This window comes from Martes martes (assembly GCF_963455335.1).
Source record: "Martes martes genome assembly, chromosome: 9".
Taxonomy (NCBI): Eukaryota; Metazoa; Chordata; class Mammalia; order Carnivora; family Mustelidae; genus Martes; species Martes martes.
Window position 1 is genome coordinate 20,248,275 of NC_137896.1, and position 70,613 is coordinate 20,318,887.

The 70,613-nt window shown below is 47.7% G+C and overlaps 3 protein-coding genes and 2 pseudogenes across 6 annotated transcripts in view; 2 read left to right on the forward strand and 3 right to left on the reverse strand.

Moving 5' to 3' along the window:
• LOC308349038 (uncharacterized protein) overlaps positions 1–1,902 on the reverse strand; it is a gene marked incomplete at its 5' end in the record, with an annotated part of 4,219 nt that extends 2,317 nt beyond the window's left edge. The window contains 2 exons of the mRNA XM_080813586.1: positions 936–1,090; positions 1,609–1,902. Coding sequence (XP_080669712.1) covers positions 936–1,090; positions 1,609–1,902 — 449 coding nt within the window. The remainder of the gene's footprint in view (positions 1–935; positions 1,091–1,608) is intronic.
• Positions 1,903–9,594: 7,692 nt separating this feature from the next.
• On the forward strand, positions 9,595–17,421 carry LOC308349687 (uncharacterized protein). Of its 2 annotated transcripts, XR_013967480.1 has the most exons (5): positions 9,599–9,746; positions 10,230–10,384; positions 11,516–11,587; positions 16,872–16,968; positions 17,081–17,421. XR_013967480.1 is itself a non-coding variant. In XM_080814484.1 (4 exons), exons 2-4 carry the CDS (start codon positions 10,263–10,265, stop codon positions 17,360–17,362), a joined length of 501 nt encoding a protein of 166 aa, XP_080670610.1. In that variant the 5' UTR covers positions 9,595–9,746; positions 10,230–10,262; the 3' UTR covers positions 17,363–17,421. The 2 variants fall into 2 exon arrangements, 1 of the variants encoding a protein (XP_080670610.1); XM_080814484.1 differs by lacking the exon at positions 11,516–11,587 and having other exon boundaries at positions 9,595–9,746.
• A 5,180-nt stretch (positions 17,422–22,601) lies between these two features.
• On the reverse strand, positions 22,602–43,445 carry LOC308349039 (lipopolysaccharide-binding protein-like; the record flags this gene model as incomplete). The annotated part of the gene is made up of 15 exons (XM_080813587.1): positions 22,602–22,634; positions 23,484–23,560; positions 24,657–24,720; positions 25,651–25,696; positions 27,267–27,334; positions 29,158–29,328; positions 29,457–29,516; positions 31,417–31,593; positions 32,312–32,403; positions 33,545–33,608; positions 36,050–36,113; positions 40,410–40,565; positions 41,108–41,236; positions 42,525–42,639; positions 43,322–43,445. The coding sequence occupies 15 exons, from the start codon at positions 43,443–43,445 to the stop codon at positions 22,602–22,604; spliced, it is 1,440 nt and encodes a 479-aa protein (XP_080669713.1).
• Positions 43,446–48,663: 5,218 nt separating this feature from the next.
• Positions 48,664–49,199, forward strand: LOC308349040 (frataxin, mitochondrial-like; annotated as a pseudogene). The gene has a single exon. The product of its transcript is annotated as a frataxin, mitochondrial-like (transcript).
• Positions 49,200–67,952: 18,753 nt separating this feature from the next.
• Positions 67,953–68,765, reverse strand: LOC308348594 (small ribosomal subunit protein eS1-like; annotated as a pseudogene). Its single transcript has one exon. The product of its transcript is annotated as a small ribosomal subunit protein eS1-like (transcript).
• Positions 68,766–70,613: the final 1,848 nt, after the last annotated feature.

Here is a 70,613-nt window from a genome sequence, read left to right on the forward strand (position 1 = left end):
TGGCTGCCCAGCAGCAACCCTGCTGGACATTGAGGAAAACTCAAGTAACATGCACAGACTGGTTCCCAACAGCACGGACAGGAAGTCAAGCCCCAACAATGACACTAATGCACCCATGACTGCCCCCGGGGCCCTGGAGGCCCAAGGTGTCTGTGGAGAAGCTGGAATGTGGGCAAACTCCCAGAAGGTGAGGATGTGCACACTCCAAATACAGGACAACCTTCCCTGAATCCTCTGCCTACACACCCATGAGCACGACATTGGCACAGGTGACAGGAGACATCTAAAAGGTGGTAGGAAAGAGGAAATGTGGGAACGCTTCAGGTTTGTACGGGAAAGGAAAGGACCCTCCAAACATGGGGAAATACTTTCAGGAAATCCCTTCCCCGCACTATCAGTGACCAGGACACAGGCAGCCCATGTTAGCAGCCTGCCATCTTCCCAGGCAGGAGAAAGCTGTGCCACCAAGCCCACCACCCCGAGCATCATCAGCCCTTCATGTTAAGATTCCATCTCCCATCATTAACGGGAAAACCAACTCCTGGGAAAAATGCCTACAGTGTTCATTCAGCCTACACATACAGCTTGAGTTCCCACTACGTGCCAAGCACCCTCGGCTCCAATACAAAGGACACACAGGAGACCTCTGTCCTCCCAGAGCTCTGGCAGTTTCCCCACTAAAAAGAAACTGAAGCTCAGGACAAGGAAGGAGCTGAGCCAAGGTTATGCGGCGGGCCACCGGCTGAACCAGGACCTGAATCCAGACCTCTCTGACCCCAAACCCACACCTACCACACCAGGCCCCCTTCTGCGCAAGCGCTTTGCAAGAAGAAAGCTCTCAGAACCTACGCTCCAGGATCACCTCCCCCCTTACCGCGCTGTGCCAGAAGGCAACCAGCCCCCTGGTCAAGGGGCTCGGGCCCAGCAGCACTTACCCAGCAGGCCTCACCCCTGCACACAGGGGCGGCCTCAGGCGCGGCGGATCAGGGTCCTGCGGGACAGAAGCGGGTGCTGCCTGCCGCACGGCCCGCAAAGCCGTCCAAGGGACAGTCTCCATCTGCTTCCCAGACAGCCACAGAGCCCGCACGGCCTGGGCACGCAAGACAACAGGGAAGGGGCTTTAGTGCCAGGCGGGGAGGGAGCAATCACACGCTGCCCCTCTGGGGCCCTGCGAGCGCCCCCAATTGAAAGCTCAGACAACAGCTCCGCCCAACCGGGATTTTCACGCTCTCCGTTAACGACACGTGATGGCAAAACGGGTTCACGCTCCTCAGGTCACTTCGGAGGCAAACGATGAGTGGTTCTGGGGGACTCAGGGTCCGGAGGTGGGTGTGTGTGAGTAAATCGCGGGGGCCCGGGCGGGATCCGAGTCCTTCCCGCGAGCGGGCTGAGGGCGGGGGATCGGACCCGGGGCCCCTTTCTCGAAGACCCGACTTCCGAGAGGTCCGCACCCGGCGGAGGGGCCGGACGCGGAGCCAGGAGCGGGGCCGGGAATCCGGGCTGACTTACGCCGGCTCTCCCCGCCCCCTCGGGCCTCAGTTTCTCCTCCTGTCTGGGAGAGTGGGATGCAGCACTGCGGCTGTGCTGCGCGGCCCCGTAGTGACTCACCCGGGGCACCGGGACTGTAGTCGACGGGGCCAGAGGGAACGACGAGAGAAGGTGCAGCTCGGTTCCGGCCGGTTCGGGACCGCTCGGGAAGGCTGCTGCAGCCACAGGAAACCTCCCCGTCAGCCCGTCGCCGGCGGAAATGCCCATGGGGCGCGGGCTGCGGCCTAGAGCGGCATCTCCCGAGCTGAACCCCCGCGCGCGGTCTCTTCGCGCCCCCTCGTGGATAGGAGGTGAAAACCTGAGTGGCCAAGTATTCAAGCATCCCTTTATCTTCCCATCACTCCATCCAACCATATATCCGGAAACTAGGGAGCACCAGCTTTCTCATCCATCCATCCACTCTCTCACCCACACACCTAACCATTCATACATCTATATGTTCATCTAGACTTCCTTCTACACCCCCAGAAAAATCTACTGAGCAGCAACTTCGTATCAGGGACAGGGCTAAGCATTGGAAATATACTGAAGACAGACAGGGTTCCTGATTTTTTGTTGTTATATTCTTGTAGGAATAATGAGCCAGCGAACGCAATAATTAAAAATCATAACTAATCAGGAAAAAACGGTTGGGTGGCTTAGTTGGTTAAACATCTGCCTTAAAAGCTCTTAAAAAAAGAGTTTAAAAAAATCATGACATGTGCTACAAAGGAAAAGGGCAGGGTGGTATAATAGTGGGGACATATTTAGCCAGGGTGGACAGCAAGGGCCTGCCTGAGGGAATAGCAGTGTTTTTCTTTCTTTCTTTCTTTCTTTCTTTCTTTCTTTTTTGTTTAAGATATTTATTTATTTTTCAGAGAGAGAGAGAGCGAGAGAGCACAAGCAGGGGGAGAGGCTGGCAGAGGGAGAAGCAGGCTCCTGAACAAGGAGCCTGAGGGGGGACTGGATCCCAGGACCTTGAGGTCACATTTAGAGCAGCTGAGGCAAACACTTTCAGGGATGAGAGAGCGGTCAGAGGAGAGTCAGAGCAGAGAGTAAGAAATTAGAGAAAAATAAAATTGAAAACTTACATAAAAGGAACACATTCCTGAAAAATATATAGCAAAATCACCTTAAGGAAAAACAGAAAACCTGAATCATCTTAGAACACTTTAAAGTATTGAGTCAGTAGTTAACAATATTTCCACAAAGAGAACATCATACCCAGCTTTTCAGCCTTATCCAGTCTCCCAGAAAGTAGAAGAAGAGGGAGTTGTTCTCAGTTCACAGAGTATCCATGATCCCCAAATTAAGCAAGGAAGGAAGGAAAGTAAGTTATAGTTCATCTCATGAATATAGATGTAAACATCTTTAAAAATATATTGGCAACTTCAGGTGGAAACAGCTGTGGCCCCAGTGCCCTTATAGGGCAGTAACCTCGCTCCTGTCTTGTGAATGTCTTTTGACCATTGATTTCAGACTTCCGGTCTCCAGAATAGTGACAGAATAAATTTCTGCCATTGTCATCCACTCAGTTTGTGGTGCTTTGTTATGGCAGTCTTAGGAAATTAATACATCAGACATACTTAAAACTTTTCTTTACCACATTCTAGCTGTATTAACAAGTGACTTCATCTTTCTGAACCTCCGTTTTTAAACTTTAAAATAGATAAAATATGCAAATTAGTGCAGCTGCTATGGAAAATAGTATAGTATAGCAATTGCTCAAAAAATTAAAAATAGTATTACCATATGATCCAGCAATTCCACTTAAGGGTATATTCTTGAAACAGTTAGAAATGTGATCTTAAAGAGATATTTGTCTACCTGTGTTCACAGCAGCACTGTTCATGATAGCCAAAGGTTGGAGTAACTCTAGTATCTAACAACAGATGAGTGGTTAAAAAAATGTGATACACACACACACACAAGCACACCAATGGAATATTATTTAGCCTTAAGAAGGGAGGAAATTCTGACATATGCCACAGCATGGAGGGACCTTGAGGACTTGCTGCTAAGTGAAATAAGCCAGACACAAAAGGACACATACTGTATGATTCCACTAATACGAGGCACCTGGAGTAGTCAAATTAAGAGACAGAAGGGAGAATGGTGGCTGTCAGGGGCTGGAGAAGCCAGGAATTGGGAATTGTTGTTTCAAGGATCCAGTTTCAGTTTTGAAAGATAAAAATTCTGGAGATTGGTTCCACAACAGTGTGAATGTACTGAATTCTACTGAGCTGAATATTCAAAAAATGGTTAAGATGATGACTTTCATGTTATGTGTATTTTACAATTAAAAAATTTAAAGGTATGTGATATAATACATTGAAACTCAGTACCATAAGTGGTTTTTTTTAGTGTTTTTTAAAAAATAGGTGTTGGGTTGTAGTAAGGCAGTTTAATAAATTTTAGTATCATTGTCATAATCATCATCACTTGATAAAAATTAATATCCATTCATAACTTTTAAAAATTCTTACAACTCTAAAAATGGAATATATAATGTAAACCATCTACCAATATTATACATAATGATGGAATCATAGAATCATTCTGCTTTCATCCTGGAAGTCTCAGAGAAATAGTCAGGGGTGGGGGCGTGGGGGAAGGGATGTCCGATGCCCTTGACCAGAAAGATCCAAGGTCTTAAGAGTGAAGAATTGATGTGGTCAGTTACCATGGCAAAAGATAATGGGGGCAAAGCCAAATATTATCCCGGAATGCCCAAGTATTCAAGCAAAAAATTTAAGCCAAGAAAGTTTAAGTAATAAGCCACATATATCTCGGTGATTTAGTTAACAAGGAAGGTACAGCATTGTTGTTCAGGGAGGCCCAAGGTAATTAGCTGCGACCATCCAGATTTAGTAGTCAAGACAGTTTTTTTTTTCAAGGATTGTCCACGATGGATAGAAGGAAAGTCCAGTGTCCCCGCTAAAACATCAGTCTTCAGTTAGGACTCTAGTTCATCATGGCCCAGCTACTTGCTAGTTTCTGGAGGGAGTGGGCCACTTCTCCTCATGCCTGTCCCCATGGCAGAGACCTGAGCCATTTATACCTTCTCTGAACCCACACTGAGTCCCTCTCCAGAACCAGTGGTCCACAGCCCAGGACAAAAATGAACCAGAAGCAAAACTATTATGAGAGAGAGTGTGAGGGTTGGAGGACCCAGCTAGGGGACCTAGGGAGAAGGAGGGACGGAGACCTAGGTGGAAGCTGACCCTGGTGGGAAGGGTCCAGTGAAGGCCCCTAGCTGTTGGAGACCCCAAAACAGGCCAAGACCCAGGCCATTGGCAGCTTAGAAAGAGTCCGTCATGCTTGAGAGGTCCTGAGAGGCTAGACTGGCCGTGGCTTCCATCAAGCCTCAGTCCCACCTTGCAGGAGCTGTAGCCTAATCCTTCCGAAAGAAGAAGTAACAGATGAGCATCAAGAAGCAGATGAGGATGATGAACAGATACAGGATGGTTTCCAGCATGGTGACCATTCTTGATGCAGGGACAGGGTCTGGAGCTCTCGCAGGCCTCAAAAGGTTGGTTCTAGACTTCCAGCTTGGACCCTGGGTACCACCTCTTTGGAACAATCTGTCCAGCAAGCCTCAGCTTCATTTCCCCAAGGGAAGGGGCTCCACACACAGGGATCTCTTAGCCACTGTGAGGTCACAAACTCCAGGATGGTGGAGTGCTGGCCTCCCAGCTATAGCCCAAATCTTTATTAATGTGACCAGTATGTTGAAAGCAGGACTCCTGGTATGTAATCATACATTTTTTTTTACCTGCCTCTTTAGACTTCCTAAATGGAAGTATCTATTCCCTATCCTTAGAAAAATATCAGGCACACCTCATAGCTTTTCTGATCATTCTTAGGTAAGTCTTTATCACTAAAATTATGAACCTGTTTCCATTTGATAATGATCAGTCTAGGATATATATGACTCGTTTTCAATAATTATAGGTAAGACTTCTCTTGCCATCTGGGGCCAAGCGTAGGATGTGCTGCTATCTGCTGAGAGGGGACAGGGCACTTCTCCCTCATCCAAATGTATTTCTTTTCACTAGGAGGACTCTGCCACTCTTACCGCCAATATCTCCAGGGTCAGAACAGAGGGAATAAAGATTAAGGTGGAGGGGAGACTTCTCTCCAGGTTGGGCATGTATTTTATGTAGGTCTTTCTCTCTTGGTCTCTATTGCAGGGGTTCTTTGGAGGACCCAAGGACCCACCCTTTGTCCTCCTAGGGTTATGAACAGGGATATGAACAAGACAGGCCTTCCTGAGGGTCCCCTAACCCCAGCAGGCACCCTCTTGGGCAGGACCTCTTGGGTAGCAGGTGGACATTCCTACTGATATTGGGGACTGGGGGAGTTCTCGGGTCCTGAGCCCTCAACCACCAGCTGGTGCCAGGTTCTTGACTTCCCCACAACAAAGAATTCAAGGACCAATCAGAGAAAAATATAGCAGAGAAGCTTTATTGCAATGCAAAAGTACACACTCAAAGAGGGGGTTGTGCAGGTGCACTTAGAGAATCTGAGTGGTGCTGGGTCAATGTGGGATTCTGATTCCTTTTTTTTAAAATTCATTTTTTAATTATTAACATATAATGTATTATTTGTTTCAGGGGTACAGGTCTGCGTTTCATTAGTCTTACACAATACACAGCGCTTACCACAACACAGACCCACCGTAGTGTCCATTACCCAGCGACCCCATCCCTCCCACCCCCCTCCACTCCAGCAACCCTCAGTTTGTTCCTGAGGTTAAGAGTCTCGTATAGTTTGTGTCCCTCTCTGGTTTCCTCTTATTTCATTTTTCCCTCTCTTCCCCTATAATCCTCCGCCTTGTTTCTCAAATTAGGATTCTGATTCTTACAGGCAGTTATAATCATAGGGTGGAATATTCATGCAGGGTTCTGAAAATAGTTCGAAGAACTCCACATATCATTACGCATGCTCTAGGCCAGTCACTATGCGCAGGCGCAGTCTGATTTTTCTCTTGCGGACTAGCGGTAGTCAAGATCTACGAGTTGGTGCCCTCTAGCGCCCCCAGCGGAAGGGTCATTCTCCCTCAGTTGCAGGCGGGCTGGGGCTTTTGCGCATGCGTCCTGCAGTTGCACAGCGTTAGGAGGTATCGCTGAGCCCTCTTATGGCCACAAGCACCCAGCTATTGAACAGGTGTGAGTTCAGTTCCTTGGTCCTAGTCAGTCTTCCTCCAGCCACTACCCAACATTTCCCTATTCTGCCTGCCTCGCTACCACAGATGCTACAGCTGCTGAAGAAAATGATGAACCATGGACTGAGGAGTGGGTCAGGTCAGGCTCCCCTGTGCTCCCTAACTCCAGGTAACATATATCAAGCTCCCACGTGTTTTTGCCAGAACCCCTGATACTCAGGTACTCCTCTTGTTCTCCCTCTTTGGGGCAGGGGGTGGGACTATTTTAAGAAATAGAATTCATAGTTCTCCCTCTTTTTAATGTCTAACTGTACTGTTCATACCCTCAACTTAAAGAAGTCAGAGTCATGAGCAGTCATTGTTCAGTTATTTCCTTCCTAAATTCTGCATCCGGTCCAACACCTTCCTTGGGAGGCAGCTGCCATTTTATCAGATGGAACCTTCACAAATTGCAGGATTGGGCCACAGCTTGCTTACCACAACAGCAATCTGTTGTTGCTCAGCAGTTCATTCCTATATCGTGGTGCCTCCTTGGTGCCTTGCTGAAATGTCCATTTTAACATCCGGTTACGCTAATGATTAATGAGCATCGGTCACACCTCTTAGATGCCTAGCCTCCTCTAGGCACTGGGGATGCACAAATAAACTGCCCTGGATTCCCTCCCTGGCATCACAGGAGCAAGGGGTGCAGGAGAATAATCTAGGATTGAATCGTGGCTCTGCCCTTTTATAATCTTCTTAGGACACCCTTGCCTTAATCTCCAGCTTGGGACAATAAGGCCTCCAGCCTGAGCCGTGCAGGAGGCCCTGCTCCTCCTAGGATGTCCCCGGCTCATGAGGTGCTGGGCGCTGTGGAAGGGACATGCTCTCAGCCTCCTGCTTGGGGCTTCTCTCCTGTGGCTTGCAAGAGCTGATCAAAGTCAGATGGCTTTAGACCTGCGCTGATGAACACAGCAGCCAGCAGCCACGGTGCCTGGAAATGTCAAATGTCAGTGTTAAACATTCGCCCGATTCTGAAGACTTTGTCAGAGAAAACAGCAAATATCTCATGAGTAATTTAAAGATATTTTAAAAATGCTCAAATGATGATATTTTGGTTATATTGGGTTAAATAAAATGTACTATTAAAATGAATTTCACCCTTTTTTGTGTCCTTTTAATATGGCTCTTAGAACATTTTATTTTTGTTCATTTATTTTTAAGGATTTTATTTATTTATTTCAGAGAGAGCGCGAGCGGGGGCAGACGGGCAGAGGGAGAAGCAAGACTCTGCTCAGCGGGGAGCCTGAAGCCAGGCGATCCCAGGACTCTGGGATCATGACTTGAGCTGAAGGCACACACTCAACCTCCTGAGCCACCCAGGCAGCCCAGAACATTTTAAATTACGTATGTGGCTACCATTATATTTCTACTGACAGCGCTGTCTCAGACTTTTCCAACACAGCACATTCTCTCAGCCTCATAAATAATCCCACAGTGTCCTTTCAGTGACAGAAGCCCTTGGCTTTCTCAGAAATACTAAAGTATAGCAACTACCATGCTTGGCCATTTGCTCTATGCTTTGCTTTTGATAGAATCATTTCATATAATTCTCGAAGCAGTGCTCTGAGGGGTAAGCCATGATTTTTTCCATTTTTCGGAAAAGGAAACCTCAAGCTGGACTGAGAATTTAGGTCATTCAGTCAAGGTCATATGGAGCATAAGAGCAAGAACAGGAGGCAGGAGAGGGCACCAGGGCCTCAAGTGTGTGCACCTGACCCCATGGCCCAATGTCCTTATAGCTATAGCATCCATGGTCCCTACCCATCACAGAGTTCCCCAATGTTCCTACAGTCTTGGAATCCCACAGCCTCCTCCCAGGTATGCAATATGGAGTGTGTTCACTGGATTTCCGCTCTGTACTGACCTAGTCTGTTCCAGGAATCGCACTGGGGGGACCCCTTCCTTGGGCACAAAGGTGGGCTGTTTATACCTGAGAATGGGGGCTGAGTTAGTGGCAGGGTTACCTTAGGTTTGAGGGACACACATGACCCAGAGTGCAAGCACTCTTAGTGCCTGGGAGGTTTGGGAACCACGAGCCCCTTCTCAGGCCTGTCTGCAGTGTCCTGTCGGGAGCACGGGGTTTCTGTCGTCTTTGCCTCTGCAAATCTGATCAATTCCCTTCTGCTTCAAGGACTCATTTTTGGGACAAAGTTGAGCAACGCCCCTGCCCATCTTTCTAGATTTATCTCCTTGTCACTCTCACGTTCCACTTTCAGGTCACTGGAACAATATTTTAACCTGGCGATGTTGAAATATATGGTCAGGGGAACCTGGGTGGTTCAATGGGTTAAAGCCTCTGCTTTCGGCTCAGGTCATGATCCCAGCTTCCTGGGATCGAGTCCCACATCGGGCTCTCTGCTCAGCGGGGAGCCTGCTTCCTCCTCTCTCTCTGCCTGCCTCTCTGCCTGCTTGTGATCTCTGTCTGTCAAATAATAAATAAATAAAATATTAAAAAAAAAGAAATATATGGTCAGAATTCATTTACTGGTTCAATTGGGCCAGTCATTAAACTAGGTACTGAGAATGCGTGGTCCATCAGGCAAAAACCCTAATGTCCAGACTACCTGAAACCAACATGAGCTCTTGCTAATCACAGCTGCTCAAGCGGAAGACTAACCATTTCTATAAGTTAATGACAAAGCAGTGGCAAAAACAGAATAAAGAGAAAAGCAAAATAAGCGACGGAATGTTATTTCCAAAATTCCGGGTGGGTCTTGGAAATGATCCAAAGCCCTACGGAGTCAGAATTTGAGCTCCGTGCCACCAGAGGGCGCGACAGGATCGCTTGCGCGGGATCCGCCCCCGAAGACGCCGCTCTAGGCCGCAGCCCGCCCTCCAGCTGCATTTCCGCCGGCGCTGGGCGGTTGAGGCGTGTCCTGCTGTGCTGCTGCCTGCCACGGAGTCCCACGCCGCCCGGGTCCACCTCCCGCAATCCCCAGACATCCGCACCTTCCTGCGCGGTCTGCTCTGTCAGCGCTGCTGTTCCGCGTCGTAGGTCGGGGCGCCCGAGGTGAGTCCACTGCGGGGATCGCTGGGCGCGTGCTCTGCGTCCCCCCGCACCTCCAGGGGAAACTGAGGCCCGAGGGGGCGGGGAGAGCTGGCGGAGTTCAGCCCGGAACCCGGATTCCGGGCCTCGCTCCTGGATCCGTGTCCGGTCCCTCCGCTGGGTGCGGTCCTCTCGGGAGGCGGGTCCTCGAGAAAGGGGCCCCGGGTCGGATCTCCAGCCCGGGCCCCCGCGATTTGCTCTCACGCACCCACCTCCGGACCCTGAGTCCCCCAGAACCACTCATCGTTTGCCTCCGAAGTGACCTGAGGAGCGTGAACCCGTTTTGCCGTCACGTGTCGTTGACGGAGAGCGTGAAAACCCCGGTTGGGCAGAGCTGTTGTCTGAGCTTTCAGTTGGGGGCGCTCGCAGGGCCCCAGAGGGGCAGCGTGTGATTGCTCCCTCCCCGCCTGGCACTAAAGCCCCTTCCCTGTTGTCTTGCGTGCCCAGGCCGTGCGGGCTCTGCGGCTGTCTGGGAAGCAGATGGAGACTGTCCCTTGGACGGCTTTGCGGGCCGTGCGGCAGGCAGCACCCGCTTCTGTCCCGCAGGACCCTGATCCGCCGCGCCTGAGGCCGCCCCTGTGTGCAGGGGTGAGGCCTACTGGGTAAGTGCTGCTGGGCCCGAGCCCCTTGACCAGGGGGCTGGTTGCCTTCCTGGCACAGCGCGGTGAGGCGGGAGGTGATCCTGGAGCGCAGGTTCTGAGAGCTTTCTTCTTGCAAAGCGCTTGCGCAGAAGGGGGTCTGGTGTGGTAGGTGTGGGTTTGGGGTCAGAGAGGTCTGGGTTCAGATGCTGGTTCAGCCGGTGGCCAGCCGCATAACCCGGGCTCAGCTCCTTCCTTGTCCTGAGCTTCAGTTTCTTTTTAGAGCTCTGGGAGGACAGAGTTGTCCTGTGTATCCTTTGTATTTGAGCCCAGGGTGCCTGGCACGTTGTAGGAACTCAAGCTGTATGTGTGGGGTGAATGAACACTGTAGGCGTTTTTGCCAGGAGTTGGTCTTCCCCTTAATGATGGGAGATGGAGTCTTTACGTGAAGGAGGGATGATGCCCAGGATCCTGAGCTTGGCAGAGCAGCTGGGGGGCTAATAGGGACTTCTCTTCCTGGCTCACCTTTTGCCTTTTCCGTACCTGCATTCGAAAGTGATCATGGTCTTTCTGTGTCCTGGTCATTGATAGTGCAGGGAGAGGAGTTGCTGAAAGCGCTTCCCCGTGTTTGGAGGGTCCCTTCCTGTCCCTTCCAAACTCTGGAGCTTTCCCACACTTCCTCCTCCTCCCCACCTTTTAGGTGCCTCTGGGCACCTGCTGTCTTATGGCGGGCTCTCTGTGCCTGGCTCAGGATGGTTTCTGTTTCTGTGAGGTTTTATAAAGGAAGCACGAGCGTGGGTCCTGCCTCAGTGCATGTCTGAGTTGGTTGTGGGAACCACCGCTGTGGTCTTCTGACTCTGGTCTCTAACTTCTGCAGCCATGTGTTGCTTTCTGCCCATGTTTGAAGGGATTACATGCTGCCTGTGTTCTGGTCACTGGTAATGCAGGCACAGAAAAAGTTGCAAGGCTTTCTTTATGTTCAGGGGTTCCAGATTAGGACAGCCCTAGGTGATGGAGCACGAGGTACATGCCGGGAGGGAGACTTTCAGTGCATTTACCTCCTAAGACCCACACTCCCTCAGTGTTTTCTTGTTTGTGAGCATAGAGGTTTTCCAGACAGGTAAAGCAGTGCCAAGTGCTTCTTGTCCCCTGCAGGAATGTCTCGTGACTGCGGTTCCAGGTATGTGAGAGGCGACCTCAGGGAGAACCTGGATCGGGAGGTCCCAGGTAAGTGGTGTCCTACCTGGTTCTCTAGAGCTCAAGTCTGTGGGCTGTGAGGCCCGAGGTGTTCAGGTGTTGAGGGGTGGGGATGAGTGCAGGGAAAGGCTGCTTCCCTGTGTTCCCAGCTGTGTCCCCTGGATCTGGTGGGCGCAGGTCTGGGCCCTCTTTTGTTCCTGAGAGCCCCTGATGAAGGCTCCCGTGACGTGGAAGGCGGCAGCATTGGGATGGTCAGAGGGCTGCATTTTAGAGGCAAACCGAGATTCCTCTTTGGTGCAGAGCTGAGCACATGTTATATGACCACTCACATTTAGTCTTCCAGAACCACGAATCCTCAGTATTTCTACATCGTCAGTCACCACTTTATCTCTTGGGTGGGCATGGTAAATTACCCGTGCAAGGGAGAGGAAGCTTCTGTGATATCAGGCTGTCAGTGTGATCATGGGCCTGTGTGCCAGGCTCCGAGTTCAGGCCAGTTCCCAGGCTGCTGCCCAGCCAAGGCTTCCCTTCTCGGCTCACTCATGCCCTTTTCTGCTCCTGCATTCAAAAGTGATCGTGGGCTGCCTGTGCCCTGGTCATTGATAGTGCAGGGAGAGGAGTTGCTGAAAGCATTTCCCCGTGTTAGAAGGGGTCATCCTGTCCCTTCCAAACTCTGGAGCTTTCATACATGTCTTTCTTCCCACTGACTTGTGTTACTTCCTCGTACCTGGCACCGTGTGGCTCACTCAATGCCCTCTTGGCCAAGAAGGTCCCTTCCTTGGGGTGTTTCTGTTCACGGGCCAGTGGTAGAGTCATGGTGGGGTCCCTCTTCTCCAAGGCCTCCCCCCAGGAAGCTTTCTTTGCCTCCTCATTGCACTTTTTTCCCCACACCCTCAGCCCCACTCCTCAGCCCTGGTCACACTGGACATTGGTGATTTGCTTGTCACATCCCCTTTGCTGTAATCTTCAGGGCAGTGGCTCTTTCTTGGTGCCTGACACATAGCACTTGAACAAAACAAGATGGAGGAGGGGTGCCTGGGTGGCTCAGTCGTTAAGCGTCTGCCTTCGGCTCAGGTCATTATCTCAGGTCCTGGGATAGAGCCCCATATCGGGCTCCCTGCTCAGTGGGAAGCCTGCTTCTCCCTCTCCCACTCCCCCTGCTTGTACTCCCCACCCCCCCACTGTCAAATAAATAAATAAATAAAATCTTAAAAACAAAACCAAAACCAAAACCACAAGACGGAGGAGACCAAAGTGCCACGTGGTGAGGCAGTGGGCTTATCCCATTGTGATGTGTCAGTGTGGAGGCAGGGCTCTTGAGCCAGCCTGCCTGGTCGAGGCTGAGGCATCCTTCTCTCCCTGGGGGTGTTCTTTCTCATCCTGGTCATCCGCTGGGCCCATGGTTCGTAGGGGGCGGTGTTCCCCAGCCCTTAGATTGAGGGAAAGGGAATGGAGTGGTGACCCAGCTGGGCAGCATGTGTCATAGTTCATATATATGGAAGCTGCCCTTACACATTAGATGGAGGACATGCCCGCCCCCCCCACCCCGTTACCCCTCCTGCTCCATGCTCGTTGCTGCCGGTCAGCGTGGTGTGTCCCCCAAACCTGGCCTCCACAACCTTTTGACATAGACTGTTGCTCCATGTGACAGGTTGTTCTCAAGCACATAGGTTAACACTGATGTTACTCCTGTCACAGGTGATCTGCAGACCCCTTTCTAGAGTAAAATTCTTGTCCCTGAGGCAGTAGCGTGTGGCCTTTCAGATACTAGTAGCAACAGGCCGTGTTTGTGAGTGCCGTGGTCTGCCGGCCACTGTGCCCGCCTGGGCCTGCTGCGAGCGCTCACACGTGCCTTGCGTCTTGCAGGGGATTCTGCGTGGGCAGAAGCTCCATGAGCGGTGCCGTCTTCCCAGTCGGGACTAGGCTGTGGGGCCCGAGGTACGGTGTCCAGATCTCTCTCTGGAAGTTTGTTTTGTGCATCTGTGAAGTCCCATTCTTGTGCCCTGGGGTTTGGGTGAGGAAGTGCGCTCGCAGTTAACGTCCTTGCTATGGGCAGTCCCTCACATGCTGAGAGAGGGTGGGCCTCAAGAAAGCTGCTCAGGGGAGGGCCTCCCCGGGGCAGCTCCCTTTCCGGTGTGCCCTGATGGAAAGCATGTAGCTTGAGGCACCGGAGATCCCTGGGCCGGCCCCTGAACCCATGTAGCTTTGTGACCTATTTCTAATCTCCACTTCCTCTGAAAAACATAGCTGGGATAGCCGTGAAGGACTTTTTCATGGTGGTGGTGTGACCACGTGATCCTGATCTTTTCTAGCCGAAAGCATTTCCTTTTCTTTTTTTTTTTTTTAAGATTTATTTATTTCAGAGAGAAGTGCGGGGAGGAGAGCAAAACTCTGCAGGCAGACTCCGCGTCGAGTGTAGAGCCTAACTCAGGGCGCGCTTCTGCCATCCATGAGGTCATGACCTGAGCTGAAACCTGAGACACTTAACCAAAAGCCACCCAGGCACACCAGCAATTCTAATTTTTATGCTGAAGTGTCTTGACTCTCTGTGGCAGGGAAGTGTTATAGGGTCTCTGCAGGGTACAACAGAAGCTGCTGGGGCTCAGCGTTGGCTGTGGCGCTCTCACTCAGGCCATTCCTCAGGCTCCTGGTACCAGCCTCCCATCCTTCCTGGCTCTCTTTGTGCCTTTTTCTGCTCCTGCATCCAAAAGTGACACAGGCTGTCTTTGCCCTGGTCATTGATAGGACAGGGAAAGGAATCACTGAAAAAAGTTCTGTGTTTGAAGGGTCCAGCCAGCCGTCCCCTTCTAAACCTTGGAGCTTTGCCACATTAGCTTTCCTTTCTTTTTCTTTCTTTCTTTCTTTTTTTTTTTTTTTAAGATTTAATTTATTTATTTGATAGAGAGATCACAATTAGGCAGAGAGGCAGGCAGAGAGGGGGCCGGGAAGCAGGCTCCCCGCTGAGCATGGAGCCTGACATAGGGCTTGATCCCAGGACCCTGAGATATGACCTGAACTGAAGGCAGAGGCTCAACCCACTGAGCCACCCTGGCGTGCCCCACATTAACTTTCTTTCTGCCATTCCCTTCAGAGCTTGGGCCTTTTCTGGCTCCCATGTGATGCGGTGACTGGGCTAGCCCCCTGATCTCTGGGGGCTCATTCTGTCTTTTCACATTTCAAATCCCTGTGTCAGAAATCAGTCTATACATTTCTATGTGGACCTCACCCTGGACTAAGTTCATAATAGTGCTTGAGGGTACACGGGAGAATCCCAAATCATGGGTTCTACTTTATGAATTTGTGGGAGTAGAAGCTAGCCCATGAGAACACAGGACAGCGTGTGAATTCATTGCTTGTGTGTGTGTTTGTCTTTGCTCCCTTACTTTCTTGAGCACAGTGGATTGCTTCTCTAGGAGCTGTCAGTGATGTCAGATAAATGGAGAAAGAGAAATACAGGTGGGGCCTGCTGTAGGGCCGTGGGGGAGTTCTCTCAGTTCTGAGTCAATAGAAGAAGTTCTCATTTGTCATGGTCTGCCAGAGCCGGGGGAGTTTTCTTGTCAGTCAGTGATGGGAGGAGAATGTGTTGACGGATAGCCCTGTCTGTAGCTTTCCTTTCACTGACTTCATCTGTGCTTTGTGGGTTCTTTTGGGAAGGGCGACCCAGGGGGTTGACTGAAGAAGAATTTCTCAGGCCTGTGGATCTTTGAAGTCTGTATTTATAGACTACAGACTTCCTAGCCTGCTTTCTGGTTCTCGCCTGGGAGGGTGGTGTTGCTGACAGGGCACTCAGTGTGGGCATCCATCCGCAGCAGGCTGACTGGCTGCCTTGCACGTGGTGCCCTGCCGATGTGTTCCAGGACCAGAGACCCGCCGCGGTGCCTTCACTTCGTAGACAGTTACAACCTGGTATCCCTGGGAGAGACAGCCTGAGGCCCCTGAGAGAGACAGCTTGGGGCCGCTGAGAGAGATAGCCTGGTGTCCCTGAGAGAGACATCCTGGGGCCCCTGAGAGAGAGAGAGACAGCCTCATGCCCGTGGGAGAGACAGCCTGGGGCCCCTGAGAGAGACAGCCTCGTGCCCCTGAGAGAGACAGACAGCCTGGGGCCCCTGAGAGATAATATAGCCTGGGGCCACTGAGAGGCATGTCCTGGCTCGCAGGTAACAAGGGCGCTGAGGTTGGAGTTGAGGTCAAGGTGTCCATCCCTTTGACCCCCACTTTTGGTTGGGGCTCCTGTCTAGGTCCTGAGATCTCTTTTCTTTACATTTGGGTCTTGTGTTGCAGATGGGAGCCTGTCGTGCCAGGTGGTTTTGTTCCCATCTCGCTCCGAGGTGGGGGTAGTGAGAATGACGTACCACCTGGTGCCCAGAAGCCAGGTTGGAGAACCCAAGAGAGTGCCCTTGGCTTTCACACCTGCTCTCCGCCCCTTTGCCTCAGGGGCTTGTCCTATCCCACAGCCTAGTTCCTGGGCCCAGGCTCCTCAGCCAGCCTGGAGGATTTAAGGGACAATGGTGACCATTCTGAAAAAAATTACCCAATGCCCCACTCCAGACCTGGTAATTCAAACCTCTGGGTGTAGAGCCCTAGGGATCGAGTTGGGGTGGGGGGGTCCTTCGTACAGTGTCCTCAAGCATTCGTGATGTCTTCTCGTTCTCCTTCAAGTGGGTCTGGCAGCGTTGACGTTTGAAGATGTTCTTCCTTTATTATCCTTTCTATTCTGGTGATAACCTAGTGTCGCGGCCGGCGCGGCAAGGGTGTCAGGGCTGAGGGGCAAGGGAATGTTAAAGAAGACGAGAGGGACACCAGGATGATTATCCACAGAATGCCACATAACGTTTATTAGTTCATTCTTTTGTAAGCTTACTTAATCACAGCAATGTGATTTGACCTTGACTACCATTTCTGGGCTGCTGAGCTTGTGTTAATAAAAGCCAGAGCGTCCTAGTTCAAGGTTGCATAGGATAAACACGGCTGTGTTACTGTAAGATAGACACAGTCGTGTTGCTGGCAATGCCAAACCGCAGACCTTGTTCCTCTGCCAATCGGGAAAAGATGCAGGCAGCCGTTTATAGACTGTGCACCTGGTGTGGTGTCCTGGCTGAAGGGGCTCTGAGAACCTTTGCTCAATCAGGTTGGTGACCTGAGAGCCTTTTGCTCGATCAGATTAACCCCTTTCAGGCACAGGGCTCACCACAAACTAGCATGGCGTGCATAAACTGGGCGCTTAGGCCTAGCTGACGGGGACCCTCTCAGTGATGTCCCTTGGGGGAAGGAGGCAACGGAGACTGAAGGCGTGTATGCTGCTTCTCCCTCGTAGGTCAGCCTTAAATCTGGAGCTGATGAAGTCCCAAGGCCATGAGTCAGGGGCCCTCGGGATGACTTGGGATCTGGGTTTGCTGGTACGTCTCTCCAAGGTGAGTTACTGCCAAGTGCTGGGGACCCACAGGCGGGGGGTAACCTGGTTTGCTTCTCTGTGGGTGGGAACTCGAAACCATTGGTCTCACTAGTTTTGTTTTTGTTTTTAAGATTCTCTTGGTGTTAGCGGACACGAGAGGAGCAGAGGAGGGCGAGGGAGACCCCGCAGGACGCATCCCCAGAGCACCTCCTCTTGCTCTCCCTCGGAGCGTCATGGATCAGCTCTGCACTCCACACAGGAGCTCAGAGGGCAGGGGCTGGGGCTGGGGTCCACATCAGTGGGCTCCGAGTCTTGACAGCAGGGCCCTGAGAAGCCATGGACAGAGAAGGCCAGCCCCCTGTCCCTCTGCTGTGCCTGGAATGACCTTAGTGACCAAGGCTTTTTCCTCTTGAATTGCAGCTGCCCATCACTTTCCTTTCTGCCACCCATTCAATAAACCTTATGGACTCATTCTTCTGCCTTTTATTTTTTTTAAGATTTTATTTATTGGACAGACAGAGATCACAAGTAGGCAGAGAGGCAGGCAGAGAGAGAGGAAGGGAAGCAGGCTCCCTGCTGAGCAGAGAGCCCGATGCGGGGCTCGATCCCAGGACCCTGAGATCATGACCTGAGCTGAAGGCAGAGGCTTTAACCCACTGAGCCACCCAGGTGCCCCTTGCTCTTCTGCCTTTTAAAGTCTGTAACAAGTTGCTTGCCCCTGAGGTTGGACGTGGAGAAGTGGATCACAGGCCAGTCTTGTTTTCATCCCCTGAGCCTCTCTTGCCATGCTCCTGGGGCTTGGCACACAGGCCACAGTCTGAGATGTTGCCTTGGGACTGGGAGGTAACCAGGTGCCGGTAGCTGGCTCAGATTCAGGCCCATGAAGGAGTGGAAGGTTTGAGGAGTGGTCAGGCCAGGGCTTGGGAAGGGGACTGGTGACAGTGGGCTGGAGTGAGGTAGGCACTGATGTCATTGAAGAAGCTGGGTTGGCCAGAGTTCTGGGGCCTGGCTCATGAGTAAATGCCTGCTTTTGTGGCCAACTGCCCTAGTTTGCCTGGGATTGAGGGGTTTCCTAGGACATTGGACTGACTTGTTAAATCTAGAAAGGTCCTGGGTAAACTGGGATGAGTCGGTCAGTTTACTTGGGGAGTAAAATACACGATGTCAGAGGTTGAGCGGACAGGTTCCGCTGTGAAGGTGAGAGGGAGAAGGGTGAACACGGAGCGGCTGCCCTTGTGGGTATCCTCGGCCGGGCTTTTGGAGATAATTGGGGTAAATCAGTAATTGCAATCATGTGAGGCTGGTCTAAGGCTGTGCATGTGTGAACTTTTTAATTCCCACGTTATAGATGGACGGGTCTCCATGAGGAAGCAGGTCCCAAAGGCCGTGATGAAAGGCTGGAGTTAATTGTCCAATTACTGCATTTGAAATCGAACTTGCCATGATGAGTTGACACCTGGGTGGGCTCCTCTGCGGGGGCAGGTGTTCTTCATGGCCAGAGTGTTCACTCTGCCAGCCAGTTCCTGATACAGGCATCCAGAAGTCGTCTTTTTTTTTTTTTTTTTTTTTTTGCCTTCCCTGTGGACTGTCTTGACTTTTTTTTTTTTTTTTGGCCACCTTTAGTCAGCCGGTTGTAGTTGAGAAGATGCCAAGGGAAGGATCTGGGTCCACTTGAGCTGTGACTGGTTGGTAATGGTTGCTGCTGTGGAGGGGCAGCAGCAGAACGTGGGCCAGTACTTAAGCATGTGTAGAGACACTTCGAGTGTCCCACCGGGCACCGGTCATGCCTGCCTCACACTGCGGCATGGGAAGCCCGAGCCATGCCAAGTCTTGAGGGCCTGAGGAAATCTGAGACGAGCATTGCCACCACCGTGACTCAGGAACAGGGCTTAACATCAGGGAGCCGTGATCGTTGTTGGGAAATGTGCAAGCTTCGTGGAAGGCCTGGTGGACCCGGGAGTGGGAGATTTCCATGGCAGAATTAAGAGCTGGGAGTATGGCGAGCTCGTCAGAGTGGAGGTTCATTCATTAAAAGGAAAAGCATTTATGAGCCAGATACCTTGCTAGAAGTAGGGGTACAATGGAAAATAGGATAATTTGTGCCCTTAAGGTATGCCTGGAAGGTCTGTAGATAACGTGTCACATGCTGACTGTGGAACATGCACTCGTGTTGGCCGCTGCTGGAGGTATTGGGGATACTGCTCCGAACAACACACATAGGAGGCCTCAGCTTATTCAGAACTACAGTCCATTACGGTAAACCAGAGATCCAGGTGACATGCCAAGCTCTTAAAATACAAGTGAATGTCAATTTTTGGTCACAGATTTCAGCTGAAAATTACCCCAGCATTGTGATAGCCATTTGGGGAAATCCTGAATGGGCTGTTAACACAGGCTCGACAAGGGAGCCCAGAGACTGGCCAAGCTTCAGAAAGGTCCCACAGGAATGAAGGTGGAGAAAGAAGATGGGTCACCCAGGGGCATTCAGGAGGACTCTTGCTGAATTGTCCCAGAAGGATTGGGGGTTGAAAGTCAGAGTCAAGGGCGCGGCAGAAGTGGTCAGGTCAGAAAAGTCATCCATCATCTTGGAAGAGGGTGGGGTTCTTCACATGGCAATGACAAGACCCCTCACAAAGCTGCCTTCTTGGTGACAGGGGAAGGATGGTGACAGACTTCTGATGGAGGAGCCAGAGGAAATGATCTTGGGCACAAAACCTTTTGCCCAAGACTGGCTTGGAAAGATAGGACTTCCTGCCTTCAGGGGACAATGCTGGCTCACTGGACAGGTAACTTAGCAGCACACAAGACTAGGCCGGACACCAGTGGGGGTCCCCAATGTTTGGGACTAGGGAATACCCCAGGACCTTTACATATCTCTGAGGGAATAAGGATATCCAGCAACAATGGGGAAAGAATTTCCTAATAGTTCAATAAATGGCACAGAGGAAATTATACTTAATTTAGCCAACATAATGAAATGAGACCTTTTTCCACCCTAGTTTTGTGGCATAAGATGCATACCTGATACTCATAGGTGGTATTGAAGGAACCAGGCTTTACATCTAGTTGCTGTCTTTGCTGTCAGTATCCCAACAACTGTTGGGGCATCTCTGTAACAGGAAGTGTTCTCCCCAATCAAGGCAGATAGCTCCCCCCTACCCCCGCCCACCCACCGAATGAAAAGCTCAGTTTTATGAATAAAGCTTTGATGATTAAAAAATCTCCAGATGTCTTTGGACTTTTTATGCTTCAGCAGTGCAAACATTGTGGTCCAGGGCTGTGCTTTCTGGAGAGCTCCCACACTGATCATAAAACTAGATTTCTGTTTCTGGCACACATTTGGCCCTCAGCAAGTTTAGCTATCTTCTACTTAGGGTACCTCTTGGGGCTAGAAAAATCCACAAGGGCTTTGCCCTTCAGATGCTTTCCAGTGGCTTTATTAGTAAGACCAGCCACTTGGGGTGAAGTTGGAACTTTCTGTCTTCCCCTGGGATGGGCTAACATGGGCTTTCACCAGAGTAGGATGTGCTGGGAGAACATCCTTTCCTTTGTGGTCCTCAACACGGCACTATTTTATCTAACGCAGGGGGCTTTTGGCCATGTTTGGATATGTTTGTGCTGGGCACCATTGTGTGGGGGGTGTGTGCTCCTATCTAGTGAGTAGAGGCCTGGGAGCTACTAAACATCCTACAATGTAAAAGGATGGCCCCTCAAAACAAAGGATGATCTGGCCTAAAATGTTCATCATGCTGAGGTTGAAAAACCTTGGTTTAAATCAAGCCATTTCTGTAGCCTGTCTCACCATCTCTGCATGTCGGCTACAGACAATGCTCTGTATTAATGTGAATGGCGCTCCCAAGAGCTATACAGTGCACGGCCTGAGTGTCCGTACATGGCAACCCTGCACACCCACAGGGGAAGATGGGCGCAGGCATGCCTCGGGGGTAAGCCTAGCACTATGCTTCCCAGAAGGAAGGAGAATGGGTGTGAGGTTGCAGGAGCAGAGTGGAGGGGTGGACAGTTTGTATAGTCACTCTCAAATAGCCAATGATTAGGGCAGCAGAGGAACTAGAATAATCTACAGGGAAATTCATATCTCTGCTAATTAACTGAACATTCCAGAATAAAATTTCATTTCCGTTCATTATCTTTCACCGTCTTGGCCGACTATCACATCTTCACTTTTAGACACCTTGGGTTTTCCTGGACAAGGTCATCAGACAATCCTGAGTCATTTCTTGGGCCTTCCAAGATAAAAACAACACCTCTGTGATCTCATCATAGGTATGATTTTGTTTGATGGTGCAAGACAGATTTTTTTTGAAAATTTGAAAATCTGTCATTGTACTCGTAGTATATGTAGGAGTATATAGTGAGGAGGGGAGATGGTGATGACAGCTCTAGCTTATTGATCTGGTGCATTACGGGCCAAGAATCGTCCTGAGCACTTTGCACGTGATTTATTTCAGTCTCTCATCTTCCCCATATCATGACGTTAAATGACACATACAACTAAGTTGTTCGACATGTTTAAGGTTGAGCAGGGGGCTTCAGGTGGCATGGTCATTGGCCACTGCTCCTGCTGTTTTAAAACAGCGTTCTGGGGGTTCAGAGAGATTTTGTAAATTGCTGAGAGCCGAGGAGGGGGAGCCATGATTTGAAAGCAAGCCAGCCTTGGCTCCAGCCTGTGCTCTTGTGACCAGTAGGATATGTTAGCACATCTCCTGATTGAAACCCAGCCTTGTATTCATGGTATAAATCCTGTCTGTTGGGTGGTGGATTGTTCTTTTAGACCACAGGTGGGCACACCGTGGCCCGCCGCTCAGATCTGGCCTGTTGCCTTTTTTGTAAATACAGTTTTATTGGAACATAGCTAGGCCCACTTGCTTGCTGTCTGGCTGGCTGTTCTCTGCTACAGTGGTCATGATGAGTAGTCGCGACAGAGACTAGATGTGTGGTCAAAGCTTAAAAGGTTTGCTCTCTGGCCCTTCATAGAAAAAGTCTTCCAACCCCTGTTTTTGGCTATAAGCTTGGCAAAGACAGAAACCGTGTGTTTTCCTCTCTTGGACCCCCCTCCTCCCGCAGCACCAAGCCCAGACACAGAAGTCAGTTCAGGACACTCATTAGCAAATTGAAATCAAGGTTTGTTGAGTAAATGTAGAGCTCATACAGTGGCTGGGTAGTCTCTGCTCCCATCCCAATAAATATTATACACCAAGGAAGTGGCTACCCAAGGCTTTAAGCCCACATTGTCTCACTTCTGCTCCTGTAACCACAGCATCAAAGGACATGTACAACAACACATACAACTAACGTTTAATGCTGAGCAGGGTGCTTTGAGCTTTGTGGTGACTGGACACTGCTCACTGAAGTTTTTTCTAGCGGCTGCCCAGAGTAGGGCTAAGGACAGCTGTAAAGGGGACAAGAAGAGGCACAGGGAGGAGGAGGAGAAAGTTGGGGGACATGTCCTACGGTCAGGTGTGTCCCAGGTGTCCCAGGCTCCCCAGTGACGAGTGTCCATTTGGAGGAGGCCCTCATGGGGAGTAGAGGCAGAGAGGCCACAGCCTCCGGACCCCCACAGGGGCAGGGCTAAGCCCTGCTGTGGTTCCGTCCACTCCTCCAGCCACGGCTGCTCCTTCCTCAGTGCTCAGCCTAATCAAGGTTGGCCCCCAAGAGCAAGAAGTTCTGGAGAGAAGGCAAAAAGGACAGACAAAAAGCTCATTTTCTGCGAGCTAGAGGTTAGGAGCTTCCTGAAAGAGAACCCTTCAGAGGGAGAGGCAAGTTCTCACTTGACCCGAAAACCAGATCAGGGCAAAAACCAGGCCTTTTGGCCTGGGAGGCCTTTAGAAAACACTGTCCCTCTTAGCTGTCTGACCCCGGGAATTTATCTGCATTTCCCAGTATCGTGATTTCTGGAAGGCACACGTGAATGTCACTGTCCTCCAAAAACTTTTTTCTCCCAGGAGAACAATGCACGTCTGGGTGCTGCCTGAATTCACTCCCCGCACATAATTAGTTTAAGAGGATGTGGTTCAGGATTACGTGAGAACAAACTGAACAGTGAAGACGTTGGTACCTCTGGAGTTACAGAGTGAACTGTCATTGTCCCTGTCCCTGATGTGTTTCTTGCCCTAAAAGTCCTGGTTGATTTTGCTCCAAGATCATCCCTGGCTGCCGCGGCCTAGGGGGAAGGCTGGCCGGTGGCCCCGTGGAGACTCTCATTAACCCCAAAGTGGAGCATCTAATCCGACCCCTTCCTGCCATATGTGGCTAATGGGCCCTGCCCGTTGCTGATGTTCAGTTGACACGTTGGGACTGAATTACAGGAAACTGAGCTCATGTGGAAGTCAGGATTCCGCACAATCAATGCTTGCCCTCTGTACTCCAGAATTCGAAACAAAAATATGTTTTCCTATGAACACTAGGTCCAGGATGTGAGTAGGAGTCAAGGGCTCCTCCTAATTCTACCAGCCCCACAGGGGCCCTCCCAGGAGGTCTTAGAGCTCCCCCACCCGGACCCCACATCTCACTGACCTCGTGGACTTGGAGCTCCAAACTGTTGAGGTGGGTGTCCCTCGGCAGAGGGAGAGGGAAGCCCTTCTCAAGCTTTGCTGAAAGATAAAGAGCAGAGAGACACGGGCTGGATGAGGAAGACTGGGGAGGCATGGGCACACACGGCATTTGCCACTGGCCAGGGAGAGGGTGGGCTCCTTCAAAATGTGGTCGGCTACTGGATTCAGGGCTGGTTTTCTGTTGGTGGGGGGGCATGGAGATGTGAATGCCTGGTAAATGCAGCTTCTTCAGGAGGGGACAGATGTGGACAGCCTTTCCCAGCAAATGGGGCCTGGGATGGAGCATGCCATGCTTCTGCCCAGGGACTCATCCTTGAGGACCAGCGTCTCCTCCCCTTTCTCTTTTCCAGGACAGCTGCCCTGCCCTTCTCTCATGGTGGTAAAAGGCAGATGGTGAGGTTGGGCAGAGAGGGTCCTGGTGTGGGAGGAGGCCGGCTGGGTTCTCAGGCAGCCACTGTGCCAAGCCCTATTTCCATCAAGCTCACCTGGCCAGTCAGTGATCTAACCAAAACCCAGGGGTGCTAACTCTAGGTGCAGCTTAGAATGCCCCTCCTCCCTTGGCCTAACTCCCTGTGCTTTGGGACTCAACTTGACCCTTGCCTCCTGGAAGTCACATTTGGTGCCCCTCCCAGCTAGCTCCCGCAGCCCCCTGTGCTTCCGGTCACAGCATTTATTGCACTGGTTGTCAGTGCCTGTTACATGTCTCCCTTCCTAACAGAGTGTAAGCTCCATGAGGGCAGGCTCATGGATAGCCAGGATCCCAGCCAGCATAGAAGAGGGGCTCAGCTTGTTGAATGACTGACTGTGAATCCTACAGAAAGGGTAGCATTTAACATTTGCACGGGGCGGTCAGTAGCAGCTGTTCTTTTTTTTTTTTTTTTAAGATTTTATTTTGTTTATTTGAGACATACACACACACACACATATATACACACACACACACAGCGCGCATGCGCATTTGAACGGGGGGGGGGGCAAAGGGAGAGGGAGAGAAAGAATCCCAAGCAGACTTGCGCTAAGTGCTCAGTGTGGGTCTTCATCCCAGGAGCCCGAGACCATGACCTGAGCCGAAACCAAGAGTCAGACACTGAACCTATGGAGCCACCCAGGCGCCCCAGGAGCAGTTTATTCTTACCGTTGAGAGAGGGGTACATGGTGTGGAGCGCGTAGTAATTGAGGATGGCTTCCATCAGCTCCACCTGGAGTTGGGGGCGTGCAGAGCAAAGAGGGGAGCAAACAAGACATGAATGAGAACAGGAGTCCGAGGGAAGAACGTCTCACTGGCCCCCAGCCTCCAGAAACACCGACATGCCATCCCACTTACAGAACAGGTTGACTGCAACTGTCACACTACAGAGAGCTCCTTATTCATTATCTCCTCAACTCCGATCTCTGGACTTAATTCCCAATCGGTTCGTACCAGCTCATTTTATGGCAAAACCTGACCCGAAGCACCGTGGGGATATTTAGTGTTTCTTTATTCCCCTTTGTGTGGATATTTTAAAATTCTGTTGCTGAAGCATTAATGCGTCTGATTACAGAGTGCCGTCCCAGATCCCGCTGGAAGAGTTCCATCACCTATGGTGCCTCCTCCAAATTACCTCTCATAAAATCTCAATTCTGAAGCTCACCAGCCCTGTGAGCTTTGGGTAAGGCACTGTGCTCCCATGCCACTATTATTACAATAGTGAGCACATACTGAGAGCTTACTACGTGTGAAGAGTTTTGCCAAAGTGTCTTCCTAAACCCATAGCCCCGTTTCATGTTATAGTTCCCATTTGACGTGGTTGAAGTGGCTATTGTGTATTCCCATTTTATAGTCAAGGAAACTGAGGCTCAGAAAGGTTAAGCTATTTTCCCAAGGTCACACAGTAACAAGTGGCACGGCTGGTGTAAGAGCCCAGCTCTATCTTCCTTCAGAGCTTGTGCTCTTCATGTCCATGTCCTGTCTCCCTGTTAGCCCTCAGGCAGTGCCCTTCTTAGATGATTAACTTTCAGACATGGTGTCCAGTTCCTGTAAGACTGCAGCGCCGTCTTCTCGAGGGAGGGGGCCTTGGCACTTCTCCTGGAACCCCCTAAAGCCCCCCTTGAAGAAGATACCCAAGAGGTGCTAGGAGAAAACCACTCACGTTGATGAAACGGACATTGGAATGTTTCAGTTCCAATTTCAGCTTACTGCAAGGAGAAAGAGAAGCACGGGTCACCCTGAGCCGTGGCTGCTACTTCCTCGCAGTTCCCCTAGTGGGGAGTGCAGTGCTTATGGGCAGGGCCATTTCTAGGGGCCAATAGCCAGCCCAAGGGTTCTCCTCCAAGGTGGTGCCTGTGCATTTAAGGCTTTCAGCATGCACAGTGATTTAAGAACAGGTGACGTGGTTGCAAATTATAGTTGCTGAGCATCTTCAATACCTTAAATACATTAGGATGCTATAAATAATAACTGGAAAAAATGGGACGCAAATAGGAGGGGTCTGTACTTCCAATGATGTACAAGCGTATAAAAAAAAGACTGGGAGGAAACATGAAACTATCAGTAGTGACAGTCTCTATGTGGCAGTGTTATGGGGGATTTTTAAAAAAATGCTTTTGCAGTTTCCATGCCAGGAGCATGCATTATTTGCATAATGTGGGAATAGACAGTAACAATGGGAGGGAGAGGCACCTGGGTGATGCTGGCAAACAGCAGAGGAAAGGACGGCAGAGCGACTCAGGGATCCTCTGGTGTTATCACTATAGAAGAAAAACCCCAATTCCCTCCACTGATTTTGGCTGCTGGCCCGGCTCCCTTGTTCAAGGATTCTAACTGCCCTGGACCCATCTTTTGCTTTCTGCTCTTGGGGCAGAGTAGTTTTGCTAAATTCCTTGATAAAACCCCTGTGTGAGGTCCTTCTACTTTGCTGTCTCTCCATAGTCCAAGGCCCTGGGCTGTCCTCTTGGATGCTGCAGACCCCCCAGGCCGGGCTGAGGCATAAACTCAAAATCTGGGACCTCCAAAAACGCCCACATGCTCACCATTAGCTTCTTTTTTAAAGACCTCTTAAGGAGAAGTTCTTACTGATGGAGTCAGTGCACTCTCTCAGCCAACAGGTATCTAACCCCGAGGCCAGGAATTAGTTCCTCTGATGCGCCCACTGGACCTGCTCCTCGGCCGGGGGGCAGCATGCAGAGTGGGTGAGACGTGGGGCACAGGTGAGGGCCCCAGAGAAGGATACCACCAGGGCAAGCGCCAGTCCCTGCTGGTGGTACAGTCCCTCCTGCTCACTGGCTCCCTGGTTGAGTGAGTCTTTGCCTACTGGGTATCCAGACAGTGCAACGACAAAGAGTGGCTCGTGGGCACCTTTAATCCTACATCCAAAATCCCCTCCCTTTTTCATGTGCAGTACTGACAGTTTTTCTTAATCTTACATATAAAGTCCTTGCAAAGCCCCACATCTTCCAACTTGATCATGGCTCCTGAGTAATCCCTTTGGAGAAGTTCGGCTCCTCCACTGAAACCTAAGAGCAAGTGGGGACCTGAAGGTCACCTGTGCTACATGGCAACTTGTCCGTCTTCTGGGTTCCCCACTGAGGCATTGTCAACAGGCCTTTCTGAAGGGGCACCCAGAATAGAGGGTAAGCCAGCCCCACTGGAGATCTCTGTCCCTAAGGGGTCAATGCCAGCCCTATCAGCGAACAGACTAGATGCTCTGGTCATTGCTGGGTTATCCCCAGCCTACCACATTGCCTTCCCTTGCCCATGGCCTCTTACCTTCCTGTGGTCACTGAACCAACAATCCTGTCAGAATTCGCACTGATGGTGGCGGAGATGTTGGTTGTCTAGAAAAGCAGAAGAGGATACCCCAGACTCTCAGGTGATGTAGAAATCCTGTTGTCTCTCAGTCCAGGAGACAAATCTTCAGAAACAGAAACCACAGCCAGATGTGGGACATGTGGGCAAAAAGCAGCTACCCAAGGATTGTGCGCCGAGGCTATAGGATGTTGGTGGCTCCGCAGCTGACTTTAGGAAAGGTGAGCTGAGGTTTTAGAGGTCTTAATGGAAGCATCGAGAAGGGCAAATAAGCCCAAGCTAAAGACACAGAGCATTCGGATAGAGGACCGTCCACCAGTAGGTGTGGCTGAGCTTTGAAGCAGGCTACGAAGAGAAGTTCAGAGAGTCCCCGAGCCCTAGGGACCTCTAAAGACACCATAACTGACAGCTGGGTGTGAGGATGAAGCCTGGCCTGTCAAGGGGTGGGGCTGAACCAGATGATTGAATTTGGGCAATTTCCAGCTATTATTTCTTTGAGTAGGTTTTCCAGCCCCTCCCACTCTCACCCTTCCTGAGATTCTGAGGACAGAAAGATGAAATCTTTTGTTGTAGTCCCACAGGTCCCCGAGGCTCTGTTCACTTTTTCAGGCTATGCGTTCAGATTGGGTAATTTCTATTGTTCTATATCTTTTTTTTAAAAATTTAATTTAATTTAATTTTTTTAAAGATTTTATTTATTTGTATGGCAGGCAGAGAGGCGGGCAGAGAGAGAGGAGGAAGCAAGCTCCCTGCTGAGCAGAGAGCCTGATGTGGGGCTCGATCCCAGGACCCTGGGATCGTGACCTGGGCTGAAGGCAGAGGCTTTAACCCACTGAGCCACCCAGGCGCCCCTTTATCCATTTTTAATTTTTTTGTTCATGCTTTTGAGTTGTATGTAAGAAGGCTTTCCCTAACCCAGGGTCATGAAGATTTAGTACTGTGGGTTTTTTTCTGAGAGTTTTGTGGTTTTAGCTCTCACATCTGGGTCTTGGGTCCACTTGGAGTCCATTTTTGTGTATGCATAAGAAAGGGGTCTGGCTTCATTCTTCTGCATGTGAATATCCTTTGCCCCAGCACCATTTCTTAAAAGCTTATTCCTCCCCATTGAATTGTGTTGGTCTCCCTGCTGAAAATCAGTTGTCTAAAAATATGGTGATTTATTCATGTATTCTCAGTTCTAGTCTGTTTTTCTGTATATCTATCCTTGTACCAGTATCACACTATCTTGATTACTATAGCCTTATAGTGAGTTTTGAAACAGGGAACAATGAGTTCTACAACTCGGTTTTCTTCTTGAAAATTGTTTTGGCTCTTCTGGGTCCCTTGAATTTACATATACATTTTAGGACTGGCTCCTCAAAACAAAACAAAACAAAACAAAACAACAACCCCCCCCCCCCACCAAAACCCAAAACAACAGCTGAAATTTCGATAGGGATTGTGTTGAATGTGTAAATCAGTTTGGAGAGTATTGCCGTCCTAAGAGTTCTTTACATCTTATATTTTCTTTTAAAACATGATTTAATGATTTTATTTATAACAGTTTCAAAAGAGTGATGCTTTAGATTGAGCCCATTTTTATAGCAACTGTAGCAGTGAATAAGCTAAAATCGTCCAACTTAGCTGGAGTGAATGACTTTTAAGGTTTCTTGCAACTCTGACAGTGTATGATTTGGTGAAGAGCACCCTTGGGAAGCCTGGCTGTTGTGGCCGGGAATGCAAGGTTCCCTCCTGCTCCAGGCAGGCAAAAGCAGCCTCCAGCACCCTTCAGCCTCCCAGTCTTCAGTGAAGGGAGGTGCTTACCCCACAGCAGATGTCACTCTTTGCTGCTCTGTCAGGAGATCAGACTTACCACCCTGAGCTGGAAGAGTAGCTTGCGGTCAGAGGAGGTGGGCAGGAGAACAAAGGCCTGGATGTCAATCACCGGCATGAGGGTCACATTCCCAGGGGTGAATGTCAGGAATGGAGCTGATTCAGGTGTTGTCTCAAGCTCTAGCTCCATATTGGGGTACATCCTGGACAGCTAGAGAAAGAGGGCAGAGGCTCAGGGGGAGGACCTGAGAACAGTCTCTGCACAGCTCACGATGTGCGACTACAATCTCCACATCTGGTCTAGGTCACGTTCTCTGTGATGAGCATTCGAGGTCTTACCCGAGGAGCAATGGCCCGGAACGAGCTGGTGTGCAGGCGGATCGGAGAGTCCGGGGGAATCTGCAGTAGGAGAAGCAGGAGGCTTCTTGAGATGCAGGACATGGTAACGGTTAGAGATGCGGACTTTGAGGTCAGACAGCTTGGGTTCAAATACTACTCCCGCCATTTTTTAGCTGGCTGGTTGTTGGCAAGCTTTGTTATGTTCTGCATCTATAAAATGAGGATGATAATCACAGCACAAAGCATGCAGAATGGGCAAGGATTGAATGAGACCATGCCCGGGTAAAGCACTAAGCACGGGGCCTGGGATCTCAGTAAATTCTTAGTTACTGTCTGTTTTTGTTACTTATTATTTCTCAGGATGCTCCCCTCAAGGGCCGGTGAGAGTGCATAACCTCCACAACCTAGATTGAATCTACTTCCAGCTATGGCTGCCCCCCAAACCTTTTCCAACCCTCTCTCCTGGTGCTGTTCTCTACCCGCCCCTCTGACTTGCTGATCTCCCAGCTTGGCGAGCCCTGCCTGCACCTGCACACAGCTCACCTTCCTGGATCTCTCCTCCGTCAAGATTCCCGCTTGACCTGGGCTGCTCCTGTAGCGCTTGGCTGTGGGGGTGCACGGCTCAGATCTCCCTTCAGGGGCTTCCCAGCGAGAAGGACAGTTGGCTGACAGCCATTCATGCTGGGGCCACGCTCTCCCAGACAGCCCCCAGCCCCGGACCGAGCACAGCTGGGTGTAGCACTGGGGAATTTTGTCAGATCGCAGGCAGGATCAAGACAATGAGCCAAACTGAAAGTAACCAGCTCTCATGCACTTAGTGTGATAGTGTAAGCAAAAGGCTTAACAGGAAAGAGTACTGGCCGCCACTCCAGTACTGGCTCCGTGGCCCGGCAACTGTGAGGTCAGATGCATCAGCAGAAGGGAGGAGGGGGTCACCTTATTGCCAGAGGAGCCCCAGAGAAAAGGCTCCTGCTGTTTTATGGATCCAGGGGGAGGAGGGCCAGTAGAAAAGCACCGAGACCGAGTCAGACTGGAGAAAGCTGTCCTCCAGGCCCCAGCAAGAGGGTCTCTGCAGAAGCACCTGAAGCAGACTCTCCTGAGGGTCCCCCACTCCCTCCACCCGTAAGGAGACCTCGGAATGGGGTGTCTAGGCTTGGAATGCAGATAAGCCTAAGAGCACCGCCAGCCCCTGCCCGAGGAGGGGAGAGGGAGGAGGCTTGAGTCCTTGCCCACAGCTCCCTCCAGAGACTGAGGAGCACTGGCCTGACACCACGTCAGGGAGGACCCACCAGGTCAAGCCTTCCTAACTGCCTGTGGTCAGGCTGGAATGATCCCTCAGGGGATGTTAGCCTGGAGCCGGACTCGCCCAATTTCTGGCTGCTCTGGCATTCCTCTGAGAAGCAGGCTCTGCTCTGTGCTGTCTCTCAGCTGAGCTGAGTCTTCTCAGGGCAGCACTTCTGGCCAGGGTACTTGCCCTCCCCTCTCCTCCATGGTTGCAGGACCAGTGCAGCTGGGGGAGTGAGTGCGTGGGTAGTGCTCTCCCTTCGTACTTCTCCTTCTTCTCCCCTTTATCGTTCGCGGGCGCTCCCCTAATACATCTCTTCCACTCTGCCAAGTCTAGTAGTGCCTTGGTGTCTACTGCTCGGAGGACCTGATGTGTCACTTCCCAGTCTGTTGTATTTCTGTTAAAGTATTCCCAACAATAGCTACTGTGTATCATGCATCAGAAGCTAAGCTCTTAACAGACAATCTCTAACACGATCTCTGGGGACTAGACACTGTTGGGATCCACGTGCACAGCCTGGATTTGAACCCATATTTGGCAGGCTTCAGATTATGCATTCTTTCCTTGGTTCCTGGAAACCCCCAAGCTTGGTCTACAGTTCGGTCTGACGCTCTCTCCTGGGATCTCCCCCCACCCCCGGCCGCCACCCACCAGCCTTCTCCTTCCCCTACTCACATGATGGTTTTGAATGGTGAAGTTCATGCGTCCAGCTTGGTGGTAAACCCAGCTGGCTGTGTTGAGGACATATTCAGAGACAGCAAAGTAGACCATGTGGTTGTGTTTCTCCGGCAGCCTGATGGACGGAGCATCGAAGGGGGCTGGGGAGCGCCCGTTTCGGCCAAAGAATTCACCCTGGAGACAGAAGGACACATTGCCCACCCAAGGTTCTTACCAGGGAGGGTGCCAGGAAGAGATGTCCAGGGGAAAGCCTGGGGAAGCCTCCTGTGCCCTGAGGGGTGGTCCGGGTAGTGGTTCCTCTCCAGAATGTGGACCTGGGGTCCTGAAATGTTCCTTCTGGCCCCAGAACATTTAGACCCTGACGGCTGCCTGAAATCCCCCTATTGCAGCATCCATTGGGGAGATACACGTTGTGTTCTCCTGGGCTCAAGATGTAGCCTGGTGGTGAGAAGTCTGGACTCTAGAGGTTAACTGTCACTTACTAGCTCTGGGACTTTGGGCGGGTCCCTAGCTTGTGCCTCAAAATCTTTATCTGCAGAACGTGGGTGATGCTAATGGCTTCTATTTCATAGAGGTGGCATAACATATAAGGGAACATTTGTACAAATACTCAGTTTCTGGCACATAGTAAGATGCATATAAGTGGTCATTAAGTAAATAAAATTGGAGGAAGATGGCACTGCTGGACCTGGCTCAGCCCCCAGGGAACTGTGGAAGAGACTGGAATAAAGAGGGGGCACACTAGTTTCCTATTGCTGCTGTGGGCACTGGCCAGGGATGGGAACTTATGGGCAGATGGACTAGAGAAGGAGGGTAGGAGCAAAACTGTGGGAGGTAGTACTGATTTTCTGCCAGTGCTTAGCTGTATGGTCCTTCCTCCATGGCTACTTACCTTGAAGGGTGTGTCTAGGACTTGAGAATTCACTTGGGGAGCACCTACTAAACTGTAGTCAATGCCAGAAATCTGGTCAATCATAAGGGTAACTGTGGAACAGGAAAGAGACAGTGTTATGAATAAGGTAGCCAAACACAGTTGTGTGAATTGTGCACTGCACAATTGCAAGACTCTCCTTTCACATGGACTGTTGCCTTTGGAGAATGGAAATGGGGCTGGGGCTGATCCATGGTACCTTCTGTCCCAAAGAGAGTGCTGTATTCATTCACTCATTCATTCAGTATTTATTGAACACCTGCTATATGCCAGGCACAATGCAAGGGGCTGATGAGACAGCTGAGTGAGAGTCAGAGTCTCTGTCCTTTGGCAGTCCAGGGTTGCGGGGAGGGAAGGGAAAGACAATTAAATACTTGAGCAAATAAAGGTAAAATTGCAACTCTGTTAGGTAGCCTGAGTCCATAGGATGACATCAGTCATATAACAGAGGGTAAAATGGTGAGGGGGGGTGGGTTGCAACCTGATTTGGACAGGGAGTCAGAGGAAGTGTTTCTTGGGCTGTGATCTGAAGGAGGAGTGGCTGTTGACTGGGTGAAGGGGGAGGAGATGGAGGAAGGACCTTCCTGGCAGAGGGAATGACATGTGTAAAGATCTTGTAGCAGTAGGAGCATAGTAGAGACACTGAGAGTGTATTAGAGGAATTAGCAATATTGGAGGCATATAGGGACTGTGTAGCCAATCAGATTGCCAGACCATGCAAGGTCCTGTCACTCGAAGCGGGGCTCAGTGTCCTAAGAGTCAGAGGAGTCTTCTATGGGTTCCAAGAACAGAGGGAGACCCGACCTCATGTGTGATTGTAAAAGGTCCCTGTGGCAGCCAGGGGGACAGGACTGGGGGGATCCCCGCCCCTACACAGGGATCTCAGAGCATTCCTGTTTTGTTAAAGTGGCCAGGACGGATCCAACACATGCTTCTCCCATGTGCTTGTCATCCTCTGCCCACCTTGTGCTCCCAGCATGCTTCCGAGTCACGACGCTCAGTCGCCTTACTCCCCGACCTCCAGAACAGACCCCCAAGAGAGATGGTCAACCCTTATCCAGCTCCGTAGGATGGAGAGGCATCAATGGGGAAAGTTCTCCTGGGGCTCATGGGAGATGATGGTGATGATGGGTCTGGGGGTAGCAGGTGTCATGGCATCTGATGGCACCCAGAGGAGAGAGGGGGCCTCCAAACCTGGCAGAGTCCGGAGATAGGGCTCCAGGTGGGAGGTGGTTGACTTCCTGACCATTTCGCAGATCTGCCGACAGTGGGGGAGAAAGTCAGGTGAGTTCCCCTCTCCCTCTCTCCTGGGCGCTGCCCCTCCCCCACCGCCCTCCAGGAGACCTGGCTTTTCTCCCTACCTTGTAGATAGGTGTGTGAGGGCTGGAGGAGAGCATGGAAAGGGAGAAGAGACCGCTATTTCCGTCAACACACAGCACTTGGTCACTGCCCCATTGGGCTGGCCACATACATGGGCCCGGCTTAAGTGCCTAGACTTTTCTGGAACCCACATTAAAAGTGAGTGGTGGCCAAGTTGGCACCACTCTGGGGTCTGCTATTGTCATGGTCCTCAGTTCAATGCCTTGGCAGCTAAGTGGCAAGAAGTATAGCACATAAACGCATTTATTAGAGAGCCGAGGGGCAAAGCAGGAGAGCTTCCAGGTGTAGGAGCAGCTCTTGGGTCTCCATCACCTCAATACTCAGGCCCTTCTCTTTCTGTCCAGGCTCCTGGATATCTGGGAATTAGAGATCCTAATAGGCGCGGTGCCGGGTCTGCATGCAGTACTGACTAGAGCCACCAGAGGGCCCCAAAGCAAAGCCAGAAGGACAGTTTTCTGGAGAATTCCCATTCCTCAGGAGTTTGGGCTTGGGAGATTCCAGAAGTCCCCCTTCTTCTGATTTCCTAACTTCAGCCATTCCTACACCATCTCTATGACTTTGCCTTTCCCACCTACTCACTCACTATCTACTTTACCTCAAGTGGCCTTTTAAAAATTATGTTCATTTAGTAAAAAATATAGGAACTTTATATCACTTGTCAATAGAAGACTGGCATCCCTTGGCATAAACACGACAGAACCGGGGAAAAAAGAACACAAGTGGCTGAAAAAACGTTCCGGAAGCCAGGCTAGATCGGGTTGCCTAGTTGGAAAATGCCCGTTTTTTGTTAAAAGTGTTCAGGATACACTGGCCCCAAACTGAGAATTTCCCTTTAGTGTAAAAAAGAAAGAAAAAGGACTGCAAAGAGGAAGTGTTGTTCATTCATCATTCTGCATGGCACAGCACTGAAGCTCCACATCACTTAAAATCAACGTTTTGTGTGGGGGAAGCTTCCCCACTAGGGGTACCAATATTTTGTGCAAACACCAAGCCAGCCTGTGTCAGGTGAGCCTGACCTGGTCTCTCCTAGGGCACAGGGTAAGGGAAGGGCCAGCCGGGCGGCCAGTCCTTCGGGGGCCTGATTTCGTCTACCCCAAGTCCCCTGGTCAGAGGTCTTCTCTCTCTTCATAGCTCTCTTCACACTCTCAGTCCCGTGGGGGCCCAAGTTAGTGCCCCCATCCCCTGAAACTAACCACTCCTTGGGCTCAGCCTCTCTGGCACCCACCCTATCCCCCCTGGATACATGGCATCCAGAGTTTTCTGGACCATGTTTCCTATATTTGTAGGGCAGAGAGCACAGCTTGCCTCTGGTCTCAGCCTGCTGCCCAGGGCTACTGGGGCATAAATGACAATGAGACTAACCTCACGAGATTTACTCTGCCCTTCCTCTGCACGAGGCACTTGTCTGTGCCTGTGTGTATGATGTCTCACAGCCCTCCCAACAGCCCTGCAGGGTAGATGTTGTCATTATTCCTGTTTCACAGACAAGAATCCCAAGACAAAAATGCCCGTTAACCACGGCATCACAGCAGCAAAGGGGCGGAGCTGGGATTCAAACCCAAGGGTCTGACCGCAAAACCCATGCGTTCAGGAGCAAAGATTCCAGAAGGTGAGATGTGGTTGAGAAATGACTCTGCAATCCTGTTGAGTGCTCTGAGCACAGCCCGTGTGCCAGGTGTGCTAGGTGGTTATCGAATCAAATCCTTACTAGCCCCCTTCAGGGTAGGGGTCCTTGTCCCCATTTTACAAACGAGTAGAATGAGGCTCTAGGGGATCCGTCAACGTGTCCAAAGATACACACCAGGTAAATGGAAGAGGCAGTCTTTGCCTCCAAGGCTTTTTCCAGAGGTGAGAGGTACTGAAGCCAGCCCCACTATTGTTCTCAATATGGTGCATTTTTTTGGGGGGGGGGTGAGTCTTATTTAAGAAATATTTTCCTCTCCTCAAAGTGAGAAAGATATCCTAGATTTTCTCCTAAAAAGTTTTGGATTTGTTTTGGCATTTAAATCCTTAGACCACCTGGACTTGACTTTTGTATATGGTGTGAGGGAAGGATGTAAGGTCACTTCTCCCTATCTCTGTAACAGCCTCTACAACTAGATACCAGACACTCTGCCCGTTCCAAATGCCAGGTTAGCATCTGTGGTCATACAAACTTGAGAAAGCCTTGAAATTTGCCTTGGCACCATGAATGAAGAAAGTTTTACTAAGCAAATTCAAATGATGGTGCACTTAAGAGACAAGGCTGTTTCCAAATATCAAATATGTACCTGCTGGTGATCCTTGTGTTAATCACAAATCTACTCATTTTTTTTTTACCTTTTGTTCCAAGATATTTTTGAAATTGTTTTCAATTCTTTCGTGGAAGAGGTTCAGGATCCAGCTGGAAAAAAAGAGGAAAGAGGGTCAGGATCCACTTTATGATTAACTAGGACTCCCAAAGGGAGGGCTACCCACGGATCTGACCTTCCCCCATGTTATCCCAAGAAGGGACCCAACTAGATGGGGAACTCTCGTATACTGTTAGTGGGAATGTCAGTTGGTGCAACCAGTATGGAAAACTGTGTGGTGGGTCCTCAAGAACCTAAAGATAAAACTACCATATGATCCACCAGTTCTACTTCTGGGTATTTATCTGAAGAAAACGAAATGCTAATTTGAAAAGATATTTGCACCCCCTTGTTCATTGCAATCTTATTTATTATAGCGAAGATATGGAAACAACCTAAGTGTTCATTGATGGATGAAAGGATGAAGAAAGGGGCGCTTGGGTGGCTCAGTGGGTTAAAGCCTCTGCCTTCGGCTCAGGTCATGATCTCAGGGTCCTGGGATCGAGCCCCACATCGGGATCTCCGCTCGGTGGGGAGCCTGCTTCTCCCTCTCTCTCTGCCTGCCTCTCTGCCCACTTGTGATCTCTGTCTGTCAAATAAATAAATAAAATATTTTAAAAAAAATAAAAAAAAAAGAAAGGATGAAGAAAATGTGGTGTGTAAGTGCGTGTGCGTGCGCGCGCATGCGCGCGCACACACACACACACAGACATAGGAATATTAGCTAGCCATAAAAAAGGATATCTTACCATTTGCAACAACATGGATGGACTGTAGGGCTATTACATTAAATGAAATAAGTCAGACAGAGAAAGACAGATACCACACGATCTCACTTATACACGGAATCCAAAAAAACCCAGCAACAGCCAAGCTCACAGATACAGAGAACACATTGGTGCTTTCAGGGGTAGAGGCCGAAATGGGTGAAGGAAGTCAAAAGGTACAAACTTCCAGGTATAAATAATTTATAATACAAGAAATTTCCAGTTATACATAACTAGGTCCTGGGGATGTGATACACAACCAGGGCACTAGAGTTGGTAATACTGGGTTGCATATTTGAAAGCTGCTAAGAGTAGATCTTAAAAAGTCCCCATCACAATAAGAAAATTTTGTAACTATGCATGGTGACAGTTGTTAACGAGACTTCTTGTGGTTGATCATTTCACAATATCGACAAGGATCGCATCATTGTGTCGTATACCTGAAGGTACTATGTCATTTGTACCTCAATAAAAGAGAAAGAAAAAGAGGGTCAGGCCTATTCTTTATACCATAAAAAATCCACAGAACCACTTACCCGGCAGCTTAGCAAGTAGTCACTCACTCATTCATTCAACAAACCTTGACAGAGCTCCTCCCACCAGCTCAGCCCTGAGTTAGCTGTTGAGGGGACACTGGTGAATACGTTCACGGAGGACGTGATTTGAGTCTAACCCACTTCAGGTAAAGTTGCCCCCAGAGACCCTTCCCCACCACAGACAGTGCTTGGTGAGAATTATGACCCGGAACAGACATCGCACACCGTGTTCTCAGCTGGAGTGAAGGTAAGAGGTTGTGGGACATAAGTGAACTAAGTTAGTGGAATTATGTCTGATAAAATGTTCTTCCACAAATTTTCCCTTACCGTTGCATACTTGCTGATTGAGTGGTGTGTATGATAACTGTATGTATATTATCAATTCATGCAGTAAAATTGGACACAAGTATTTTCTGGGGGTTCTGCAGAAAGCATCTTGACCTTTCCAGGATTCTGTCCCCTGAGCCAGCCCAGGACATAGACGGGCTGAACGTTGGACCCTCTGTGGGTCTGAATGACCCCAGGTGTAGAGAAGCTGGCTGGAGTCCCTGATAGCTGTGGGTGAGAGTGTTACTTCTAGAAAAGTCTGTCCTCTCCAATATCTCTGGCTACCCCTCCAACATGGAGTTGAAGTAGGACAGATTGAAGCAGTAAAAAAATTTCCAAGGATCACAGGCTACCTAAAGTCATCCTGGCCCCATTCCTCCTCTTGTCACCCAAATTCGGTCCAATCTCGTAAACCTGCCACAGGTACTTCCGTGAACCCTGGGATCACGACCTGAGCTGAAGGCAGTCGCTTAACCAACTGAGCCACCCAGGTGCCCCAGAAAATGACCTTTCAAAAGGCAATCTGATTATATCCCTGCCTTTCTTAAAATCCTCCAGCGGCTTCCCACTGCCTTACTTCAGGATAGAGACTAGAGTTTGGCTACTGCTTATTTTCTTCACTTTTTCTAATCAATCACCACCCCTTCAGGTACACTGATCCCTGCTTGCTTCCTGGGAAGCTCAGGCTTTTCATGCCTCAGGATCTTTGCACATGCTTCTTCCTCCACCAGAGAAGTTCTCTCCTCCTCTTTGGCTAAAATTCAAGGCTCGTACTTGCTTCGGCAGCACATATAATAAAATTCAAGGCTCATTTCAGATATCCTTTCCTTGAAGAAACTGCCTGTGCTCCAAATGTTAGGTAAACCCTCTATATGCATAGCATCTGGACTCTCTCCTTTTAAGCATGTTATCACAATATTCAATATATGTTAAAATACTTTATGTCTCCTTCCCCCACTAGACTATACATTGCACCAGGATGGAGACCCTGTCTCTTTTGCATCATCTTATATTCCTAACATTTAGCTCAGGATCTGACGAATAATAGGGCATCAATAAATATTTGTTAACTGAATGACTGAGGAAATCTAGCAGCTCCCCATTTTGGTCAAACCCTGGATGCTCATGGTTCTGTGTGTCCCTATCAATAGCACCCAACTATGCAGCTATCACCACCCTAACAAATGAACAAAAATGTTTTTCTGGCCCCTGCTGTGTCCACCCCCACTGTGTGAGTGTGTGCATGTAAACCACACAGAATTTCACAGCTTTGCTCCTGAGAAATGGGGTATTATGCCCACCCAGTTCAAACAACACAGTGGTTTCAAGCTATTCAGTCTCCACTCAAAGTTTCCTTTTCCAAATGGCAGCCTTGAGTTCAAAGGCTTTAGTATTTGTGCAGAAAACATCTGTCAGTTGAGTGAATGCACAGCGAAGTCTCTGGGTTCTCTATAAATTCCCCTGAAACTGACAGGGTTAGAGGACCGCACTTTTCTGCTGACATTTGTCCCCCCCAACATGGTCACGCAGCCAATACATGTCCAGCAAAGAGGCAATTGGCCATTCGTTCTGTTTGCCACTTACTGCACCCCCCCCAAGTCGCCAGTGCCCTCTGTCTCCTCTCTGTGTCCTGGGGGGCTGACCTGTGTAGATTCCTCTCTCAACCCCTTTTGCTGTCTGGCTAATGGGGGGCACAGGCATCAAGCAGAGAGGAGCTGGGGCACTTATGCCCACGTGTGCCCCTGCTGTGCACTACACACCTGCCCCATGCCCCTTCTCCAAGATTCTGGCTCTTTCTGGGCTCTGGTGACACTCTTCCGTCGCCTCTCACCTTCAGCCCTAGGGGCAGTAAGAGCTCCCTACTGTCCCTCCAGGCTCTTTAACATCCCTTGCTGAACACACCCCTTAACCCTGCCCACACCCCTGGGAGGATTCTTGTCCTCAGATCCTTGTCAGTGAGGCCTTTTGAGCTGCCTCTGTGTCCTGCCAGGATCTGAGGGAGGCAGTGCCAACCCAGACAGAGTGGGAAGGCAGTCACTCTGGGGACTGGCCTCATTCCTTCGCTATTCACTGAATATCTCCTCCCAGCAAGTCACTCCAGAATGCTGGATTGCCATTAAAGGCCACTTGCCCAGGTGTCAGGAGACTCTCTCCTCCCTCCCTCCCTCCTTCCCCCCTTCCTTCCCTTCTTTCTCTCTCTTTTTTTCCTTCAGACTTTATTTATTTAGAGAGAGTGTGAGTAGGAGAAGGGACCGAGGGAGAGAGAGAGAGCCTCTCCCACAGACTCTGCGCTGAGCCTGACATGGGGCTCCCTATAGGGCTCAGTCCCACAGCCCTGAGATCATGACCTGAGTGGAAAACAAGAGCCTGATGCTCAGCAGACTGAGCCACCCAGGTGCCCCAGCAGACTTTTTCTTAAAGGGCCGGACACTCAATAATTTGGGCACCGCAGGCCACATGGTCTCTGCTGCAGCTACTCTGCTGTTGTAACCCTAAAGCAGCCACAGACCAGATGTGAGCAGATGAACGTGGCTGGGCTCTGATGAGTTTGTTTACGAAAACATGGTGCAGACTGGATTGGCTCGCAGGCTCTTAGTTTGCTAGCCTCTGATCCTGATGCGCCTGAAATCGCTCTCTATGCCCCATCAGGAGCGTCCCTGGGTGGACCGGATGCCGAGGCGTCTCGGACAACCTCCAGCAAGGGCATGGACTCACTTACCTTAGTTGTCCGGAAATGTCAACACTCATGTGGCCGATGGAGTTGCGGCAGTGGGCCACGGAGGCAGTGGGCCGTCCGGACGGGTCCTTGCCCAAGTTCAGAGAAACTGAGATGGAAATGTCATCCACACTCACATCGAAAGTCCCATCTAGGGTGCTGGTCGGGAGTTACAGGAAGCAAATGGTGTATGATCAGTCACTTCCAGGAAGAGGAGCCGAAAGACCAGTCCCCAGGTCCTTACTACCTAGCTGTGTACCCTAACTGAGCCTCTACTTTGCAGCCAGCATTTATTAAGCACCTGCTGTGTGCCGGAAAGGCAAACTGCTAAGTGCATTCCGTTTGTTATTTTACTTACTCCACAACTTTATCAGTGAGGTAAGTTATTATTATTATTATTATTTAAGGATTTTATTTATTTATTTGACAGAGATCACAAATAGGCAGAGGCAAGGCAGAACGAGAGGGGGAAGCAGGCTCCCTGCTGAGCAGAGAGCCCGATGCAGGGCTCCATCCCAGGACCCCGGGATCATGACCTGAGTCGAAGGCAGAGGCTTACCCCACTGAGCCACCCAGATGCCCTAGAAGTGGGTTATTACTAATCCCATTTTACAGATGGGGTTGGAGGCTTGGAGATGGTCAGATCTGGTTCCTTGGTAGACTGGTTGTCTGAGAGACATTCTAACCTGAGTACTACTTACACGAAAGCCTTTTTCACCTTCCAGTTCCCACTGATAAACACGTAGTTATTGGACAGGGAAGCTCTGACCCCCTGCCTTGGGCGTAGCCTCAGATCCGAGTTCCTGAGCTCGAAGTGATGGATCTTCAGTCTGGGGAAGGAAGGCAGAATATCAAACCCAGAATATCAAACCCAGGCGCATACCAGTCCTCCGTGTGAGGCTCTCTGGCTCTGGAGTTGTTAGTGACTTTCTGTTGTTGCTAATTTCTGGGCTGCTTCACTGTTCCCTCTTGGGCTTTTTGGTTGTTCTAACACCTTTCTAGAAAATTCCCTGTATTAGAGTCCCTCCACTGAAGTTCCTCGTGTGGATTCTGCTTTTTTGGCTGGTCCGTGATGGGGATAGTCTCCCTGCCTGGTACACTCGTCTAGGTCACCCCCTCCCTGTGGCCATTTGAGTTTGTGGCTCTTGTTGCAGCAACACTCATGAATTCACTCAACAAACATCCACTGAGATCCTGCCCTTGAAGAGCTCACAGTTGGTGGCAGATCTAGACATGTAAACAAACCACAGTGGCCTATTGTGAAAACCAGATGCGAGGGGTGCTCTAGGGCTGTGGGAAAGGCCCTTGACCTCTAAGTGGCGTGGCCTCCGTATTGTGTGTGTGTGTGTGTGTGTGTGTGTGCACGTGCAAATTTAAAGTACCTCCTTTTTGCTCACTGCCTTCAGGAAATTATCCTGGGAATCTTGGGGAGGATTCCAAGAGGCAGCCTTTTCTATCAGGGATGAGTAAATGATCCCCAAGAACCTACTATGGACACTTAGGGGCCTGGGGAAGAAAAATCCATGCAATCAAGGAAAGGCTAAAGAAAGAGTAAGGTGTGAAGACTCTAAGACTGACTGTGTAATAGCTACAGGGAAGTCAAGGTCAGTTAAGCCTTATGGGGAGGGAGACGAGGAACCGGGGCTGGTTCACCAGGACCTGGAGGCCACCTGCTTTATTCCTCACTAGGGTTGTTTGTGGATGCCATCTTCAAGAAGCAGTATGCAAATAAAATGGAAACAGCTTCCAGAAAAACTTAAAGTCCTTCGTTACAGACCCATTACAGCTCCAAAGGCTTTGGAGGAATGGATAGCGTAACTCAAGGAGGTCCCTCATCTAGGCAATCAGGAGAGTAGCCAGAAGTCTTTGGCAGAGAAAAAATCTAGGGCTAGTTTCTGTGGGACTGACCTCAGGGTCTGTGAATGGTTTTCAAGGCTCTCCCTCCCATCCTGATGATTCAAGAAACGTACAGCACCTTCCAGAAGCCCCACAAGAGCTGGTCATGATCGTTTTGCTTTTAATCCAAGTGATGATTCTGAGTTTATCCCCCTCTCCCAGGAACCTAGGCCCCCATTTGACCTCCTCCCCTACCCCTGTGGTGGAGAACAGAGACCTCACCTGTAAAAGTCATAGGCCACGCTTTTGATCCAGCCGACTTTGAAGCTTCCAGAGAAATCAGGCAATTTGATCGTAGACAGCTCCTTCTTCAGGATGGCTACTCCGAATCGGCGGGCTGAGGGGAAGTAGTGGGAGTTAGCTCCTTCCGTGGGAGGCAGCCAAGCCCCACGGTCGAGTGGCCGGGCTCTGAAATCACACAGACTGGGACGGAATGGAGGACTTGCCGTTTCTTCTCGGTGCTCCCAGGCAAGTCCCTTCAATTCCTCGAGGCTCACTTCCCCCGATCTGTACAATGGTCATAGTGATGATACCCGCCGGAGTGTGAGAATTAAATTAGATCATGAACTCAAAGTGCCAGGTAAAGGTTATTTATCTACTCAACAAGATCGTGGAAGCAATGATGTAATACGGTGGGGTTTTTGAGGATTTACTGACGCGTGGTCAAACCTTCAGGTTTTTCAGTTGCCGGGGACATATGTTCACAATGCAGATTCCCAGGCCTAGCTTCAGTTGCTCAGAGACGGATATTTGGAATCTGTATTTTAACATAGGTCACAGCAGTTCTGGGGTGGTCCACCGACCCCCTTGGGAAAATGCTGGTCTAGTCCCATCCTTCACCTGTGATACTCAAGACCAGGAAACTGAAGCCCAGAGGGAGACATATCCAAGGTTTGTGAGGCAGGTGGGGGAAGAACCCCAGCTTGTGGACCCTCGTCCAGAGTATCCTTGTTCATGCCACTCTGGTGGGCAACAGTGGGCACCGGAGAAATGGCCGACCACTCCCTCCCCACCCTTACCATATTCCAGGCCTTTCTTGGTGATTCTGGCCACGAACCCAGGATTAGATGCCCCTTCTTCGAATCCAGAGACCTCTGCCAGCAACAGTAGCGCCACTACCACAAAGTACCGTCTGGCCATCATCCTGTCCTCAGCAAGGACCCAGGCAGAGGTTGGTCAGAGTCTCTCTGTAGGAGCTTCCCTTCCCAAAGGTGACAGCGTGGTTGAAGTGCTTATAAGGCCAGCAGCCAGATGAGGAACTGAGCCTGTTGGGAGAGAGGGCGGGGAAGGTTCAAGGCTTTGTGGCAGCCCAATTTTCAGCAAGTCAAGATGGGGAGAAGTTTGCTTGTGAAATTGTTTGAGGTTTATTTCTGGCCGGAGGGTAGCGGAAGTGGGGCCACCGCCTCCAGCCTCTTCCTCTTCCAAGCTCTGCTGCCCAGTGCTGCCCGAGGACCCTCCCCGCAACACCTCTGTCTAGCGGCACACCTCACTCACTCCCCACTCATTATAAACTCTCTCTCTTCGCAGATGACAAGATTCTTTATATGGAAAACCCGAAAGACTCCACCCCCAAACTACTAGAACTCATACAGCAGTTTATTAACGTGGCAGGATACAAAGTCAATGTCCAGAATTCAGTGGCTTTCTCATACACTAACAATGAAAATACAGAAAGGCAAATTAGAGAATCGATTCCATTTACTATAGCACCAAGAACCATAAGATACCTCGGAATAAACCTAACCAAAGAGGTTAAAGATCTGTACTCGAGGAACTACAGAACACTCCTAAAAGAAATTGAAGAAGACACAAAAAGATGGAAGACCATTCCATGCTCTTGGATCAGAAGAATAAACATCATTAAAATGTCTATACTGCCCAGAGCGATCTATACTTTTAATGCCATTCCGATCAAAATTCCACCAGTATTTTTCAAAGAGCTGGAGCAAATAATCCTAAAATTTGTATGGAATCAGAAGAGACCCCGAATTGCTAAGGAAATGTTGAAAAACAAAAATAAAACTGGCGGCATCACGTTACCTGATTTCAAGCTTTACTACAAAGCTGTGGTCACCAAGACAGCATGGTACTGGCATAAAAACAGACACATGGACCAGTGGAACAGAGTAGAGAGCCCAGATATGGACCCTCAACTCTATGGTCAAATAATCTTCGACAAAACAGGAAAAAATATCCAGTGGAAAAAAGACAGTCTCTTCAATAAATGGTGCTGGGAAAACTGGACAGCTATATGTAGAAGAATGAAACTCGACCATTCTCTTACACCGTACACAAAGATAAACTCGAAATGGATAAAAGACCTCAACGTGAGAGAGGAATCCATCAGAATCCTCGAGGAGAACATAGGCAGTAACCTCTTTGATATCAGCCACAGCAACTTCTTTCAGGATATGTCATTATCTACGGATTGAAATGTAAACATTCAGCGTGGCAGTCGAGGCTCACAGCCTGGCTCTGATTTCCCCAACCGGACCTTCCACCAGCTTCCTGCCGAGCCCGCGCTCTGGCTCCCCCGGAGCCCGCCGGTCCCCACTTATACCACGGGAGACCATCGCCCGCCGGGCCACACATACGACAAATGGATTCTGCAGTTTTAGGCTCCCGACGGCTCCGCATTTTTTTCTCTTGCCTACATTGTTTTAAATCAACTTTATTGAGGTATAATGTATATGAGATAAATGCAGACAGTTACATGATAAATGTACAGTTACATGAGTTTTGACACATGTATATATCCGTGTACCCACATCATCATCAAGATAAAAACACGTGCATCACCCCAAGGATCTCCCTTGTGCCTCTTCCTAGCCAATCTCTGATCCCACCTCCTACCCCTGAAAACTATGGACCCGCTTTCTGAGACCGTCCATTCATTTTGCCTGTTGGAGAGCTGTGTGCGAATGGAACCGAGCAGTCCGCATCCCGACTGTGCTGACTGCTTTCTTTCAGGCCGCATTACGTCTTTGAGAGGAATCCTTGGTATTTCATGTGTCAGTACTTCACTCCTGTTTATTGTAGAACAGTGCACACAGCCGCTGGACCAATCCTTTTATTGTATTGTATTGTATCTTTAATTTTCTTCACATAGGAAATATATCCACATGGCTCAGCAGTCAATCCATATAACAAGACGGACAGCGAGGGGTCTGGCTCTCAACCCTTTTCTGCATCCCATCGGCTCCTATCGCCTCTGCAACAAAACAACATGAAACTCCACTGGGGTAAGACATCGAAGGTGATTTGACACCTTACATCCTAGGGCCCGTGGGAGCCCAGAGAGGGAGCAATCAAGACAGGAGAAGCACTTGGTCTGGGTTTCGAAGTATGTGTAGGAGTTTGGTAAGTAGTCACAGAGAGGAAAGTTATCCTAGACAGAGGGAACAGAATGAGCCAAGACACAGAAGCCTGAGGCAGCACTGTACATCCTGGAAAGCACAAGGAACTGTAGGGTGAGAGGCGGGAATGAACCAGAGTGTGGCCGAAGACCAGGCACAAACATGGACAGAATCTCTTCTTAAAGGGCCTGGATAGCCTGGTTGAAGTATGAACAAGGAAGAGTTTTCATTTTCCCATCATTGACCATCTCTATGTTGTGTTAAATTTTCCTTTTCCCCTGGATGGTGGCTCCTTTCGTGACCTCTCAGTCCCAATTCAAACATTTCCATCATGTTCAGTTTAATTTACAACTTGGTCCTGTGCTTGTAAACCTGAATCTTATATTCCACCACTCAATGTTTTCTCTCTGCCTTGTGCAGGCATCTGGAGGCTATCACAGCTTGGAGCAGGCAAGCATGTATGTGCGCATGTGTGCACATGTATGTCCACATGTGCAATGGTACGTGAGCATGTGTGCGTGTGAGTGTATCTGTGCGCATGTGTGTATCCGTGCGTGTGTGCTTACATAGGCATGCATGTGTGCACGTGTGCACGTCTGGTTGTCTCTTCATGCAACCCTCCCTCCCTCTCCCCTACTCTGACCTGTAAGGAAGGAGGGAGGGGCTACCCGGGGGCGCTGGAAGTCCTCCCCGTGTATCTCAGGGGTGGTGAGGTGGCCCATGCTGAGGCTCATCAGCACCGACCAAGCTTGATATCCATCAGCTCAGGGTGGGTAAACTGAGGCCCCTGGGGGCCCTGTTACTGAGGCGCTCAATTCCAAGCAGCTGTTCCAGGCAAGAACCGACTTTTGGGAGAATTGTCCTCTACTTGAGGCCCCCAATATGGCCTTGATCCTAGGCCTGTGGCCAGAGTTGAGTCTAGTTTCACTTCCCTTTGGAAGATGAGACATCAGGGGAGTGGTCCTTGCTTTTTCTTTGCTTGTCGCAGTGCCTGCATCTCTAGGACATCCCCATTTTTCTGGGGGCCCCTTTGTCTCAGTTTTGTATAGGGGAACAGTCAAGAATCTTTTCCTCTCTCCCGTCAGATGGTCTGGAGAAGGGATAGTAGAGGGTCTTTGTTGACATCCTCCTGGAAAGAGTTTAATCCGGAGCCTGCCCAGCTCAGGTCTGGGTTCTGCCCTGAGCTCCAGCAGCAGCCGGAGGATGGAGATCTACATGAAGGGGGCCCATGGGCTTGGACTTCAGGGTAGTTTGGGAGACAGAACAGACTCAGACTGCCCACGTCAATTTCCTGGGCCTCGGTGACAGGGTGAACAAGCGGGCAGGATTCAATAACAGAAATTTATTTTCTCGCGGTTCCAGGGCCTCGACATCTGGGATCGAGGAATCGGGGGCACTGAGTCTTCTCAGGGCTGCGAGGGAGATCCACTCCAGTCCTCTCCCCTTGCTTCTGGGGCTCTCTGCCAATCGTTGGCCTTTTGTGGCTTCTGCCTTCATAGTCCATGGAGTTCTCCCTGGACATGTGGCTATCTCCAAATTTCTCTCTTTCAATAAAGACACTAGTCCTACTGGATTAGAAGCCCACCTTAATGACCCATCTTAATCAATTAACCTCTGCAATGACCCTATTTCCCAACAGCATCACATTCTGAGGTATTGGGGGCTACAATTTCAACATACGAATTTGTGTGGGGCAATCCAGCTCATAACAGTGTCCCATCAACTGTAAGGAGTGAGGATAGCAGTTCAAGTCTTGGGGATAATGGAATTTGCATCAAGGACCTACAGGACTGTCCCTCCATAAGCCTCTATCCCATCCCCCAAATGGGCATGTTACCAAGCTTGCAGGATTTTTGTGGAGATTAGATAAGATAACATCTGGGAATGCATTGGGGACCATCCCCCCAGCTGACCTCCTGAGACATCTCATCTTGCTAGAGATGTAAAAACAGCAGTAGAGAAAACCTCCTAATTGTGAGTTTCGCTTCTCCTTTGGCCAAAACTTGAGGTCATGTCCAGGGAATTGGAAGTTCATGCGTCAGAACTCCAGGATTTAAGCCCCACACAAGCTCTGTGCTGAAGGCGTGCCTTTGACACAATTTCACGGGCACTACCTCTTCATCAGAACCTCCCAGGCATCCTGCACACATCTGACTTAGTGTGCCCTCTGCCACCTCGTCCTGGGACTGGTCTCCTCACTGGCCCCCCGGAAATCCCTCTTCTTCCAAAGATAAGGAGTGCATGCCGCCCTGTGAATACCCAGGGGTGGCCCAGCCTTGGCATTTTTCTTCTCCCCCATGGTGAGACCACTTGACCTCTCTGTTGGGTGCACCGCAGGCCTGCACAGACCTTGACCTGCATCAGGGACATTGTGTCTGTCATTAGTCCTTTATCCGGACTCAATCCCACCCCTCACCTTCTTCCAGAACTGAGCTGAAGCTTACTGATTACAAAACCTTTTCTTTTAAAGCTTTTATTTATTTATTTTTTGAGAGAGAGAGTGTGTGCACAGGGTGTGAGCTGGGGGAGGGACAAGAGGGGAGGGAGAGAGAGAGAGAGAACCCTAAGCAGACTTGGTGCTGAGCTCAGAGCCCCAGTGGGGCTCGATCTCACCGCCCGGACCAAGCTGAGCCACCCAGGCGTCACTGTTTACACAATATCCTTATAGACAATATCTGTTTGTGATAAAAATGGTACAAATGGTATAAAAGGGTGACAACAGCTCTTCCTTCCACTACTGTCCCCAGGCCTCCAGCTTTCTGTCCCAGAGGCAGTGTCTTTCTCGTCTTTGCAGAAGTCCTTTGTGACAACAGAAGCACACATGATAACACGAGTCCTCTACATCGTACTCTCCGCATGTCTTTGACCTTGGAGGGAGGGCACAGTGGCCGCAGACTGTGAGCAGCTTGTGGTCACTCGGCGCCCCGCAGCTGATCCCTCCTGCCCCATGGGGCACCTCCCAGGGCGATGAGGGACACCTGCATTATGGCCACGGTGGCCCGCACATGGGGACTGCAGCAACTTGCATACCCAGGCCTGCTGGTTTGAGCCTCCATGGCCTCCATCACATTGTGAATGTCAAAAAGCAGGTGTCTGTTTGATGACTGTGCGACAATGGGAACTTCGGGGCACCCTGACTCTCTGGATGAGACCACCCATGAAAGACTGGCAGAGAAGACCCTGGACTCCTTAAGCAGACTTTGTTGAAGACCTCGCAGAAAGACCTTACACGTTCGAAGACTGTGAGGTCTCGTCTGGGAGTGGTGTTTTAACAGTTAAACTGGGTGGAGATCCAGGAACCTATGGGATCAACAAGCAGACCCCAAACAGGCAAATCTGGTTATGTTCACCTCGGCAGGGTTTGGGGGGCAAGACTTATGACTGAATGGGGAAGAACCCGGTGTACTCCCACCACGATGTGTCCCTCCAGCATCTGCTGGCCACTGGCCTGACTAAGACCTTAAAAACCAAGTGGGACTGATCTTCTCTGGCCTCTTCTGGAAAGGGCACTTGGTGCCCAGCCCAATTCCAAAGACATTAAAAGCTATAAAGTCAAGAGCCCGGGCTTTCTTCTATATCTAAGTGTCTGTTTTTTTCCATTCCCGATTTTGAAGATGGTTGTCTGCCGTGTCTCAGCTCTGTGAAAAGAATGCGTTGCCTCCCACCCTCCCCCAAATTCCGATTTTTAATTTCCATAGTCTTTTACAAAAATGTATTGTCTGATTTCTTCCTTCACAGGATATCCCTTCTCTTTGATAATGTCCATATATGCATATATTTATATATAACATTATACATATACATATACATTTATATATAACGTTCTTTGTTATACAAAGAAAAATAAGAAGGAGAAATATCAGAAGGAGAAATGACTTGATTTCACTATCCATTCTTTGAAGGACCGAACTGCAAAAAATCACATAAAGAGCAGCTGGCCAACTTCACCTCACTGTCCACAAATGAGACTCATTCAAGAGTTGCCTATGAATGTTAAAACAACAACAACCAAAACTTGACCTTGGAGTTGGTTTCACATCAGCATGCTCGGGGTGCAGATCTGCCCTGTCTGAATGACTGCAAAGTATTCCATTATGTGGATTCACGGTTTGTATGAGAAGTCTTCTCTTTTTTTTTTTTTTTTTAAAGATTTTATTTATTTATTTCTCAGAGAGAGAGAGGGAGAGCGAGGGAGCACAGGCAGAGGCAGAGGGAGAAGCAGGCTCCCCGCCAAGCAAGGAGCCCGATGTGGGACTCGATCCCAGGACGCTGGGATCATGACCTGAGCCGAAGGCAGCTGCCTAACCAACTGAGCCACCCAGGCGCCCCGAGGAGTCTTCTCTTGATGGACATTTAGATTAGTTCTGTTCTTGCTGTGACAAACTATACTGCCGATAGTATCATTGTGCAAAGGGATTTGTGGGCCAGTGTGACTACGCCTGTGGGAATTCTCTTACAAGCACATACTTTGGCTGCTGAGGTCTTTGCAAGTTTTGCTAGATTGTTACTATGTTCCCTCTAAACAAGTTGAACTCATTCACAATTGTCTGTTTCATTTGGGGGCTGGCTGTTGGCTTTGCCTCTGAAACCAGAGCCAGGAACCACAACCCACTTCTCATTTGTGGCTTATCTCTGGTCTACTTCCCGCCCACATGGACCACCTTTTTAAAAAAATCACTTTTCTTCCCCTCTAAAAGTCAAAAACCACACGCTAAAATACATGCACTGTGTGGAAAGAGGGTCTTCCTTATCTTTTTAAAATTTTTTTAAAGATTTTTATTTATTTATTTGCCAGTCAGAGATCGCAAGTAGGCAGAGAGAGGGGGAAGCAGGCTCCCTGCTGAGCAGAGAGCCTGATGCAGGACTTGATCCCAGGACCCTGAGATCATGACCTGACCTGAAAGCAGAGGGTTTAATCCACTGAGCCACCCAGGCATCCTGGAGAGAGAGTCTTCCTTATCTTATTTACAACTGTATGCCTTCCACCTAACACACTCTCTGATCTATAAGAGGCACTTGGTAAATATTGGATGAATGAATGAATGAGTAGAGAGGCTGATAAACTTCAGACCTTGACTTTTCATCTCTCACACTCAAGTGGGCCAAATGAAGAAGCATTATGTAAGAAAGCCGATGGGTTGCCTGACACGAAGCCATCTTCCTTCGAGCAAACCTTGGGTTTTGTTCCTGTCTACTCCTCCTCCATGTCATTCTAGTAAATTCTGACTTGTCTAAGTCAGTCATCCCATTCCTTTTCCAATGACCAGCTTAGAAAATGCATGTGATCCTATCCTGGCCATGGAGAGGTGTTGAAGTCCCCTGATGAAGGTTTCCTCACTGACAAGACATAAGCTGCACGAGGAGTCATAGTCTTCTGCTGCTGGAGGTTTTCATGTAGGTATGTGACACCTGGACCTGTGGCAGCCACTTTGTGGTAGTGAGAGGAGCCAGCCCAGGGTAGACTGACACGTTGATGAGGGCAGAGCCAAAACAGAAAGAAGCTATGCTTTTGGTTAAACACAGAGCCACTGAATGGGCCAAGTCCAGATGAGCCAAACCTGGAGCTGCTGACTGTGGTATTTGCTATTACATGAGACAATAATTCATTACCATTTTCTCTAACTTGCAGCCAAAAAGCAGCCTAAATGAAATCTGTTCCCTTGATAAGTTACAAAACTCACATGCCTGAAGTGCATTTTTTTAAAAAAAGATTTTATTTATTTATTTGACAGACAGGGATCACAAGTAGGCAGAGAGAGAGGGGGAAGCAGGCTCCCCGCTGAGCAGAGAGCCCGATGCGGGGCTCGATCCCAGGACCCTGGGATCATGACCTGAGCCGAAGGCAGAGGCTTTAACCCACTGAGCCACCCAGGCGCCCCTGAAGTGCATTTTTAATGCAGATGAGGGACACTAGAAATTCCAGAAGCCTTGTGTATCTTGAATTTGTTTTGCCTAACCAACAGGGGGAAAACTAAAATGAGTATATATATGTATTGCTCAAAATATGGCAGTAGAGGCAAGCACAAAGGGAATAAAAGATTTGTTTCCTTATCATCAAAGGTGAGCCATTTCAACATTTTCAGATAGACCCTTCCAATATCCTTTCTCTGTTTCCTTACGTATGAAGTTATTGTAGGTAATAGTAAAATATAATGGCAATTATCTTGGTTTTTTTGTTAGCTTTTTTACGAAGCATAAACATTTTTCTCTCTGCAGTCAGAGAGCCCTCAATAATGTGATTTTTGATGGTTGCGTGCATTTTGGGGAACAGCTCTGCTGGATTTCCTGTTGCAGCTTCAGGCCCTCCCGTTAGGGAGGTCCAGTTACTTCATCTTCTCCCTCTCTGGTTGTCAAGGGTCTAAAGGGTGGAGACCAAATATTGTGGCCAGCCTGGGGTTTCTCAGTGGAGTCCTTTAGTCACTGTTGATTCAAATCACCCAAAGAAGATCTTAAAATGCAAGTCCCAGGGGCTCAGCACACTAAAGCAAACACTCAGGGAGGGGCTCAGAAATCTGCAATCCATATAGTCTTCTCTTTTCTCATCCCATACAACTGCTTGGTGCCCCTGCCAGGTACACGCTAGAGCAAAGGTGTGATGGGGAGTGAGACTTGTCCCAAGGCTGGCTGCTATTCAGCTCTCAGGTTCCAGCTTACGGTGTTCCCCTCTCAGTGAGGCTTCCCTGGGCGACTCTACCTCCATGGGCCCTACCCTCGTGCCACCATCATCATGCTCTACCTGTGCCTCAGTGACCTCTTCATTCCTTAATTGGTTGCACCTTCCATTCTTAAAGGATATTTTCGCTGGGTATAAAATCCAGTTGTTCTTTTCAACACTCTAAAGATGTTATACCTTCATGGTCTCCACAGTTATGAATGGAGTCATGGAGTCTGTGAGTCATGGATCCGTCATGGAGTCCATGAGTCATGGATCCTTCAAATCACTGTTCTCTTATTGTGACATTTTTCTATGGCTTCTCTCAAAACTTTTCCCTAATCTTTGGTTTTCAGCAGTTGTATTATGATGGTTTTCTTCGTATTTATCCTGCTTAGGTTTAGTTGAACTTTTTGAACCTGCAATTTTATACCTTTCACCAACTCAAGACACTTTTGAATTACGGCCATTATTAAAATTTTTTAAAAATTTTAATTAAAAATTTAAAGTTTTTTTTTGGCCTTATTCATTCTCTTTTCCCTTTCTAGACCCAGAATTCCATCTATGTTGGGCCTTTTGATATTGTTCCGTCAGTTCCTGAGGCTCAATTCATTGTTTTTTCAAACTTTTCTCTCTCTCTGTTGTTTAGATTGAAAATTTTCTCTTAAGGTTGCTTACTCTTTTTTTTTTCCTACCACTTTCATCCTGCTCTTAAATCCATCTAGTGAACTTTAAAATTTCAGACATTGTAAGTTTTCAGCTCTTGGATTTCCACTCGGTTCTTTTTTAAAATTTCTGTATTTCTGCTGAGATGTCCTATTTTTAACTCATGAGTATATCTTCCTTATGTCCTTAATCATGGTTACAGGAGGTCCTTTAAAACCCTTGTCTGCTAATTCCAACACTCGGATCCTCTAGGTGTTGGTCTCTTTTGATTGTCTTTTTTTGTTGTTGTTGTTGAGGATGGTCATGTTTTTCTGCTTTTTGCACATTGAATAATTTAGGATGTATTCTAGGCATTGTGAATTGTATGGAAGCTTTAGATTCTGTTATGTTCTTCTGTAGAATATTGTCTGCCTTTCTTTCTTCCTTTCAGATTGTATTAATGAGAGCAGTTGCAATCCTTACCCTCTTGGAGCATACAGTCTAGCAGAGAAGATGGATATGAAACAATTAATTACATGGTTAGAAAAGGGAAACTGGAATTAAAAATTTAAATAAGGCCAACTATCATTACTATGTGTAGCCATGGCACAAAGTGCTTGACAAGCTTCATTTTATTTAATCCTCAATATTTCCTTCTAAAGTGGGTGTGTTAGTTTCGTCTAGGGAGGCTGGGAGGCTGGGAACAAGAAATGTTAGCAGTGGAGAGAGTCCTGTGATGTGCAGAGGATACCAGTTTTGTTACCACTTCAGTGTGGGAACCAGAGAAAGCTTATTCACTCTATAAATGTTTGTATTCCTTTTATAAAACCTGAACAAATATAGTGACCTCCCAGGGTTGTGGCAGATGAAGGATGTGCAAGTGTTGAACCACAAAGAAAGAAACATTGGAAATCACAATGTTCTTAGAAATGCAAAGAAGGGTGGTGGCATTGGATCTTTCTTGGTTGGTTTCCCCTGCAAACTATCATGGTTGCCAGGACATAGGTGCTTGGATGTGTTTACATGGCGTGGCCCAGGTCCTCCTTGGTGGAATGGTTGGGGCTTTTCCCTCTCACTGCCCTCCTGACCAAAGAAGGGTTATTTGAGAGGGGCATTTACTCTTCCTTCCAGCAGTACTGGAAGTCAACCAGGGAGATGTAGGAACACAGTGGATGAGAGGCAGCTGCAGGACAAGAGAGCTGGAACAGGAATTGCAAGTCGTGGTCAGGCACCTGCTTTTCCAGGGAACTTCTTATGAATTCATCTGGTTCGTTGGAGCTGGGGATGGTCAGAGAAATAAATGACGCCATGAAACTTTCCAATGTCAGAATTATTGGGATCCCTGAGAGGGTGGAGAGAGAGAGGACTAGAAGATATATTTGACCAAATCATAGCCAAGAACTTCCCCAATCTGTTGAATGAAACAAGCAATCATGTCCTAGAGGCAAAGGGGACACCCCCCAAGATCAATGAGGGCAGATCAATGCACAGGCATGTAATAGTAAAACTTGAAAATCTTAGAACCAAGGAAACCTTTTTAAGGTTAGTTAGGGAGAATAGATTCCTTGAGTACAGAGGGAGGAACATCAGAATAGCATCAGACCTGGCAAGCCAGAAAGTACTGGCAAGACATATTCAGTGTACTAAATGAGAAGAATATGCATCTAAGAATTCTTTATCCAGCAAGGCTGACACTCAGAATAGATGGAGAGATAAGAAACTTCCCGGACCTACAGAGACTGAAAGAATATGTGACCACTAAGCTGGCCTGCAAGAAATATTAAGGGGGAGGTTCTATAAAAGTAGAAAGACCCCAAGAGTGATACAGAACAGAGATATACAGAGATGATCCATAGAAACAAGGACTTCACAGGCAACATGATCACAATAAAATCTTATCTGTCAATAATCACTCCCAACATGAACAGCCTAAAACCTCCCATAAAATGGCACAGGATTGTAGATTTGATAGAAAGACAGAACCCATCCATATGCTGTCTACAAGAGACTCATTTATACCTAAAGGTACATCCAGACTGAAAGTGAACGGATGGAAGACCATCCTTCATGCCAAGGTACTGCAAAAGAAAGCTGGGGTAACAGTTCTCATATCAGACAAATTAGATTTTAAGCTAAAGACTGTAGTCAGAGATACAGAAGGACACTATAACATTCTTAAAGGGTCTATCCAACAAGAAGATGTGACAACTATAAATATCTATGCCCCCAACATGGGAGCAGCTAACTACATAAGCCAATTGTTAACCAAAATAAAAAGACACATTGATAATAATAATACCTTAATTGTAGGAGACCTTAACACTCCATTCTCAGCAACAGACAGATCAGCTAAATGGAAAATCAACAAAGAAACAAAAGCTTTGAATGACGCACTGGACCAGATAGACTTCATAGGTATATACAGAACATTCCACCCTAAAACAACAGAATACCCATTCTTCTCAAGTGTGCATGGAACTTTCTCCAGAATAGACTACACACTGGGTCACAAATCAGGTCTCAACTGATACCAAAAGATTGAGATTATTCACTGCATATTCTCAGACCAAAATGCTTTGAAACTGGAACTCAATCACAAGAAAAAGTTTGGAACAAGTTCAAACACCTGGAAGCTAAAGACCATCCTGCTCAAGAATGTTTGGGTCAACCAGGAAATCAAAGAACTTAGTCAATTCATGGAAACCAATGAGAATGAAGACACATCGATCCAAAACCTGTGGGATACAGCAAAGATGGTCCTGAGGGGGAAATACATAACCATTCAAGCCTCACTCAAAAGAAAAAAAAAAAAAGAAAGAAAGAAAGAAAAATCCTGAATGCACAAACTATCTTTACACCTTAAAGTCCTGGAGAATCAACAACAAATTAAAACTAATCCACGCCTGAGAAGGGAAAGAATTAAGATTAGAGCAGAGCTCAATGAATTAGAAACCAGAAATACAGTAGAACACATTAAAGAAACTAGAAGCTGATTCTTTGAAAGAATTAATAGGATCAATAAACCACAGGCCAGACTTATCCAAAAGAAAAGAGAAATGACCCAAGTTAATAAAACTATGAGTGAAAGGTGAGAGATCACGACTAAAACCAAGGAAATAAATACAATTATCAGAAATTATCAACAGCTATATGACAATAAATTAAGCAACCTGAAAGAAATGGATGCATTCCTGGAAACCTATAAACCACCAAGACTGAAACAGGAAGAAATTGACAACTTGATTAGACCCATAACCAGTAACGAGATTGAGGCAGTGATCAAAAACCTCCCAGAAAACAAGAGTCCAGGGCATGATGGATTCCCTGGGGAATTCTACCAAACATTCAAAGAAGAAATAATACCTATTTTCCTGAAGCTATTTCAAAAAAATAGAAACAGAAGGAAAACTTCCAGGCTCTTTCTATGAGGCCAGCATTACCTCAATCCCAAAACTATGCAAAGACCCCATCAAAAAGGAGAATTTCAGATGAATATCCCTGATGAATATAGATGCCAAAGTTCTCAACAAGATCCCTGCTAATGGGATCCAAGAATACATTAAAAGGATTATCCATCACGACCAGGTGGGATTTATCCCTAGGATGCAAGGGTGGTTCAACATTTGCAAATCAATCAATGTGATAGAACACATAAATAAGAGACAAGAACCACATAGTTCTCTCAATTGATGCAGAAAAAGCATTTGACAAAATACAGCATCCCTTCCTGATTAAAACTCCACAGAATATAGAGATAGAGAGAACATTCCTCAACTACATGAAATTCATCTATGAAAAACCCACAGCGATTATCATCCTCAATGGAGAAAAGCTGAGAGCCTTTCCATTGAGATCAGAAACATGACAAGGATGCCCACTCTCACCATTATTGTTCAACATGATACTAGGAGTCCTAGCAACAGCGATCAGACAGCAAAAAGAAATAAAAGGTATTCAAACCGGCAAAGAAGAAGTCAAACTGTCTCTCTTCACAGATGACATGATACTGTATGTGGAAAATCCAAAAATCTCCATCCCCAAATTATTAGAACTCATATTGCAATTCAGTAATGCGGTGGGATACAAAATCAATGTAGAGAAATCAGTTGCTTTCTTATACACTAACAGTGAAACTGTAGAAAGAGAAATTAGAGAATCAATTCCATTTACAATAGCACCAAAAACTGTAAGAAAACTTGGATTAAACCTAAACAAAGAGGTAAAGGATCTATACTCTAAGAAATACAAAACACTCATGTAAGAAATGGAAGAAGACACAAAAAGATGGAAAAATATTCCATACTCATGGATTGGAAGAATAAATATTGTTAAAATGTCTATGCTGCCCAGAGCAATCTATAATTTCAAGGCCATCCCAATCAAAATACTAATGGTGTTTTTCAAAATACTGGAACAAACAATCCTAAAATTTGTATGGAACCAGAAAAGACCCTGAACTGCCAAGGAAATGTTGAAAAAGAAAAAAAAAATCTGGTGGCATCATGTTGCCTGATTTTGAGCTATATTACAAAGCCATGATCACCAAGACAGTATGGTACTGGCATAAAAACAGACATGTAGACCAATGGAACAGAATAGAGAGCCCAGATATGGACTCTCAACTCTATGGTCAACTAATCTTCGACAAAGCAGGAAAAAAATATCCAGTGGAAAAAAGACAGTCTCTTCAATAAATGGTGCTGGGAAAATTGGACCGCTATATACAGAAGAATTAAACTGGACCATTCTCTTACATCATACACAAAGATAAACTCTAAATGGATGAAAGACCTCAACACGAGACAGGAATCCACCAAAATCCTAGAGGAGAACATAGGCAGTAACCTCTTTGACATTGGTCACAGCAACTTCTTTCAAGACACATCTCCAAAGGCAAGGGAAACAAAAGCAAAAATGAGTTTTTGGGACTTCTTCAAGATAAAAACCTTCTGCACAGCAAAGGAAACAGTCAACAAAACAAAGAGGCAACCCACAGAATGGGAGAAGATATTTGCAAATGACACTACAGACAAAGGGCTGATATCCAAGATCTATAAAGAACATCTCAAAGTCAACACCCAAAAACAGATAATCAAGTCAAGAAATGGGCAGAAGACATGAGCAGAACTTCTCAAAAGAAGACATACAAATGGCTAACAGACACATGGAAAAGTTTTCATCATCTTTAGTCATCAGGAAAATTAAAATCAAAACCCATTGAGATACCACCTTACACCAGTTAGAATGGCAAATATTAACAAGGCAAGAAACAACAGATGTTGGAGTAGTTGTGGAGAAAGGGGAACCCTCTTACACCATTGGTGGGAATGCAAATTGGTGCAGCCCCTTTGGAAAACAGTATGGAGGTTCCTCAAAAAATTAAAAATAGAGCTACTCTATGATCCAGCATTTGCACTGCTGAGTATTTACCCCAAAGACACAGATGTAGTAAAAAGGAGGGGCACGTGCACTCCAATGTTCATAGCAGTAATGGCCACAGTCACCAAACTGTGGAAAGAGCCAAGATGCCCTTCAACAGACAAATGGATAAAGAAGATGTGGTCCACATACACAGTGGAATATTACTCAGCCATCAGGAAGGATGAATACCCAACTTTTGCATCAACACCTTATGCTGAGTGAAATAAGTCAAGCAGAGAAACTCAATTATCATATGGTTTCACTTTATTTGTAGAACATAAGGAATAGCATGGAGGACATTAGGGGAAGGAAGGGAAAAATGAAGGCAGAGAAAATGGAGTGGGAGATGAACCATAAGAAACTATGGACTCTGGGAAACAAACTGAGGGTTTTAGAGTGGAGGGGGTGGGGAGATGGGTGAGCCTGGTGATGGGTATTAAGGAGGACACAAATTGCATGGAGCACTGGGTATTATATGCAAACAATGAATCATGGAACACCACATCAAAAACTAATGATGTACTGTATGGTGACTAGCATAGCACAATTTTAAAAAAGGAAATAAGATCTTTGCAGATGTATTAAGGTAAGGACAGAGATGACATCATACTGGACTAGGTTGGGACTTATATCCAATGGGAATATCCTTGTGAGAAGAAGAGAACACGCAGAGAGACACACAGGGAGAAGGCCACGTGGAGACAGGGGCAGAGACTGGACAGATGCTGTCACAAGCCAAGGAGTGCCAGGAGCCACCAGAAGATGGAAAAGGCAAGTTAGGATCCCTCCCTGGAGCCTTTGGAGGGATCCTATCCCTGCTGACACCTTGACTTCAGACTTCTGGCTTCCAGAACTGGGAGAGAATCAATTTCTGTTGTCATAAGTCACAAAGTTTGTGGTCATTTGTCACAACAGCTCTAGGAAGCTAATGTAAAGGAAAACGTGATCATATTGTTTAAGTTACTTTGACCCATTCGTTTCACTGCCAAGAAATTATTGTAAGGATATTCTCTCACATCTCTGCCAACACATGTGCATGAGGAGACAATGGCGTGGGAACAGGGGTGGAAATTTGCATGTTACAATTCAACTGCAAAAGAATATAACTTTCTGTTTTGGTTTCTAGCTGGTGTAGGGTGGTATCTCAATGTGATTTTGATTTGAATTTCCCTGATGACTAAAGATGATGAACACTTTTTCATGTGTCTGTTAGCCATTTGTATGTCTTCTTTAGAAAAGTGTCTGTTCATGTCTTCTGCCCATTTTTTGACATGATTATCTGTTTTGTGTGTGTTGAGTTTGAGGAGTTCTTTATAGATACTGGATATCAGCCTTTTGTCTGTAGTGTCATTTACAAATATCTACATATAGGGAATTGTTGACAACTGGGGAATCTTGGTGAAATGTAGATAGGAGATTTTTGTTCCATTTTTCACAGGTTTTGTGTGACTTTTAAATTATTTCAAAATAAAAAGCTTCCAAAATATAAAGTAACACATTCATTGACATTCTACTGTAGGAGAGAGCAGTTTCTTCCTATTTACTTACTCATCTATTTATATCCATGAATATTCAGTTAATATTGTTATTTATTTTGATGGTCAAATTATCTCAGATGTGTCCAATGGAAGGCCATTGAAGCTGGCTTGTATGTCCTTTCAATGAGTCTCTATCGTCGTTTGAGCACATCCTTACTTTGTGGTGCAAGAAGATACTTCACATTCGTTTAAACTTCTCCTGCCCCAGCCCTTGGTATCAGCCCTTTCTCCAAGGATCCTGGCTCCTTTTAGTGGAGAATGGTATTTAGAAATGGGGATCTGGATAGTAGGTGTGCTCATTGTTCCCCAAAAGGTGTAAATCCAGATATAATAGGCGTACACAGAGATGCCTAGGAGTATTTTCTTTTTTGCCACAAACTCAAATCTGAGTTTGGTCTGAACCAGCCTCTAAATCTCACTAATAATTTACAGAAAGTGCAGGGGAAGGGATACGTGTTCAATGACCCCATAGAAATGCAGTTAGAAAAATGAAAAAATGGGAAATTCTACAGGACTAATGATCTGTTTTCTTCAACCAAAAGATGAGAAAGGGAAAAAGCAGATGTAGGGGGCTCTTAGAAGCTTAGGAGCCCTGGAAGATTCTGGATCCTGGATGTGTGCATCCTGGCACACACCAACTGAGTAGGAAAAAATTTATGAGACAATTGGGGAAATGTGAACACTGACTGGGTATTTGATGATATTAGTGATTTAGTATTAACTTTTTTTTTTAGACAGAGTGAGAGCATGCATGTGCTAGCAAGGGAGTGGTGGAGGAGGGGCAGAGGCAGAAGGAGAGAGACTCTTACGCAGCCTCTACGCTCAATGTGGAGCACCGACCTCATGACCTTGAGGTCATGACCTGAGCTGAAATCAAGAGTCAGATGCTTAACCGACTAAGCCACCTAGGTGCCCCAATTTAGTATTAATTTTCAAGGTGTGATAATGTTATTGTGGTTATGTAAACAATGCTTACTTTGTTAGAGATCCACACTGACCGACTTATGGATGAACGTCCACGATGTCCAGGATCTGCCTTACAATAACCCAGTTAAGCATCTGACTCTTGATTTTGGCTCATTTTGGGATCCCAGAGAGGTGAAATTGAACCCCGTGTTGGGCTCCGCACTTAGTGTGGGGTCTACTTGGAATTCTCTTTCTCCCTTTCCCCCTGCTCGTGCACACACATGGGCTCTCTCTCTCTAAATAAAACCTTAAAAAATAATAATCCAGGTGGTACAGTCACTTGAGTGTCCAACTCTTGGTTTCAGCTCAGCTCATGGTCTCAGGGTTGTGGGATTGGGCTCTGTGTTCAGCAGAGTCGGCTTGAGATTCTCTCTCTCCTTCTGCCCCTCCCCACTGCTCTCTCTCTCTCTCTCAAATAAAATAAATAAATCTTAAAAAAAAAAATCCAGTGGCAGCGGTGGGGAGTGGGCAGGAATTAGAGGAAATCAGAGGGACCATAAATTAGTTGCTCAAGCTGAGTAATGGGTTCCTGGGAGTTTATTTTAATAGTCTCTCTAAAATACCTTGAAATTTTTCATGATAACAAAGGTGGTTTTTTTTTTTTAAGTTTTCCAGATATCTGCTCAATTCTTGGCTTATAGCTTATATAAATTAGTGTCTCAACAGGAAATGGAGGACACATTTATGTTAGGACAATTCGAGGAGGGTTTGTTTACGAAGGGACTGTTTTCCAAGGGAAGGGCAAGGTGTAGAGGAGCCACAAGGGACAGTACAGGAACCTGGAGCTAGGGACAGCTGAGCTGTTATAGCTCAGGAACAGCAGGAGAAGGGAGGGCGAAGAAGAGAGTCGTAGAGAGGCCTCTTGTGGAGGACACCCCAGTCATCTTCCACTCTCCCAGACCTTGCCAGACCCCCTTGGAAGCCAGAGGGTAAGGGGCCCATTGGTGTGGTCCACACAGAGCAGCCCCCTGGGCACAGAGCCCAGTGGAAGGGCGAGTGTGCATCAGTGAGGGCCAAGAGGAAATTAGGGGCTTGAAGCAAAAGTCCTTTACTGAGTTAGTTGCCTGGACTCACAATGTCTTTCTTCTTCTCTAAACTCATAGCAGTCGGGTTTCAGCCCCACCACTGCACTGACCCCTTTCTCCCTGAAGTCCCCTCCATCATTCTGCACCCATGGTCAGTTCTCATCCTCCATCTGGACCAATCTCTCAGTAGCATTTTACCATGGACCCTTCCTTCCTTGAAACATTTGCCTGAAAAGAAAAACAGAACAAAAAAAACAAAAACAAAACAAAAAACATTTGCCTGCCTGGCTGCTGGGACATAACTTCTTCTGCACTCTCTCCTACCTCTCTTACCATTTCTTCAGAAAGCCCTTTGCTTATAACTCTTCCTCCTCCCAACCTCTAAGTGTTGGAATGTTCTGGGCTCCGGCCTGGGCCTTCCTCTCTTTTCTCATTCCTGGGTAGCCTCATCTAGTCTCTTGGCTTTAAATATTTTCTATATGTCTAAGGCTTATGTTCTATTGCCAACTCCTACCTGTCTCCTGGGTTCCAGACTCACAGCACCAAATTTCTACTCAACATCTCTGTGTGGGTGTCTGGTAGGCATTTCAAAGGGCTCCTTCACATGTCCGTTCAGTAATTAAGCCACGTACTTAAGGATCTTCTTTCCGTTAGACCCCACTGCAATTTATTAGCAAGTCCTGGCAGTGCTATTGTCCAGAATGGGACCACTCCTTGTCATTACCACGGCTCGTCCAGGTTACCTCTATGTCTCTTCCAGGACCATGGCAAAGAACTTCTTACCTAGTCTCCTTGATTCCATTCTTGCTCCCTTATAGTCCATTTGCCACATCTCAGCCAGAGCAATCCTTTAAAAAAGAAATTAATCTGATCACGTCACTTCCTTGTTAAAGATTCTTTGATGACTCCCCATATCTCTTAGGACAAAACCTAAGCCCCACAAGGCCTGACTCTGTCCCAGGGAGAGAGGTTGGCTTTGCTTGGAGACTTGTTACCACAGTCCATTACCCAAGACGTGCTCCAATTCCTTCATTTCTCTTATCTTCTCAGTGAAGGAACATGTGAAGCTTGTGGGAAAGGGGTCTCTGGGTATGTGGAATTGAGAAAATTGGCCTTGCTCTAAGGAGGGGTGGGCAAGACTCATCACATCATCTCCCAAATTAAAAAATTAGGTGTTTCCGTAATTTTAAGTAAAAGTCATTTCTTTTTGGTGTATTTTTTTGGTCTGCATTTATGCCACTTAACAAAGTAATTCATAATCCCAAAATAACCTTAGCAGGCTAGGTGTAAGGCAGCTGTGGAAAAAAGGCCATATTTGATTGGGCCTCTTTTCTCCAGGGACCCCTTGATTTGAACTCTCAGGAAACTAATCTGCAAAGATGAATTTACATCTCCTTACCAGACCAGTGTTGCCTCCGGCGCACTGCGAAGTAATGTTTAAAAAAACAGATCCCATACTTACCTAAGCATGGTTATTTTTCATGGCATTCTTGTGTGATATTTTCATAGTGTTTCTATGTTAAATGTAAATATCTAAATTTTTAGACATTTTGTGTATCAAACCTGTAAACCTATTTAGAATTGCCTCAATTTTTAATAGTTCCAGGAGTGCCCACATGGAAGAGGTCTGAACTCATTAAAAGGCTCAAAAGGTTGTTTTAGTTTATTCACAGTTAGGGTATTTCTTTTGGGGATGATGAACGCGTTCTGGAATTAGATAATAGTGATGTTTGTGCTAAATACTAAAACACACTGAATTATACATGTGAAAGGGGCAAATTTTATGGTATGTGAATTACACTTTGATAAAGCTCTTATAAAACAAAGTACATAGGGGTGCCTGGGGGCTCAGTTGGTTAAGCACCTGCCTTTGGCTCAGGTCATGATTCCAGAGTCCCAGGATTGAGTCCTGTATCAGGTTCCCTGCTCAGTGGAGAGTCTGCTTCTCTCTCTGCCTTCTGCTTCCCCTGCTTGTGCACTCTCTCTCTCTCTCTCTCTCGCTTTCTCTCAAATAAATAAAATCTTAAAAAAAAGGAAAAGAAATAAAACATGAGCCACAAGTAGAATGTAACATGTTTAGACTCCTACTAGGAGTCAAACCCAGATCTGCAGCCTCCAGCCCATGTGAGGCTGACAGTGGTCCCAGCAAGAAAAGGGGGAGGCACATGGTTCTCCCCATCACCACCACTCAATCCCTCTAGTGCTTTTGGACTCCAAAGCTCTTGGATGTCTTTAAAAATAGTTTTTTTTTTTAAAATATTTTATCTCCCTTTCCCAGTTGTTCTTAGTGGGAGCTTTGTCTTATTGTTGTCTTTTTTTTTTTTTTTTTAAGAGAACTTCTTTCCTGTTTGGAAAGCAGACCATGGCCAGACAAGAGTGAGAGCAGGGTGGCCAGGTAGGAGACTGAGGCAGTGGCCTAGGGAAGGCATATTGGTGGCCAGGACCATGGAGGTAGAGACAGAATGAGAGAGATCTCTATGTGCCAATGTGAAAGGCAAGGACATACTTTTAGATGAATCAAGCTAGGAGCACAGAAATATATAAAACATGATGTCATGTTTTTGTTAAAAAATGTATACATATATACACTTAAAATGGGGTAATCTTCTTTTTATTTTGATGTGCTTTTCTCTTTTGTCTTTCCTAACCATAACGTTTTTCTCCATTACATCCTAGGTGTCTTTTGGGTCAGGCAGAGATTCAACTCTGTTCCAGAAAGAATGCCAAGAGAGACCACAGCACCAGCTCTTGCCACTCAAAAATGGGATTATACAACAGGACAACAGCCTTGCAAGACGAGTTCTCCAAATTCCTATATGAGTAAGCAAACTTGGAGAATCTGTCCCAGTTGAATTTTTCAGGGATGTGAAGTAGGTACCTCTGTTCACCCTTAAGGCTTAGCTGGCATCGGGAAGAAAGATGTAATTAGGAGCCACAAAAGAAAAGCCCGTCACCTTCTTGACCTCTGGAGGTTGAGGAAGGAGAAGAACAGCGAAGCAGGAGAGGAAAGGCTGAGATGGGTGTCCCAGTTTCCCTTCTCTGGGCTCAGGTTTGGAGGGGGAAGGTGGATTAGTGAGAACACGGAAGACAAGGAGGGAATCGTTGACTCTGCTTGCAATTCAGCACTTCTCTGGGACAGTTCCCGGTGCTAACCTGTAGGACACATGGGCCAACCAGACAGCTTGGTGTGGTTGGGCAGAGGAGGGGGTCTAAGTCAGCTGGGCCGTCATCACAAAATACCAGAGGCTGGGTGGCTTAAACAACAGAATTTATTTTCTCACGGTTCTGGAAGCTGGGAAGTCCTAGTCAAAGTGCAAGCCAATCTGGTTTCTGGTGGGGGCTTTCTTTTTGGCTGGCACATGGCCAACTTCTCCCTGTGTCCTCACACGGTGGAGAGAGAGAGAGAGAGCTCACTGGTTTCTTTTCTTGTAAGGATACTAATCCTACTGGATCAGGGCTCCACGCTGATGATCTCATTTTACCTTAATTACTTCCTTGCTCCAAATACATTCACCTTGGGGGTCAGGTTTCAACGTATGAATTTTTTTTTAAATTTTCTTTTTTTAAAATGTAATTTTAAAATTAACATATAATGTGTTATTAGCCCCAGGGGTATAGGTCTGTGAATCTCCAGATTTACACTTCACAGCACTCACCATAGCACCATAGCACATACCTTGTCCAATGTCCATAACCCAACCACCATTTCCCTACCTCCCTCTCCCCGGCAACCCTCAGTTTGTTTTGTGAGATTAAGAGTCTTTTATGGTTTGTCTCCCTCCCAATCCCATCTTGTTTCATTTATTCCTTTCCTACTCCCCAAACCTCCCACGTTGCCTCTCGACTTCCTCATATCAGGGAGATCATGTGATAATTGTCTTTATCTGATTGACTTATTTCGCTAAGCATATTACCCTCTAGTTCCATCCAAGTTGTCACAAATGGGAAGATTTCATTTCTTTTGATGGCTGCATAGTATTCCATTGTATATATATACCACCTCTTCTTTACCCATTCATCTGTTGATGGACTTCTAGGTTCTTTCCATAGTTTGGCTATTGTGGACATTGCTGCTATAAACATTTGGGTGCACGTGCCCCTTCTGATCACTACATTTGTATCTTTAGGGTAAATACCCAGTAGTGTGATTGCTGGGTTATAGGGTAGCTCTATTTTCAACTTTTTGAGGAACCTCCATGCTGTTTTCCAGAGTGGTTGCTCCAGCTTGCATTTCCACCAACAGTGTAGGAGGGTTCCCCTTTCTCCGCATCCTTGCCAGCATCTGTCATTCCCTGACTTGTTAATTTTAGCCATTCTGCCTGGTGTGAGGTGCTATCTCATTGTGGTTTTGATTTGTATTTCCCTGATGCTGAGGGATGTGGAGCACTTTTTCTGTGTCTGTTGGCCATCTGGATGTCTTCTTTGCAGAAATGTCTGTTCATGTCCTCTGCTCATTTCTTGATTGGATTATTTGTTCTTTGGGTTCAACATATGGATTTTGAAGGGAAACAATTCAGTCCAGAGCTGGGGGTCTTATGTATAATTTAGTTTCCCTGAGATGCCTTGGGATCTTGAGGGGTCTGAGCAGACCCAGCTACACAAGCAGCCAAGGAGCTGGTTGCAGAGCCTTCCAGAAGGGACCCCAGTACCAGAGGGAGGTACCAGATTTGTTCTCTGCTTAAAATCCAGCATGCACCGTGCTTACCTGTTGGCACCTGACAAATGTTTTTATTTATTTATTTATTTATCTATCTAACCAATTTATTTATTTATAAAATTTTTTTCATTTATAAAGATTTTATTTATTTATTTGAGAGAGAGAAAATGAGCAGGGGGGTGGGGTGCAGGAGTGGGAGAAGCAGGCTCCCCACTGAGCAGGGAGACCAATGCAGGGCTCGATCCCTGGACTCTGGGATCATGACCTGAGCCAAAGGCAGATGCTTAACTGACTGATCCACCCAGTTGTTCTTGGCAAATGTTTGTTGAAAGAATCAACTGTAGCATCTTTTTGTACATGAATGTCTCTAGTTCTCCAGCCTTCAGGAGTCACTGTCTCCTCGAACATCCACTGAATATCAGCCCCCAGCTCTGCAGGAAATCCATCTGAGTCTTTAGAAAATGCTGATATATGTTTCAATAGATTTGTCCTACTTGTGTTTTTTGTTGTTGTTCTTGTGTTTTTCTCTGAATGACTCCATTGCTTCTGGCTTCTCTGTGGTCGCCAGTGGCTATATCTTAGTTTCTTCTGGTTGCTGTTCTTTGCCTAAGCCATTTTACTCCAAACATCTTTATGAAGCTAAGGCTGTTTCCAGGACAGCACAGACTCCAAACTCTGCCCTGGTCTTGTTTCTGCCTCAGAAGCACATGGAGCCATGGGCCTCCGATGGCCGTCACAGCATTTTCTAGTTTATCTGTGCCGGCTTCCTTGCCAACGTTCAGCCAGGAGGACGTGACCATTTTCTGGAGCTTGGTCATAATCTCCCACCTTCCTTGCGGTCCATGAAGTCTCACAACCCAGCTAGGATGCTTAGATGGAACCCCAGGGGCTTCTGAGAAGGTGTTGGTTTAGAGGGGAGGTCAGATGGGAGAAGATAGGAAGAAAGAGAGGATGGTGGGAAGAGGAAAAGCAGAGGAGAGCGATAGCCTGACTCCACTCCAGCTGCAATATGCACCCACACCACCTAGACAGCTCGTTAAAACACAGATTTCTGGGCCCCATCCCAGAGTTTTTGACTCAGTAGGTTTGGGGTGGGCACCAAGAATTCCTTTTTTTTTTTTTCTTAAAAAAAAAAAACAAAAAAGATTTCCTTTTATTAACCCTCTATAATACTTCCATCCAGATGACTACAGCTTAAAATGGATCATTACCTTTTTGCAGCTATTTAGTAATGCAGAGCAATGGATAAAATCTATACAACGGTTCAGAAAAGTTCACATCACCAACAGCTCAGAATATCTGATGCACCAACCCTACATTATTTTAAAAAGAATCATCAGAAATTAAACACCACAAGATTTTTTATTTGTCACCATTAAATGTCTGAATTTTAAACAGATTCTTGGACTGGTGGCTTATACCCATCAGTTCGCTCAACTTTAGCACTAGTCTCATCCCCAGGAGCTTTTCCAGAACTCCCACCTCCACCACAAAGCCCCGTGAACTTTCCCAATTCAAACTCGGGCTTTTTCAGCATTTTTACTTTTCTAACGAAGACATCATGGAGTGGATAAATGGGCTGACAAGCTTTTTCTATACCTTTTCTGCTGTTGTCTGGAATCAATTTATTGACCACTTCCTTCAAGTCATTTGTCGGTGCCTCTCGGGTCATGATCTCCATCATCTTTTTCTGAATTTGGTGGACCTGTTCGTGCTGAGCCTAAGAGGTCTTCTGAATCGGATTATTGCCTTTTTTAGTAAAACCAACACAAAACAGATGAAGCAAATAACCATCAGTAGTCTTGACATCAACATGAGCTTCAATCATGGTCTGCCATTTTTTGGCTATGGAGCAGATTTTGTCACAGGTAAGATCCATGCCATGGAAATTAGTCAGGCAGTGTTTGCCCTGAACAACCTCGATAGTTCGTTTGAATTTTCTAAACTCAGCTTCATCATTTTTCAGATCATCAAGGCTCCCGTCAAAAACACAACCCTTGAGGCCATCAGATACAATTTTGGCTCCTTGAGTTCTTGTGACTAATGTTTTTCCAATATTTCTTATATTGAACATAGCTGGTGCTTTCTCATCATACCAGTCTTTCTTAGAAAATGGATCAACCACTTTCTTCTTGCCTCCCTTTTTGCCACCTTTCTTAAGGCACTTGTTCTTGCTGACCACCATGGTGATGCTCAGGGAGCCAAAAGGGCAAGAATTCTCATCTCTGACAAGTTCCCAGGTGATGCTGATGCTGCTGGTGAGGGGACCACACTTTGAGGACCACTGACCTCATCCCTAACTACCCTGGACACAGCACGCCCCATTTGGATATGGTGTTTTGCTCTTCACAATGGGCAATCAGATCTGCTCCTTCCAAAACATCCTCGCAGCCAAGAGCAGAGTCCATCTGTTTGTTCATATAGTAGCAAGATGTCCAACAAATCCCCAAAGAAGCTAACGAGCAACGTGGATCCAACTCTTTATTGTCTGTCAGAGAAAAGGCATCCATGCTTGGTAATGAGCCCTTGGTTGCTCTGCTGGGCTCCGAGGCCAGAATAAAGCACCTTGTCATCTAGCTGGTAAAGGCCCTGGTGGAAGATACTGGACCAGCAGGCTTAACCACACCACAGTTTCCTGAATAGCACCTACTTAACACCCCATTAAATTGGGGGTACAGTGGATGGTTTCTACGTTCAGAACCCCATTTATTTCCAACTTGGTGGAGGGGGTGTGTCCCACATTGCACAAAAGCCTGGGGCAGGATGGCCACTCCCCCCATTCACCCATTCCATCAGTGATTGGCAGCTGCCCGCACATCCTGACCCTGAACTAAGTGGGATCATGCTCTGTGGGAGCAAGGGGCAATGATGAAATGCATCCAGGATCTCCCACCAGGATCTGCGAGGCCTGGGACACAGCTCCAAGATGGGTGCGTAGTGAGGCCTCAAGAAATGCCAGCCTTGATGATTATGGGCGTGATTAAGAAGAAGGGCCCAATCACAGTCTGCTTGTAGAACTCTCTCGCTTGATGCAATGCACGGCTTCCTTGTGGGAGGAAATTAGCATTCCTGATAAATGCTTAAGCAATTTTCTGATAAACTTTAACAAGATTAAAACCTCTTTGGGGAAATCAACTACCCACACATTCAGCTGATTATTAGACATTCTTTGTCTTGTATTCAGTTTAATAGTGATTATCCAACCATTCTCTTTTCCTGCAAAAATGTCCTTAACAAAAGGGAACTGTGACTTGGCTCTGTGGCAAGATGGAAATAAAACGTTGACACCTGCTTATAACTAATTTATCTGAAAAATTTGAAACAGTCATTATGGAGAAGGGACATAGGAATAGGAGCCAATATTTACTGAGCACTCACAGCTTGCCAGATGTTATAGAAAAGGCTTTTGTAGAGCTTGGCTCCCTTTCTCTTCATCATGAGTTGGCTTTTAATAGCCCTGTCTTATAAGACGCTCAGAGAGGTGAAGCGACTTGCCCAAGATCACACAGCCAGTCAATGGCAGAGCTGGACTTTGACTCCAGGCCTGAGTCTACAGTTGGAGCTAGCAATAACTATATTCTTCTGCATCTGCGAGGAATTCTAGTGGGAGATGGAGAGTGGGAGAGTCTCGGAGAGAGGGACGCCATAGGATGGTAGGGCAGTAGGGGAGGGAGAGAGCCCACCCAGGAAGGGTCATGGAAGGAACCGTGGGGGAGGAGGTGGCTCAGCCCAGAAGGGGAAGTGGGTGAGGGATACTGGAGGCAGTGAGAAGGAGCAAGGAGGAGAGAAGAGACAGAGACAAGACCCAGGCAGGTTTGGCTTGAGTTCAATGTGGCAGCCGCAGGAGTGGGTCTCAGTCATTTCAACAGTGAGGTGGCCTGTCGTCATCTTGAGTTGTGGATCCTACCTGCTGCCAGTTGGCTTTTTAGGACTCTGGATCCCAGTTTTATCACTTCCTAGCTGTGTGACCTTGACACATAGCTGGTCTGGAGTGATGATTTCCCCATCTGAAAATTGAGGGGAAACAATAGACTCTCTCCCATGGGATTGC

Coding starts and splice junctions, on each gene's coding strand:
- LOC308349687 (XM_080814484.1), top strand. CDS start 10,263: ATGGAGACTGTCCCTTGGACGGCTTTGCGGGCCGTGCGGCAGGCAGCA. Junction 10,385..16,871: donor GCAGGGGTGAGGCCTACTGG/GTAAGTGCTGCT, acceptor TCTCCCTCGTAG/GTCAGCCTTAAATCTGGAGC. Junction 16,969..17,080: donor TGCTGGTACGTCTCTCCAAG/GTGAGTTACTGC, acceptor TTTGTTTTTAAG/ATTCTCTTGGTGTTAGCGGA.